This window comes from Megalobrama amblycephala, linkage group LG18 (genome assembly GCF_018812025.1).
Source record: "Megalobrama amblycephala isolate DHTTF-2021 linkage group LG18, ASM1881202v1, whole genome shotgun sequence".
NCBI lineage: Eukaryota > Metazoa > Chordata > Actinopteri > Cypriniformes > Xenocyprididae > Megalobrama > Megalobrama amblycephala.
In genome coordinates this window covers 38,585,363-38,641,534 of record NC_063061.1, presented here as the reverse complement: position 1 = coordinate 38,641,534, position 56,172 = coordinate 38,585,363, and the positions used below count along the sequence as shown (strand labels likewise).

Here is a 56,172-nt window from a genome sequence, read left to right as displayed (position 1 = left end):
ATTGCAAAAACAAAAGACACTTTAAACTGATGAATTTGCAACAAATAAATTTATTTCCAATAAACAGATCTCTGACCCTCTGAGATATGTACACGATTCATTCATCTCTGCCTTCAGTGTAACTACATGTTTAATAAAACTACAGATCACATAAATCAGAAAGACCGCCGACTCTTGAATATGATGATACAATTATTACACAATAACTACATGAACTGTGCAGAGAAAACCTGTTAAAATGAACTTCGACAGAGGCTTGTGGGTAAGTCTTGTTTGGAAGCATTTATATCTGTTTTTTCTCTCTGAATAGAGCAGATGATGAAGTGCTTTCCTGATTTCACTCCATTATTAAATAATAAAGATTCTACAGATTCTGTGGTTTCAGTGTAAAATTAGACCAGAACGATTCGTAAGGCAGATGAGCGTGAAAACAAGCAATTTCAGAATTTCATGTCTGGGTTACATTTCAACCCAAAAACAAGAAATGAAGCATATTTTGCATTGTGACATTGCTTTCATGATGATCAAACACATTTTGAGTGCAACAAATACTAATATGATGCATCCTTGATCCTAATGTAAAATGTAATTTTCTTTTTTTTACTTCTGATTTTTTTTTTGGGCGAAATGAAGCGATCAGACATCAAACAGCACCGAGACATATTTTGTGCGTTTCTGCAGCTGAATGCAGAGTAAAATCTAGTGGAAGTTATGATCAAAATCAGTATATATAAGTATTGTAGCCTTATCCAGTGTGCTGAAATGATCATTAAAGAAAGATTAAACCTATCCTAAGTGTTAATAAACAGCATTTTACCATCTAAATCTTAATGAATAAACACCATATATTGGAAACAATCATGCCTCAGAGAGTCATCAGGGTTGATGTGGGGCAGGTGCTTCTTACAAATAATTTAATGTGACTTTAATTTAATTTTATTCTAAAAAAAATAAAATAAAATACAAACACTGGTAACAAGTTAATAACCACTTCTTGAACAGACGACGAAATCATCATTTTACTACATTATCGACTAAAATCCAAGAGTATAGAGAGCGAACAAAGACAGCGCTGGCTTTATCCACAGATTTAGCTCTCAAAATATGCATATCATCTGCTAATGTAATAAGGCAAAGTTAGAAACACATCTGTGAGGACAGGCCACAAAAACAGAAAGAGAAACAAATCCAGTGTACAGCAGAGTCCAAAACACTGAGCTTCAACATCTTTTTTTTTTTGCTTTCACTGAAGCTCAAGATGCTCTCAAATAATAATAATTATAATAATAAATAATAGAGTACATTTTCATGTTTCTCAAATTATGATGAAAAAATGGAAAACATCAAATTAAAAAGCATCTTTTGGACTCAACTCTACATCTGTGCACAATGACCATAAACAAAGATTTGTGGGGTAAGAAAAGTGCATGGAGAAGAAATGAATTTTTCGTTCATGACTGCCTTCTCTCTCTTTCTCTCTCTCCATGTGTCTGTCTTTCGCCACATCTGTCCTTTCCAATCCTCCATCTGATCAGTCTCTCTCCCTACAGAATCACTCACTGCTTCATTTCTCCTCTCTGCTCCATCATCCCCCTGTTTCTCCATCTCTCTCTCTCTCTCTCTCTGCAGAAATCAATGCTCCTCTCAATTAGAGGTCACAGAGCCGCTGCTGCAGCGTTACACTTTTCAATTACCAGGAGGATCCTGCAGCCCTCAGAGCAACACACACACACACACACACACACACACACACACACACACACACACACACACACACACACACATTTATATTAATTTATTTATATATGTAAATTAAGTATATATAATTTTTAATGATATATACACACACATTTCTATTAATTATATATATATATATATATATATATATATATATATATATATATATATATATATATATATATATATACACAGTACAGTCCAAAAGTTTGGAACCACTAAGATTTTTAATGTTTTTAAAAGAAGTTTCGTCTGCTCACCAAGGCTACATTTATTTAATTAAAAATACAGTAAAAAACAGTAATATTGTGAAATATTATTACAATTTAAAATAACTGTGTACTATTTAAATATATTTGACAAAGTAATTTATTCCTGTGATGCAAAGCTGAATTTTCAGCATCGTTACTCCAGTCTTCAGTGTCACATGATCCTTCAGAAATCATTCTAATATGATGATTTGATGCTCAAGAAACATTTATGATTATTTTCAATGTTGAAAACAGTTGTGTACTTTTTTTTCAGGATTCCTTGATGAATAGAAAGTTCAAAAGAACAGCATTTATCTGAAATACAAAGCTTCTGTAGCATTATACACTACCGTTCAAAAGTTTGGGGTCAGTAAGAATTTTTATTTGTATTTTTTTGAAAAGAAATTAAAGAAATGAATACTTTTATTCAGCAAGGATGCATTAAATCAATCAAAAGTGGCAGTAAAGACATTTATAATGTTACAAAAGATTAGATTTCAGATAAACACTGTTCTTTTGAACTTTCTATTCATCAAATAATCCTGAAAAAAAATATTGTACACAAATATTTTGTACAATTGTACACATTAAATGTTTCTTGAGCAGCAAATCAGCATATTAGAATGATTTCTGAAGGATCATGTGACACTGAAGACTGGAGTAATGATGCTGAAAATTCAGCTTTGCATCACAGGAATAAATTACTTTGTCAAATATATTTAAATAGAAAACAGCTATTTTAAATTGTAATAATATTTCACAATATTACTGTTTTTTACTGTATTTTTAATGAAATAAATGTAGCCTTGGTGAGCAGACGAAACTTCTTTTAAAAACATTAAAAATCTTAGTGGTTCCAAACTTTTGGACTGTACTGTATATATCAATTATATATAAATTTGTATAATTTACTTTTCATTTTGAGGTGAAAAATGTCATGGCTGTTTTCTTGAGATTCACCTATGAAAAGAACAGACCATGACAGAGAGAGAGAGAACAGGAAATGACCATGAACAAGGGACCTGTTACAGGAAATGGAAGACATGCTTACACTTCTAGATCATGTGACTCCATGGCAAAAGACGACCAACAGAAGCGGTTTCTACTCTAACCATCCACACGCTGACAAATAACCATGAAACTGTGTTTTTTCTTCGGATCGTTAAAGGCACGAGATATCGAAGGCTCTGAGCGGAGCGTTATGAAGCGTAGGCACGGGCGACCCTGCAATGAGAGGAGAACCACAGGGGTCGAAGGTCAGCGATGCCTCCGCTGCGGTTTCAGATGGGAGACGCGGGAGTTTATCAAAGGAATTAACTTCTGTCATCACCTTTCAAACCCAGGTGACTTTCATTCTTCTGTGGGGACGTTTAACCCGATAAAACCTGCTGTATCATGTTTAATAACAAAACCTGCTGCCTGCTTTTTTAGGCCTTTTAGTGTACAGTAATTGTGCGGTGGACAGCGGTCAGCATGGGCACCCCCGGCTATTCCAGCGGCATACGCAACAAATTGTGGATTTAATATCAGCATCTGCACCAAATGACATGTTTTTGCTCTGAATAAAACCGAGCTGTTTATTCTCACTATATCACACTATATGAACAAAAAAACATATGCACACTTGTTTAATTTTGAAAACTTTGATTTTTCTGACTATTATTTCATGCTGCTCTTTTCCACATAATGAATGAGGATGTCATTTGTGCACCATATTCAACTCTGTTCAGTCATATGATGCTTTAATGGAGCTCAGTATCTCCACAGAAGAAATGAAATCACACAGGTTTGAACTGTCCCTCTGAAGCCGGTCTGATGCACACACACAGTTTTAGCACCATGTTTTGCGTTTACACTGAAAAATTGGTTAATTTGTTCCACGCTGACTGTTTTTGCATTTTTTCGGACTGCATTTAGTTGTTTGAGGGAAGACATGATCACATGGTAGGAAAAAAAAAACAAAAAAAACGACAGAAAGACCAAGTAAGAAAAACAAAAATGCGAAGAGGTTTCAGCTGGAATGAATGCCGGGATTAGTGCATTTATCTTCAATTGTCACGGTCCGGCTTCCCCGACAACCTCCTCTCCGACCCGCACGGGTTCAAGCTAACCTAGAGCCGCCGCCTCGGTCCGGTCCTTCCGATCGGTGAGAGGGAAATGATGACATGGCTGCCGAGAGGTCAGAGGTCAGGGTTTCTGGCTGGCGAAGAAGGCTTTGGTCTGACCGCAGGTGGGGTTGACGCACAGCGGACAGCGGAGGGTGAGCTGGCGGGAACACGGCTCGTTGGACTTCAGATGGGACTGAACCAGATCAGCCAATGCCTGAGAGAGACAGAGAGACTCTTAAAGTACTTCAATACTTCAAAACTAAACAGTGCAAATATTGATTTTATATGAAATGATCACGTGTGCTGCTGTAGAGACGCTCTTACCCTGAAGAACACTGGATTTCCATTCAGAGATTCTGCTCGTCTGATGTTCTCCACTCCACACTGGAAACACATGACTCAGTCACATGACTCAGTCAACATTTGCATGACTGTACATGTACAGAGAGACTTTTGAATGAAAATGTTCTTCTCTGATGACATAATCGAGGTCGTGTTGATGGACAAAAATGATCTTTCACTGTATCATTGATACACTATAATAGGTTGTTAATGCTTTGAATTTTTTGTCTTCATTTTAATTTTCAAGTTTATACATAAAAATGTCTATACAGTTTTAATATTTTAATAGAAATAAGTTTAAGTACGTTTAAGTTTATTTGATTTGTTTTCAGTTAATGTTTATTTTATTTCAAGTAATGAAAATGATTTCTTATAGTTTTTGTTTTCGTTAACCATAATAACCCTGGTGACATTATTGCTCTAAATGTGCACACAAACCCACATTTTACATTTTTTGCCATACTAACCAATAATATCACATTTCAAAGTTGCATATTATTTTAAGGTATCCTTGTTACAGTGTAATTATACACCACTTTTCAAAAGTTTGGGTTTTTTAATGTTTTGAAGGTCTCTTCTGCTCACCAATTCTGCATTTATTTGATCAAAAATACAGTAAAAATAGTGAAATATTATTACAATTTAAAACAGCTGTTTTCTATGTGAATATATAGTAAAGTGTAATTTATATCCAGTGATCAAAGCTGAATTTTCAGCATCATTACTCCAGTCTTCAGTGTCACATGATCCTTCAGAAATCATTCTGATATGATGATTTGCTGCTCAAGAAACATTTATGATTATTATCAGTGTTGAAAACAATGTATATTTTAATTTTCAGGATTCTGATGAATAGAAAGTTCAAAAGAACAGCATTTATCTGAAGAAAAAAAAAACTTTGTAATATAATAAATGTCTTTACTGTCACTTTTGATCAATGTAATGCATCCTTGATGAATAAAAGTATTAAAAATTGAAATCTTACAGACCCCAAACTTTTGAACGGTATTAATTTAATTAGTAAGTGTACTTACTATACGGTTAGGGTTTTGTTTAGTTTAATTGCATGTTGTTATGCATAATTTACTTTCATAACTACAGTAAGTGCATGTAACTCGTGTAACAAGGACACTGTAAAATAAATCAAGTCCTGCACGGAGAGTCGGCGGGAAGTGGCACAGATCCAGAAGATCAGAGAGGAGGGAATCTCCTGATCGGATGGGCTCAATCTCCTGCTGCAGACGGACGGATGAGGGCGACAGATCGATCACACGCTAATGCTACAGCCGGAGGGCAAACGCACCGACTGCACCGCATGAGTCTGGGAAACGCACTCATCTTCACCCTCGGACTCTTCAGAACTGCAGCGGTGGTCGATGAGTCTCAGATATGAGTGCAGAGGTGAAAGGTCAAAGATCAGCTCCGCTCACGGTTAATAACAGACGCTCACACGGCACAACAGTGACGAACTAACCTTCAGCAGTTCAGTACTAGAGTTTGTGGAGAGTGACGGTAGATCAGATGTTCTCATGATTGAGGAGATTTTGAAGTCACAAGCTACTGTAAAAGGTACAAGTGTACCGTGACAAAGCATGTTTTGTTTTCTAGTGGTTATTATACGCTGGTTATTATAGTTTATATAGATGTAAATATGGATATTTTTCTTACAAAAAGCCATGGCTTCACTTCAGAAGGCCTTTATTAACCCTCTGGAGCCGTATGGATTACTTTTATGATGGATGGATGTGCTTTTTTGGGCTTCCAAATATAATATTATCATTCACTCCCATTATAAAGCTTGGAAGAGCCAGAATATTTTTAATATAACTCAGATTGCGTTCGTCTGACAGTCATATACATCTAGGATGGCTTGAGGGTGAGTAAAGCTTGGGGTAATTTTCATTTTTAGGTGAACTATCCCTTTAATTACTGCTTGTCATCATTTTATATATATATATATATAAAGTATAAACACTATCGTCATATAAATGAGGTGTTTAAGTTGTGTATTCTAGGTTTTCTAGTTGTATTTAGAGCAAAAATATCTGTTCATGCTTATTATACAATATGAAAAATATTTACAATAGAATGACACAAATATATTATATCATTCAAATATATGAAATATATTTTTATTATTGTATTACTACTAATAATAATATAAATAGTATTATATAATACCAGTAATTATAATAATAATAATAATAATAATATATTATACATATATAAATATAATTATTAATAAGAAGAACATTATTGATATTAATTATAATTACTATTAATAATAATATAAATAGTATTACTCTATATTATATAATATAACAACGATATACATATTATATTATATATATTATTATTAAGAAAAAAATATTGTGCAAGTATAATATATTAATTTAAATGTCTAATACAATGTGAAATATATATGATGCTTATATATATATATATATATATATTTTATATTGTATATTTTATACTTATATATATATATATATATATATATATATATATATATATATATATATATATATATATATATATATATATATATTGTATTAGACATTTAAGTAATATATATATATATATATATATATATATATATATAGCTCCATTAATAATATATTAATATATTAATATTTAAACAATAAATAAACAAATAGTAATACTTTAAAATGTATGTAACAATGATGATAAACATATTATAAATATATCATTATATAAATATTATTATGCAAGTATTGTTATTATGCAAGTATAAGTAATATTTAAAATACATAATGCAATATGAAATATTTAAAATACATAATGCAATATGAAATATTTAAAATATATAATGCAATATGAAATATATATATATATATATATATATATATATATATATATATATATATATATATATATATATATATATATATATATATATATATATATATATATATATATATATACACACACACACACACACACACACACACACACACACACACACACACACACACACACACACACACACACAGTAGTCAACATCTGAAGTAGATCAAAACTTTATCAAAGTTGTCCTAAAACCTTCTTCTTAGGACAACTTTGATTAACTTTTATAAAGGAGCTTCAATGAAACTGTTAAAAACTTCACTGAAACTCACACACACACACACTCACCTCTTCTCCGAGGATCTGTGAGTACTCGATGTCGAGTTCGTGCAGAGTTTCGATGTGGTCGCTGGTGAAAGCGATGGGCACCAGCAGGAGATTCTTCTTCCCGCGCTGACACAGGCCCTTGATGACCTCATCAGTCTGCGGCCCCAGCCACGCCATCGGCCCCACCTACAGGAGCCCAGAAGGGACACGAAAAATTTATTTCTGTTAAATAAAATATCTCGCTTGGCATTGAACTTTGAGCTTTAAAATGTTACAGATTTTATTTATACTCTAACAACAACATTACACACTAACTAAAGTTTGAAACATGGGATCACGAAGAACGGGACCTTTAAGAATGTCAGTGCAGTTACAGCAAATGACCACTAGATGCCTCTGTTTATCAGCTGCTCTAAAACTACAGTATCGAAATCATTACAAGAAAAAACACCACAGTGAAAATTTTACTCAATTTACTGACTTTATCTGAAACATACTTGTTATTTTCACTTAAGTACCAAAAACATACTTGAGTGAAAATAAAAAATGCATTTTTATCATCTTCTTAATGCAAAGTGAATTAAACTGCAAATTATATTTTGTCATACAGACTTTCAGAGGTTTGGGTTGAAGAGGGAAAACGAAAAATGATGAAGAAAAAAAGGTTACACTTTATTTTACAGTGATGTAATTACATTGTAATTACTCAAATAAGTACGGTGTACTGTTAATTAACTACATGTACTTACTATAGAGTTGTTAGGGTTTGGTTTAGGGTTAGATATTTGTAATAATGAGTAACTTACTGTTATTACTAAAGTAAGTACATGCAATAACATGTAACTACAGCACTGTAAAATAAAGTGTTACCGAAAATAATCAGCAAAAATGTAACGAACCTTTTCAAGTCGAAAAATAAGATTGTAGGCAGTTGAAAAACATAACCAAGTACAAGTAGAGTACTAGAGTGAAGTAGATATCGCCCAAAATGATATTAAAAAATATTACCCCTGAAAAACAATCGTTACATGATGTTTAATGTGTCTCAACAGGTCATGTTACAGTTAAAAACTTTGCATTTTGAATTTTTTTTCTGTTTCTGAAATGAAATGCAAAAGTCAATTCAATCAGCTGCAACTATCTATATATTTTTAAGCACATTTTGCAAAATAAATGCAGGATGGAAACGGAAAAATGTGCACAAAATCTAACTTAACGATTTTGTTCTCATGAACACATGGGATGGAAACGCTGCTTTATTGTTTTTTTTTTTGCGATATTCCAAGTTAAATTCACAACTTTGGATGGAAACATAGCTATTGACATGTGGCTTTGTGAAGCGATCGTGACCTTTGACTGCCAGACGAGTCTGTATGGGTTACAGTGGCCTAATCGGTCCATCACCCTCTGAACTGTAGCGCCAACCTCCTGCGGGTACGGATCGCCCCTGTTCACCACCTAAACACACACAGAGTTCATTAGTTTTTATTCCAAACAACAAAGGAACGCATCAGACCTCAGTGTGACTCACAGAGAGCGGCAGCGAGTGAGCCGAGAACAGAATCACCACATCATCTCTCTTCTCCGGAGGAAACTTCTCCAGCTCGTTACGAACATGTTCAGCAAAACACTGAAAGAAGCCACAAACACCATCTTTAACCGCAGCTAGAGACGTGACAGAACCATGACATCTTCAACAGGAACAGTTTACTAAAATTATAAAAGATTTTTTACAGTGTGTGCATATGTTACCTCGACCAGTAGAGGGTGTGTCGGCCACCTGTCAATCACACTCCAGCGCATCTTCGGCCTGTCAGCGCGGTTATTGTAGTATCTGTATATGGCGTTCAGACTGCTGCCTGATCACACACATTCACAGATTACACTTCAGATGCATCAGAAAGATGATTTTATGAAACATGTAGCAATTACAAACCCTAAGGGTCAAATTTACTATCAGCTTTCACTCTTAAAATGCAAAATTTATAGGAGGAGAGTATTTAAAAAGACCATTATGCTCTTGTTCAAAGTCTAGATGTTGTTTTTGTGCTCTACTAGATTGAATGTTGATTATTTTCCTCATTGTTGCAGCTCCTCTCTTCCCAGTCTGTCAGTAACGCTCTGTTTAGTTCCTGTCTCTATGAAGCCCCTCCTTCTGAAAAGCACATTGTGCTCTGATTGGTCGGCTGGAGCAGTGTGTTGTGATTGGTGTTTGGGAAATGCCCCGCCCCTTACCATAACCGCCAGTTTCAACACACTACTAACTAACTCAACCAGGCCCCGCCTCTTTATTCTGCGCATTAATTATTTAAATGAGGAATATTGTGACGTGTTCATTCTCAAGACTACAATGGAGGCGTTTCAGGGAGTTCAGAAACACTGACACTGATATAGAGCTTTGCAGACCAAATTACTGGTGGACACGCTCCTATTGCTGATTGGCTTGCTCTCTCTCTTCCCCCATCATGAGTGGACACGCCCCCTACTGCTGATTGGCTCACTCTATCTCCTCCATCATGAGTGGACACACCCCCTCATGCTGATTGGCTCACTCTATCTCCTCCATCATGAGTGGACACGCCCCCTACTGCTGACTGGCTCATTCTATCTCCTCCCCCATCAAGAATGGAACCGCCCCCCACTGCTCTCTCTAATCCGCCATCATGAGTGATCACGCCCCTTACTGCTGATTGGCTCACACTCTCTCCTCCCCATGATGAAAAGACACACCCCTTACTGCTGATTGGCTCACACTCTCTCCTCCCCATGATGAAAAGACACACCCCTACTGCTGATTGGCTCACACTCTCTCCTCCCCATGATGAAAAGACACACCCCCTACTGCTGATTGGCTCACACTCTCTCCTCCCCATGATGAAAAGACACACCCCCTACTGCTGATTGGCTCACACTCTCTCCTCCCCATGATGAAAAGACACACCCCTTACTGCTGATTGGCTGACAGCATTTCTCAGAAATCGCTTACAGCGCCTTAAATTCACGCGTTGTCATTAGATCAGTTGTAGAACTTTCCACTTTTATGGGCTTTTATGGGATGCTAATTCGCTAATTTACTCTTTTCAATGCTTCACCTCATCAAGATAAACAGTGCTGTATGCGAGCGTCACCTGTGGTGGAGCAGCTGTATTGTGGGTACTGCGTAAAGGCCACGGCTCTCTCCACTCCATCCTTCTCCATCTGCTCGATGGCTTCCTCAGTCAGAGGATGAACGTACCGGAAACCGATATAAAACTTATGAGGAGCTACACAAACACACAGAGACAGACGATTAACATTAATGATCCGTCACATTTTATCACACATTAATTATCACTGGCACATTTCATCTTCAGGTTGTCCTTTTTTGTACTTTGTTGCTTTTTGTTAAACTTGATTGCTAGTTATTCCATTATATATTGCTTTTTTATTTTGCACCAGTGTTAATTTATACGTTTAGTTTTCTTATTAATTTTAGTTTTAAATTTTAATTTGTGCTTTTTTCATTTTATTTATTTATTTTTTCAAATAATGCTATTTAGGTTTCATTTGTTTTAGTTTTAGTTAATTTAGTTTTTTATTTATTTCCAGTTAATAATTTCAGTGCTTCAACTTGATCTTGTTTCAGTTTATTGCAGGGTTCCCACTCTTTCATGAACACCAGATTCAAGGACGTTCAATGCCTTTTTAAAGCACTGTTTATTTTATATCAAGCACCTATCAAATTCACATCATATGGAGCGTCAGGAAAGACCTCTTACAGTACTTAACATTTTAATCCTCCTATTGCATTTGCATCCATTTTAACCCGGAAGAGGTACAGAATCATTTGTACATTAATTTTGGAAATATATTAAAACCGTTTGCAGCTTTCTTATCCCTAAAGTTAACAATTATTCCATACTAGTTTTGGTTTTCTTTTTTAATGAATCATTACTTGAGTAAAAACATTATAATATAGAGAGAATATTATAAAAATACATTTTGCAATGAGTGAAAAAAAAAGGATTATATGGATTGTAATTGTGTAAAAGTCAGAATATATACAATATATTATAGATATAAGCTTGCAATTCTGAGAAAAAAAAAAATCAGAATTGCAATTTATATATCACAATTCTGACTTTTTAAAGGGATAGTTCACCCAAAAATTAAAACTCTGTCGTCATTTATTCACCCTCAAGTTGTTCCAAACCTGTTTGAATTTCATTGTTCTGCTGAACACAAAGAAAGATATTTGGAAGAATGTCAGTCACCAAACAGATCTCGCCCACCATTGACTACCATAGTAATTATTTTTCCTACTATGGTAGTCAATGGGGCGATATCTGTTTGGTTCCAAAACAAATACATTTATTACAAATTTAATTCAAGCACTTTCAAGGACCAATATTTGTTTTCCAAGTACTTTCAAGGCCTTGAATTATGTGTCTGAAATCCAAGTCCTTTCAAGGCGTGTGGGAACCCTGTTATTGCCAAGGCTTTTCGTTTATTTACATTTTTCAACTAATATTCATATATTATTTTATTTCAGCTTTATTTCAATTAATAGAAATTTTTAATAGTTTTAGTTAATGATAATAATCCTGTTTTGCACAATTAATATTTTAACTCTTTTGCTGATATTATCAGATTTATTTTTTATTTTTATTATCATACTATTTATTATTATTATTACACTATTCCTTTTTACTATGAACTGAAAGTTCTTATTATTTGTTCATTCACTTATTTGTTTATTTGAACACATGATGTTTTGGAGTGAAATTTAAGCATTCAAGCATTTTTTTTATTTTTTATTTTAATATATTCATTTTTATTACATTTGTTGATAGCTACTCTCTTGGTTTGTTTTTATTCAATATGAATTACTTTAAGGTGCAGTATGTAATAATTTTGTCCACTAGAGGTCGCTAGAGGCCTATTCAAAACAAAGGCGTGTAAACGTGTTGAGCTATATAACAATAATTAGTTTTCTGTCTATAAATATATCAAAACAGTTGTTCCCTTGTCTATTAAAACATGTAAATATTAAAGCGTCTTTGGTGTTTCCATGGTTTCTACAAAATAAACCGGAAACCGAGGGTAACGCGGGTATGACGCCATTGACAGGCGACTCCTCACACGTCCCGGAGCCTTGGGTAAAATTGCAATTTTCTCACGATTTACAAATAGTTGCAAACATTTGGGATATTGTAAGTACTCAAGCGAACAAAATATATAACACTGGCCTAGTGGCTTTTGGATATTTTACTGCAAAAATCTTACATATTGCACCTTTAATTTTTCTATATGATTATTTTATAGTTATTTCTTATTTTTATTGTTGATATGACCAGACTAATTTATTTTATACAGCTATTTTACTGTAGTTTACTTGAACACATGATGTTTTGGGATGACATTACAGCAGATTGTTGTAATAATATTTCATGGATCACAACTAAATCTTATCTGTTCACCACAAACTGAAGTCATTCATGAGTTTATCAGAGGTGTGTGTGTGTGTGAGACACTCCTCTGAGGTTCATCTATCATTCTCACACACTCGTCTTTATCAGCACTCAACACTGACTGCCTATCTTTTCAACAAAGATGACAGTTTGTCTGTTTGGCTCTGATTATTTTATGATCCGTTACAAAAAGACACCATCAGACAGTCTGTCTGTCAGTATTAGCATTTGAACCTTGCTTTGATATTTTCAATATTTGATATGGCACAGACCTCACAAACGGAAGCTATATGTTTTCATTTATAAAGACAATTCATACGGTTGAGTATGAATACTGTGCAAAATATAATTTCTATTAAACTCTTAAAAATAAAGTTTCTTTATTGGTGTTTATGAACTTTTAACATCCTTAGAACCTTTAAAGGGCACAAGAGGTTATTAATTATCAAAATGTTCTTAGAACTAAGAAAAAATGGTTCTTTTTAGAATTCTTCACTATGGAATCGTGGTGGAAACTCCATTTTGGAACCTTTATGTATTACATATGCATTTAAAGGTCAGCCCTGCGCTCTCACCCGTCTCTGGACACATTTCGTCCAGCAGTTTGACCATTCCTTCCCCCTGCATGGTGGTCCAGGCTTTGATGGGAGACCCTCCTCCGATCTTGCTGTACTGCTCTTGAATCTTTGGTGTGCGTCTTTTGGCAATGAAAGGGCCGAGTTTACTGCAACAGACACAAAACAGACACATTTGAGAAGGTCTAAAAGATACGACTGTCCTCTTTAACAATTTCTTGATTCTTACTTTTGCACGGGAAGTTGCATGAGGTCTGTGTCCATGAAGAGCCGCAAGAGAAAATCATGCACGTCTTCGAGTTTCTCCGGGCCGCCCATATTCAACATCAGAATCCCTGTTTTGGGTTTTCTGCAGATGAAATGAATGGTTTTGACTAATGGAAGGAGAACTAAACAGGGCCTAAGACGCATGAGACTTCAAAGCATCAGTAATAGATGGTTTAACCACATGTTGTGTGTGTAAGTTTTGTTTTTGAGCATGTGTGATCAAGTGATTTCCCAACAGGCGTTGAGGAAGTGAGTGTTTAATTGTACCTGTTCTCTTGAGTCTCTGGAGTGGGCGAACTGGCAAACGCAGCTGCCGCGGCCGTCGACTGTCGTCTGAGGAACGCACTCGTGCACAGACTCACGGAGGGACTGCGTCTGACCACTGACAAACACACAACATGAGGAAACATTATCCTGTCAGTCACAAACGGTGCAGGAAACAGATGCACATTAAACATGGTTTTGCAGATCAAATTTCTGTGGGAAATAATAAGTAAATGAATTATTTTTTTGCACAATGTGCACAAAAACAAACTTTAACAATCCACACAAGCCTTGTTAAATCTGCATGATATCAAAACTACATAATGATTATGAGACTGTATTTCATTTGATGTCCAGTGCAGAATTAAAAACAGCTTTTATAGTTCATTTAAAATAGATGCAGTATTAATAGTCTGTTATGAAGGCTCAAAACTGCAAAAATAAATACATAAATAATATGAAAATAAATAAAGGACTATATGACTTCATAAACAAATACAGTGATTTTGTTTTTTTGTACTTAGGCCTGAATTTTTTCCCCCAACAAATGCATATTTGCAGACCAAATTTATTGGGAGAAAATTAAAAAATATATTTTGCATAAAGTAAATGAATTAATTTTTGCATTGTGCACACTTTACAAATCATCCCAAGCCTTGTTAAAAATCTGTATGATATCAAAACTATATAATGATTGAATATGAGTCTGTATTTCATTTGATGCCCAGTGCAGAATTAAAGCAGCAGTTTTATTCATTTAAAATAGACGCAGCATTAAGTCTTTTTTTAGTGTGAAATGTCATTTTTAATTATGGAGGCTCAAAACTGCATGCATGCATAAATAAATAAATGACTTTATACAACAAACAGAGTGATTTTTTAATTATATTTAGGCCTAATGTTTCTTTTTTTCGCATTATTTTATTTATTTAAATATTTATGTACTTATTTATTACAACAAATGCATATTAAACATGGTTTTGCAGATCAAAATTATGGGGGAAAATAAAAAATATATATATTTTGCATATCGTAAATGAATTAATTTTTGCATTGTGCACACTTTACAAATCCTCCCGAGCCGTGTTAAAAATCTGTATGATATCAAAACTATATAATGATTGATTATGAGTCTGTATTTCCTTTGATGCCCAGTGCAGAATTAAAGCAGCAGTTTTATTCATTTAAAATAGACGCAGCATTAAGTGAAATGTCATGTTTTTAATTATGGAGGCTCAAAACTGCATGCATACATAAATAAATGACTTGATACAACAAACACAGTGATTTTTAAAATTATATTTAGGCCTATTTTTTTTTTTTTTTTTGCATTATTTTATTTATTTATATATTTATGTATTTGATGCCCAGTGCAGAATTAAAGCAGCAGTTTTATTCATTTAAAATAGAGGCAGCATTAAGTCTTTTTTTAGTGTGAAATATCATATTTTTATGCATAAATAAATAAATAAATAAATAAATAAATAAATGAATGAATGAATGAATGAATGAATGAATGAATGAATACAAATACACAGTGAATTTTTAATTATATTTAGGCTAGATCTTTTTTGCATTATTTTATTTATTTATTTATTTATGTACTTATTTATTACAACAAATGCACATTAAACATGGTTTTGAGAATCAAAATTATGGGGGAAATATATATTTTATATATAAAATAATATTTTCAATGCTAGTTAAGTCATTATATTATTTTATTATGTTCATTTTACCATTATTCAAATTTTAATTATTACATTCATTATGTTATTTTAACAGCATATCACGATTAGTACCATCATATAATATTACATCTAATTTAGTCTATATTCCTTAGGACTAAACACAATACCAGTGGCATGTATGATGTAATAAATAAGTGCATAAAAGCATATATTTACATGCGCATAGTTTCAAAGCGCTGCAGTAGCGCCGCGCGGCCGCTTGTAGTCGCTGTTGGCGCAGTTACGCAAGTTGTGAAAGCGCGTGTTGTGTAACATGATGTTTAACGCCACGGAAACTTTAATTCCAGCTTTTTTGTTGACGATTCGCGCGTGTAAACCTCATGCACTCATTTCGCTTTCCACTCTTTAATACAGATGTGAAAATGCAGGCTTTATCTGTGCGAATATTCAGTGAAGAGGGGAAAAACTGCTGGTAGAAAGTCATTGAGACACTTTAACCTTCATGAACAGAGCTGACATAAACACAGCTCATTTCAGCCCTCATACTGTTCATTCCGCATGATTAATTACATACATGATAATAAAATCATCTCAGTGAATGAATGTCATGTGTGTATTTAGATTCATAAACACACTTACGCTGCATGAGCCGGCACGCGCCTCCCAAAACCGCCATTATTTACCGCTCTGATGTAAAGTCTCCTCGTATTCCGACGGCAGAAAACAGAGAAATGTTTAAACTTCAGATTTTGAGCGCTAACTTGTCTCTTCTGTCTCTCTAAAGCGCTGAAATTCCGATATAGAGCTGCTGATCGGTGTCACTGTTATCACGGCGTGATGACGCATGCTCGCCCCGCCCCCGCGTACACACCCTCCCGTACGTCAGCACGCACGCCAGAGCAGGAGTCACGTGTGTGTTTATGTAAAATTAGCTTTTAGCTTCATTAGCACGAATCAAACAGCACAAAAACAAACTTTACAAGCCATGTTAGACATCTGTATGATATCAAAAGTACATCATGATTACAGAGTCCAGCATGTTTTTGTTTTTTGTTTTTTTGCGTGAAATGTCATATATTTTAATCATGGAAGCGCAAACATGCATAAATAAATTAATAAATAATACGTAAATACATGACATGTTAAAACAAATACAATGAATGTTTAATTAAATTTAGGCCTGAATTTATTCTTGTATTACTATTTTTATTTATTTATTTTATTTGCTACTTTTAGATTTATTTATTTATGCAGGTTATGGCCTTCATATTTAATGTTTATCATGTCAATTATTAATTTTACTAATATATTTTTTTTAAATAATAATAAAAGGACAGTGTTGAAGAAAGATCTTTTTGCATGTTAAAAATGTATGTTTTGGCTATTTTTTTTTAGTTATAAGGAAGTGAAAAGCAAATATATTACAACTGTTTTAACAGGTATTTCCTGTTGTAACTGGTTCTGCTACAACAAGCCATTTCTCAATTACTTTACCAAACCAACAAATCATCACAATTTGTTCTTATACGTTTTTTTTTTTTTTTTAAATCGGTTTGTAATTAACGGCTGATTAGTTAGTAGTGTGTTAAAAAAAAAAAAAAAAAAAAAAAAAAAAAAAAAATTAGTAGTGTGTTGAAACTGGCTGTTATGGTAAGGGGCGGGACATTTCCCAAACACCAATCAGAACACGCTGCTCCAGCCGACCAATCAGAGCGCATTGTGGTTTTCATATAGTTTTGCAAAAGAATAAAGTATTGAAAAAGAAAAAGAAAATATTGAAAAAAAAGTTTTGCAAACAAAAATAAAGTATTGAGAGAAAAAAATAAGTTTAGCAAACAAACATAAGTGTGAGCTCGCGATACCGTTTTCGCATTTCTGTGTCCTAAAAAGTGAAGCTGCGGGCTCTTTGATCGCCCCCTGGTGGCTGGATGCAACCTCGCCCTCTCCATTCAAACGAACGGGAATGAGTCAATACAAAAAAATAAATTACGCTTCAAATAAAGTTTTCTGAAAGATGGTTTTGGTCATTTGAGGTAGTTGTTATCACCCTGATATATATTCAATTGTTCTTTTTTGTGATAAGTTTGAGTTTAGCTAGCAATTTGATGCTATAGAAACGGGGCGTGTCATCATGATTGACAGTTGTGATTGACAGCTTCTCTGAGTACTGTTGGAGCTTTGGAAATTGAAAACACTTTAACATGATCTCTAACTTAAGCAAACGATTTTAATACACATTATAACAAAACGAAACCATAAACATTTTAATATTAGTAAAAGTGTGAGTACGACGAAGCGACCCACCCGCATGCCTCAGCGATGTTGCCTTCATCTGTGCTGATCTGCGTCTCGAGCAGATGACGTCACGTGGAGGGAGGCGTGGCCAGGTCCGCTGAACACGCCCCAGTTTCTTGACTCCACCCCCATGTCAAAACAGTGCCATAAAATGAAACTCGCAGAAAAGTGCAGCGGTATTGCAAGCTCACACTTGACTGAAACGCAGAATAAACGGAGCGTTGAAAATGAGTCAGTAGGTGTGAGCATGGAAAATATCTGTTGCAGAGATAAAATAGGATCATAAGCTTCTTTTACAGCAGTCTTTGATTTTTGCAATTAATTAAATCTTAATTCTTGCAATTCTTTACTTTTATTTGCAAAACTATATGTAATGATTTTGACTCCACAGTTACTGACAGACTGGGAAGAGAGGAGCTGCAACAATGGAGAATATGAGGAAAATAATCAACTTTCAAGCAGGAAAACCTGTTCTAGTAGAGCCCAAAAACAACATCAAGACTTTGAACAAGGGCATAACAGGTAAAAAGCCCACAGTTGAGCTTCTCTCTGGTGCCCTCTAATGGAATCAAACACAAGTGCATCATCTCACCGATTTATTAATATGAGCATTACAGACAGTAATGTAATGCAACACTGAATCATCTATCAAACCGTCTTCTGGTCAGATCTTTAAACATGACATGTATATATATTATGGTCTCCAGCGTTGAGAGTGATTGATGTGATTTTCCTAGTTGGTCTCTTGCGGTGCGGACGGAGAGTTTGTGCATACGATTAGGGTCGGCAGCGCTGAATGAAGCGCGGATACAGGCAGACGTCACGGATGTGGTGTCGGTTCAGCAGCCAGGTGAGGAAGCGCTCCAGTCCCAGACCATATCCACCGTGAGGACACGTGCCGAACTTCCTCTGCAACACACAAAGAGTTACATGCTTAGATGCTGAATGTGTCAATATTTCAATCAGTGAGGTATAACAAAGAGCTGGACAAAATATTCAATATTCATGATGACTTTGGTGGCATTTTGCATATATTAAAATATCTTGTATGTAGGTAAATTTTGCTGTTTATAATTACGAATTGATATACTGGTCATGATAAAATGATATTCTTCCTGCAAACCAGGCTTGATTAATACATACTTACGATTAATTTTGGTTTTACATTAAACACTGTTAAACTACTTGTCAACAATGGCTATTTGGAAACAAAACAAATCCACTTTTTACATGATTTCAGGGAAAATACAAAAATATCAAGATGTAAACCATCATTCAAAAGTTTGGGGTTGATAAGATTTTTTTTAATGTTTTTAAGAGTCTCTTCTGCTCACCAAGGCTGCATTTATTTGATCAAAATACAGTAAAAAATATGAAAAAAATATTACAATTTAAAATATCTGTTTTCTATGTGAATATACAGTAAAGTGTAATTTATTCCTGTGATCAAAGCTGAATTTACAGCATCATTACTCCAGTCTTCAGTGTCACATGATCCTTCAGAAATCATTCTAATATGATGATTTGCTGCTCAAGAAACATTATCAATGTTGAAAACAGCTCATATTTTTGTGGAAACTGTGATTCATTTTATTTTTTAGGATTCTTTGATAAATAGAATGTTCAAAAGAACAGCATTTATTTGAAATAGAATCTTTTGTAACATTATAAATGTCACTTCTGATCAATTTAATGCGTCCTTGATGAATAAAGCCATTAATCAACAATATTTGAAGGCCTGTCCTCACTCTTGTCATAACTAGAAAGATGTATATTTGTTATAAAAATAACCAAATAAGAAATACTTTTAGTTATTTAGCCTATATTAATGCTTGTTTGGTCTTATTTTAAATAATTCATCTTAAGGGCCCTCTTGGAAGTGTGTTGAGGGCCCCGATCCCATAGTTGTGAACCACAGGTCTATATGAAATATTGCCAGAAGGCCGTTACCTGGTCAGTGTACCAGTAGTAGGGTGTGGGGTCGATTCCCTCTCTCTTATACCCTTCCAGGAGCTCCTCAGCGTCCCAGATACGCATGGAGCCTCCCACAATCTCTCCGACGTTGGGCATCAGAACATCCACCTGACAAACACAAACACACCAGCCATTATAACACACTTCTGCTGAACACTGCTCTCCTGCAGACTCGTTTATAATCACAGAGTGTGAACACAATAATGTTTCTGACTAAATCATGTAATTTTTATTACACTGTTACAGTGATTTTGCCTTTTTGCATATTAAAGTGCCCCAATTATGCTATTTTAAAGGTTTCTAATTTTGTTTTCAGTCTCCTTCAGTAGATTTACATGCATCCAATGTAAAAAAAACACTTTAATTTTCTCAAAATATCCACTGCAGCATCAGCTCTTTTCTCTCAGTGTCTGAAATGGTTCGATCAAGGATTCGGCCTCTCTAAGCCCCGCCCTTCTGAGAACCTGCTCTGCTCTGATTGGTCAGCCCATCTGTTGCGATTAGTCAGAAACCAAAGCTCATTAGCATATCTGATTCTCAGTATCAGCTCCGCCTCATTTTGAGCCTGGCTGGTAACTCCGCCCACAGTGAAACCCCATTGGTCCACATAACTGCACCAAATACGTTTTGATTGGCTGTGAATGCGATGGCTTTGGTGTAGTCAGGAAAAAAATGATTTGTTACTGGATGATTTTGTTATCTGATCCTGACCGATTCAGTGAGGCGACGGTCCTCAGGGCAGCGCTGCATGTAGAAGGATTTGATCTCAGCCGGGAAACGACACAACAGGATGGTCTCGTTAATGGCGTCAGTCATCAGGCGCTCAGGGGCTTCTGGGATATCCTGTAGAAATGACACAAAAGTGGTCAAACATCATAACTCTGGCATTTCTGCCTTCTTTTCTTTGTAGTTCCTCACTCTTGGCAAGAACGTATGAGACTCGACATAACAAACCTCTCCAAACTCATAAAACGTCCCATCATCCTTCTTGATGTTGTGCTCTCTCAGCCACTCGATGGCCTCAGTGTAGTTCATCCTCTTGAACGGACGTTTAGGGGGCTTGAAGTCCTGCAACAGGAAAATAAAAAAAAATAGATGTAATGTGCAGATTATTCAAAAGAATATTCACAATGTTGGCATTTAAAATGCAGTCAATTTTGTGAATTTCACAGGCTTTTACAGGATGTTTCCATGACTGCGAGAACATCTGTATAATAGTTAACTGATAATCAGAAACACATAAAGGTCAGGGGTCATACAGGGTTGAGGTCGTAGAGCAGCTGCGCAGCAGGAGACTTCAGGACCCTGTCGACCACGTCACACACCAGATCCTCCAACCTGTTCAGAAGGTCTTCATAACTCATGAAGGGACACTCAGCCTCAATGTGGGTGTACCTGAGAACATACACACACACACACACGTTGGTTTCGATGTTTTATGTGAATGGCTGAATGTCGAATGTCTCCAGACTCACTCGGACAGGTGTCTGCGGGTGCGGGACTGCTCGGCGCGGTACGACTGGGCGATGCAGAAGGTGTCGCCCAGCGCAGGGATGCAGGTCTCCAGGTAGAGCTGAGAGGACTGTGTCAGGTACGCGTTCTCGCCAAAGTAGTTGAGGCCGAAGAGGGTGGAGCCGCCCTCCACCTGCGTCTGCACCAGAGTGGGCGGAGTTATCTAAGGACGACAAGAAAACAAACCTCCACGGTTACCTCTGCTGCTGCTCGCATGGCGGTCAAAAATGACCAAAATTCTTTTTTATTTTTATTTCAATGAAATTAATGTACTATATTTTAATTCGATAATGTTTTTTATTTAATTTTTTTAGTATTTTTTAAGGGATTTTATGGTACTAAATTATATTTACAGAATAGTTATGATCCATTTATTACCTGTTAATCACTTTTTAAGCATAGACCTGAAAATTAAAATTTGAAAGTTGTATAAATTTTAGTTTATTATTATGAAAAAAATGCATAAAAATACAACTTTAAAACTTTATATGAAAACAAGCACTTTTTAACAAACACTTTTTAACCTAGAAATGCATTAATAATTGGATTGATGGCTCAATGGGATTTAAAATGTCTTCATGTAAATGCATCAATCGATCGATTGAGCTCCGCAAAGAAATTTCAGTCTGATTAAAAGTGGTGGTGAACACCATAAATAATCCATTTAAAAGGCAAATATTAGCTGTGTGAACCTTTGAATCCGGCTACTTTCTCAACCACATTGAAAAAAATACCTTGCGCACATCTATTTACATCTTACAAACGCAATGACTGATGCTCCTTGAGAGTCTGAAATATCAAAATTGCAATTACCCTTTTTACTTAAATTCTGTATTGCAGGATGTTAACTCAGAATTCCAGGAAAAAAAGGTCAAAATTGTAAAAGGTAAACTCAGAACTCCGAGAAGAAAGTCCATTTCGAACTATAAACTCAGAATTATGAGAAAAAAAGTCAAAGTTCAAAAATGTAAACTTAAGAGTTCTGAGAAAGTCAAAATTGTGAAATGTAACGTCAGAATTCCATGAAAATGTCAAAATTTCGAAATGTAAACTCAGAATTCCAAGAAAAAAGTCAATTTCGAAATGTATTCCGAGGAGGGTGGAGCCGCCCTCCACCTGCGTCTGCACCAGAGTGGGCGGAGTTATCTAAGGACGACAAGAAAACAAACCTCCAAGGTTACCTCTGCTGCTGCTCACATGGCGCTCAAAAATGACCAAAATTCTTTTTTATTTTTATTTCAATTAAATGAATGTACTATATTTTAATTCGATAATGTTTTTTATTTAATATTTTGTATTTTTTAAGGGATTTTATGGTACTAAATTATATTTACAGAATACTTATAATCCATTTATTACCTGTTAATCACTTTTTAAGCATAGACCTGAAAATTAAATATCCAATATAAATAATAAATCTTCAATGTTTTGGAGGACAGACTGAAGTTTGGTCTCTTTTTTAAAGGCAGATTATTGCTGAAGTGAAAATTTGAAAAATTTGAAAGTTGTATAAATTTTTGTTTATTATTATGAAAAAAAAAATGCATAAAAATACTATTTTAAAACTTTATATGAAATTCATATTTTCCAAAACATGTTTTATTCTAAACTGAGGAAATCAAAGCCATTAATCTAAAAAAGTTTGAGGTTGATATGTCAAAAAATGAGCTTTCAGTAAGATTTTTTTGGGCGCAATACCAAACGTTTCCACTAGATGAGATTCGCTTCCCATGAAATATGCCCATTTTTGACAGTGAACAGTACAAGTGTGACTATTTTTTTGGCCATTTGAATCGTCCATGATTTTTTGTGTTCACACATAGCAAGTGCCAAAAGTTTCATAACATTCCGACGAAGTAAAACAATTCTAAAAAACCTAAACGTAAAATTCACGGATCAAACTATTTTTTTTGAAGACAGAAAAGCATCATCACATGAAACTTGACTCACATGAATGGCCTATTTCAATGTCAGAATGGCAAATTTCATTGTTCATCAAATTTTTGTTGTGTTTATTTTGTTATTGAGAGGAAAGCGCGCAGTACATATTTACATATTAATCTAAGCGCCTCTCAGCAGCGTAGACGACGTCAGGATTTCCGCTAACTGGTCATGTTTATTACAAACCTTTTTTTTTTTACCCCTAAGAGAAGAGCGGAAAAGAAGTATATTGGAGCCTTAAGACTTCTTTTAAGGACCATGTGCTTATTAATGTGTGCATGTGCATGGCTTCAGGAATGACCTCGCAGTAACCCCGGCTGAAGAAATGATCCCGGAAACACTGCGTGACCGTGGATCGGACTTTCAGGATCTTTGAGACGTTCTCCCCACGGATCATCATGTGCCTGTTGTTCAGCTGCACGTCCACGTCAGACTCCTCGTTCAGCAGGTTATCAGCGCCGCCCGCCGGAGCCAGACCGATCAGCTCCCAGAAATCACAGTGCAGCTCATGACCGCCCGGAGCCTGGCAAAACAAAACAAATTTTTAAATTAACTCATTATCTCCTACAATTAAAACTAACAGATGGTAATATAGTCTCCTATGATGTTCAACACATAACTCTGAAAATTTAGTTTAGGGTTTCATGACCCTTTAAGGGAGAGTACACTTTTATTTTGATGAACTGTCCCTTTAAACATAGGTAATTAATATTAATCATATTACCTGTTTGCCTTCAGGAACAGGTTTGACGGTTCCATACAGAGCGACGGTGCTCTCCGTGGACAACATCAGTCCATTGTAACACTGACACTGCACACAACACACACATCCATCATCTCAGACTGAACTACACTTTTGCTGCATTTCACTTCTTACATTCAGTATCACTGAACACGGCTGCTTTGGACAACTGAATAAAACCAACCCATTTCAGAGCAAATACAAATTTAAGATGTGGAGATGTGCCTTAAGTATTATTACAGTTCTGAAAAATATATTTATAATACACTACCGTTCAAAGGTTTGAGTTTTGTTAAAGAAAATAATGTTTATTCAGCAAAGGCACGTCAAACTGATCAAAAGTGACAGTAGAGACATTTATAATGTTACAAAAGATTATATTTCAATTAAATGCTTAACTTTTTAATCATCAAAGAATCCTGAAAATCATTTATAATTGTGTAAAATATCAACAAACACACAGTACCAGATTGTCCGTGAGAACACACTGCAGGAAACCAGTTCCGTCGCGCAGAACAATAAACAAAAGGTTCTTTCCTGAGAAAACATTAGCAAAACCATTTTAAAGTACATGTATGAGCTTTATAAATGCAGCAGTGGCCAAAAGTGACGTCCGAAGGGGATGGTTTCCTTGGCCGGACATCACTTTTGATTTCTCCATGCAGATTCAAGCCATTCAATAAGACAGAAGAAAGACAGATTCTAGATGAACAAACACACATGATCTGCTCACCTTGTCTGCGTAACCGATGGACCCAACCGAACACCTTCACCCTCTGCTCTCTGAGCGCCTCCAGTTTATCAATCTTCACCTGAGCGTGGCAGAAAATAACCAGACAAAATTGATAAAGCAGACAAACACTTTTTAACCTAGAAATGCATTAATAATTGGATTGATGGCTCAATGGGATTTAAAATGTCTTCATGTAAATGCATCAATCGATCGATTGAGCTCCGCTTGAAATTTCAGTCTGATTAAAAGTGGTGGTGAACACCATAAATAATCAATTTAAAAGGCAAATATTAGCTGTGTGAACCTTTGAATCCGGCTACTTTCTCAACCACATTGAAAAAAATACCTTGCGCACATCTATTTACATCTTACAAACGCAATGACTGATGCTCCTTGAGAATCTGAAATATCAAAATTGCAATTACCCTTTTTACTTAAATTCTGTATTGCGGGATGTTAACTCAGAATTCCAGGAAAAAAAAGGTCAAAATAGTAAAAGGTAAACTCAGAATGAGAGAAAGTCCATTTCGAACTATAAACTCAGAATTATGAGAAAAGTCAAAGTTCAAAAATGTAAACTTAGAATTCTGAGAAAGTCAAAATTGTGAAATGTAATGTCAGAATTCCAAGAAAAAGTCCAAATTGCAAAATGTAAAGTCAAAATTTCGAAATGTAAACTCAGAATTTCAAGAAAAAAGTCAAAATTTCTAAATGTAAACTCAGAATTCCGACAAAAAGTAAATTCCGAAACGTAAACTCAGAATTCCAAGATAAAAAGTCCATTTTTAAATGTAAACTCGGAATTCCAAGAAAAAAGTCAATTTTGAAATGTATTCCGAGAAAAAAGTCAATTTCGAAATGTAAACTCAGAACTCAGAGAAAAAAAAAGTCAATTTTGAAATGTAAACTCAGAATTCAGAGAAAAAAGTCAATTTCAAAATTTGAACTCAGAATTCAGAGAAAAGTCAATTTCGAAATGTAAACTCAGAACTCAGAGAAAAAAAGTCAATTTCGAAATGTAAACTCAGAACTCAGAGGAAAAAAGTCAATTTCGAAATGTAAACTCAGAACTCAGAGAAAAAAAAAGTCAATTTTGAAATGTAAACTCAGAATTCAGAGAAAAAAAGTCAATTTCGAAATGTAAACTCAGAACTCAGAGAAAAAAAAAGTCAATTTTGAAATGTAAACTCAGAATTCAGAGAAAAAAGTCAATTTCAAAATTTGAACTCAGAATTCAGAGAAAAGTCAATTTCGAAATGTAAACTCAGAACTCAGAGAAAAAAAGTCAATTTCGAAATGTAAACTCAGAACTCAGAGGAAAAAAGTCAATTTCGAAATGTAAACTCAGAATTCCGAGGAAAGTCAATTTTGAAATGTAAACTCAGAATTCCGAGAAAAAAGTCAATTTCAAAATGTAAACTCAGAATTCCGAGGAAAGTCAATTTTGAAATGTAAACTCAGAATTCCAAGAAAAAAGTCAATTTTGAAATGTATTCCGAGAAAAAAGTCACTTTCGAAATGTAAACTCAGAATTCCGAGAATAAGTCAATTTCGAAATGTAAACTCAGAATTCCGAGAAAAAAAGTCATTTTCGAAATGTAAACTCAGAATTCCAAGAAAAAAGTCAATTTCGAAATGTATTCCGAGAAAAAAGGCACTTTCGAAATGTAAACTCAGAATTCAGAGAAAAAGTCACTTTCGAAATGTAAACTCAGAATTCCGAGAAAAAGTCAATTTCGAAATGTAAACTCAGAATTCCGAGAAAAAAGTCAATTTCGAAATGTAAACTCAGAATTCCGAGAAAAGTCACTTTCGAAATGTAAACTCAGAATTCCGAGAAAAAAGTCAATTTCGAAATGTAAACTCAGAACTCAGAGGAAAAAAGTCACTTTCGAAATGTAAACTCAGAATTCCGAGGAAAGTCAATTTTGAAATGTAAACTCAGAATTCCGAGAAAAAAGTCAATTTCAAAATGTAAACTCAGAATTCCGAGGAAAGTCAATTTTGAAATGTAAACTCAGAATTCCGAGAAGAAAGTCAATTTTGAAATGTATTCCGAGAAAAAAGTCACTTTCGAAATGTAAACTCAGAATTCCGAGAATAAGTCAATTTCGAAATGTAAACTCAGAATTCCGAGAAAAAAAGTCATTTTCGAAATGTAAACTCAGAATTCCAAGAAAAAAGTCAATTTCGAAATGTATTCCGAGAAAAAAGGCACTTTCGAAATGTAAACTCAGAATTCAGAGAAAAAGTCACTTTCGAAATGTAAACTCAGAATTCCGAGAAAAAGTCAATTTCGAAATGTAAACTCAGAATTCCGAGAAAAAAGTCAATTTCGAAATGTAAACTCAGAATTCCGAGAAAAGTCACTTTCGAAATGTAAACTCAGAATTCCGAGAAAAAAGTCAATTTCGAAATTTGAACTCAGAATTCAGAGAAAAGTCAATTTCGAAATGTAAACTCAGAATTCTGAGGAAAAATGTAAAAATTGCCAGATGTAAACTTGTTTATTAATTATATCCATTACTGCCTCCCCATCTTGTAACTCTTTAGCTATTATATAATGAATATTATATTATGCATCTAATTCAGAAATACTATGAAACTCACGGTTTTGGGTTCAGGAAGGCTGGGGTCGTTCTTGATGATGATCTTTTTAGCTTCTTCCAGATTCTTCTCTCTGCGTTCAGCATCTTCAGCCTGTCGATCATGACAGCAGACAGGCAGAGATGATAAACACAACAGGGATTATTGATCTACAGAGGGCAGGTGAATTACAGAACGCTCCAGGTACCTCCTTCTTGTCTTTGCTCTCACTCTTCATCTGCTCTCGATTGAAGAGCTTCTTTGTGTTCTTCATTTGAGTCTTAGAGATGACGGCCCAACGCTAACAACACAAACACACCGTAATGACAAACTACTCAGGACATACACTACAGGTAAAATGATATTCCTATGAAACTTCTACGTAACTTCTTGTTACGGTAAGTTAGTGTTATCTGCAGGTTCACACACCTCTCCTTCCTTCTGTGAATCCACATAGATCACTGGGAACGGCTCTTTTCCAGCAAACAACAGTGCCTGAGAACATTTAGGAAATATGAATGATAAAGTATGAAACAAAATAAAGAAAATGACCATCACAGATAACATCACGTAGCTTGCAGGCACCTTGAGTGGCGTTTTAAAGGGCTTCTGCTCGGATCCGTCTCCATCCGCATCACTGCCCTGTTTATCAGACACGTACAGTTCTTCTGCAGGAGGAAACAACATCAGATTACACATTCCACCAGTTTGCAAGCAGATTCAGAGCAGGAAAAGGCTTTAGTGTGCTGGCGAGGGCACTAGGTAGGGATGAGCACATCGATCAGTAATTATCGATTCCTTTTAAAAACATCAGTAAGCCATAATAGATGAATATGTAGAAAGTGGCCTGTTTAAAGGTGCAGTGTGTAAATTTTAGCGGCGATGTTGCGAAGTGCAATATAGAGAAGCTACAGTGGCCAACAATTATGTCGTCTGAGACAGCAGAGAGTAGCTAGTCAATCGAACGCACTCTGTAGAGCAGTTTGTCCATTTAGGGCTACTGTAGAAACATGCCGGTGCAAAATGACGACTTAAGGTCTTTGCACAGAGTCTGAAATTCACGTCCGAAATTTTTGCACATTAAAAAATAAATACGACCTCACGTTGTGTCAATCACATTTACACACTGCCTCTGAAACTTTCATCCATCATAAAAAAATTCGTATCAGGTTCGATTTTCTGCGTTTTTCGCATCTGTGGCACGCGTTTTGAGAGACATTGAATCGTGATTCGGATCGCGTGTCAAACTGCTGAAATCACGTGACTTTGGCGCTCCGAACCGCTGATTCGACACAAAAGATTCATAACGCTCCGAAACTTCCTGAAGCAGTGTTTTGAAATCGGCCATCAATATATAAGTCGTTATTTTGTTTTTTTGACACACCAAAAATATTCTCGTCGCTTTATAATATTAATATTGAACCACTGTACTCACATGAACTGATTTAAATATGTTTTTAGTACATTAATGGATCCTGAGAGAGGAAATGTCATTGCTCCCTATAGAGGCCTCACTGAGCCATCGGATTTCATCAAAAATATCTTTATTTGTGTTCTGAAGATGAACGAAGGTCTTACTGGTGTGGAACGGCATGAGGGTGAGTAATAAATGACATTATTTTCATTTTTGGTTGTCACTTTCACTTTTACTTTTTATGTTGATGGTATTTTAGGTTATTTTATTCATGTTAATGTTATAATAAATTATTATTTAAGTCACAATATTTCTGGATTGTTTTACATCTATTGGTACATTTTTATTTAATTGTGTTCGTATTTGCTTTTTTAATACATTTCTTATTAATGGCCAACATTTCCTTATAATGTAATGATCTTTTTTTTTTTTTTAATTTACATTATTTTGAAAAATCATAAATAATAATAGGCATTTCTAAAAATATAACAAAAAGTATCTGTATATGATTAAAATGTTTAAAATCCCAAGGATTAATTTGATTAATCAGCATTTAAGAGTTTAATATTTCCGAAAATGTGAAGCATTTGACAGATCTAGTCAGTTTATGACTACATGTAGATGAGAGATTGCTCTTAAAGCATGCTCTGATGCAGAGATTTTACAAATTTAACCACTAGTAGAGTATAATTGAGTATATGAGTACAGAAGCATTATTAAATGGTAATATTATTATGAATATTAGTGTAGTACAAAGATTTAAATGAACACAGTTGTGTATTGCAGCATATATCACTAGAATACAGTATTGAATGATCTGACGCAACACTGCAGAAAACATGCAGCATCATCTTCATCACCATCATCATCATCATCATAACTCACTGATCGACATCTGACCGATGCCCTCGTCCGCCATTTATGCTCTATGTGCCTCAGATGAGTTGAGTCCGGCTCGGTTCGGGAGTTGTTTTCAGGTAAACGCTCCGATAATCGGTTCGTCCGTCTCGCTTCCTGTACCGACACACGCGGACACGAGCTGCTGGCCTGAAGACTCACTCACGCGCACGCGCGAGCCGTTCAACGCTATCGCTTCAGCAGAGGATTGGCCCGTTCGCAGGATGACGCTTATTCGGGAAAGCTGATTGGTTGGTTTGAGGTTGGGGGCGGGAGCTTAAATAAAGGAGTTTAGGGTTGGTTGTTTTTTGACGTCAGTCACCAAACAGAAAGTAAAAACGTAAAATACGGTAAAATGGTGCGCACTGATTTTTTAACTGCATTTATAGCAAAATGTTTTGGATAGATTTGGAATGTTTTCTTTGTAAATGTTTAGGCGTGAAAGTTTACTTTTCTGAAAAAGATATATATATTTTTTTATTTTGTGGCCTTTATTGTAAATTTGTGTTTCATTATGGGGAAATACCATATACATAAAGAGAAATGGGCTAAAGGAAAACCCAACTTTCTGTTATTTCAGATCTATTTGTGAAAAATTATATAGAGTTACTACTTGGGTCGAAAAACAGTAAAGCAAAACGCACTAGGTCTCTTTGTGAAGCTTTTGTTATTTATATGATCTCATACCTGTTCTATTTTCTTTTTTCTTGTTTTTTTTTATTATTATTACTTATTTTTTACCTGTATTATTATTTATATTATGCTGTACATTTTATATTTCTTTGTTGTAGTTTATATTTGTTCAGTACTTGTATATCATATGCTGGAAATCGATACTAATAAAAAAAAAGTAAAAAAAAAAAAAAAAAATACGGAAATGTAAAATATAAAATTACAGTTTTACGGATCTATTTGTTAAATAATATTGTAAAAATGATTTCTGTAAAAAAAAAAAAAAAAGTGTCACTTTTAAATATGAACGAGTCCGACCCCAATCTGACACACTGAGCAATTTATTTATTAATATATTTTTTACATGGCCACAAATAATATAAATACTTCAGTAAAAGGTTAAGGTTTCATCAAAGTTTGTGTCAGTACAATACAAAACCTCAAAAACATGATTTAAAAAGTTCAAAGTTCATAAAACACCAAGGTGTTTATGAAACAAATGTGTGTGTTTGTGTATTTCATCTACATCTCTTCATCACAACAGTGAACTTTCACTTTACTGTGGGCATCACGCTGTCTCGACCATCTCCCACTCCTCGGCCCAGTCTTTATGCTGGATCCATTTCCGGCAGAGCTGGGATTCAGCAACAATAAGAAAGAGACAAGTATTCATTAGCCATGATTTCATTCACAGCACTATTTTCATCCCACCTGACATATTATTATCTCAATAATAACGTTAGCACAAAAACGTGTTTGGCCATTCATCTAACGTTTTTTAAATGTTACTTCAGAGAACATTCAAAAGTAACATTCCCATAATGTTTGCAAAAGGATATGATGGGATAAAATTAACCATGACAAACATTTTAAAGAACAGATGTTTTGAACGTTCAGAGAAGATTCAGAAATAACATTTAATGGGAACGTAAGCAAAACGTTTTTTGGAACATATTTTTGTCAGGAGGAATAATCTCCAGAGTTAAATCAACTCTGCTCAGAGTACATATGGCCCCTCTCTTTATAGTGTTAAAATAACACTGAAGCTGAGTTAAAGTTAATGAGATAATTAAGTGATTAATTAAGTAATGATTGTGCATTAGTGATGAACACCTGCTGTTAACAAGCAGAATCACAAGCAGAATTACTCTGAGCAGAGTTGATTTAACTCTGGGGATTTTACTGTACTTTACACATTGATGTTTAATAGGGTTAGGGTTTGTTTAAATCATTAAGAGCATTTTGAAGTCTTACAGGATCCCAGCAACGCAGGTGAAAGATTCCATACAGGAGCGCAAAACAGAAAATGGTGGTTTCCAGGGAAATGGCGCTTTTAAAAAGCACTTCAAAATTCTCAGGCAGCTTATCCAAGAGCTGAAACAACACCAACAGTTCATTCAGTAAGTCATATTTCACTACTTAACAACAAAACATCCCAGTAAAAAAGGGCAGTCTCTACATTATACCGAAGTGCTAACCTCTCCACTGTAATATTAGGCTGTTACAATGCATTTGTTTTGGTTCTGAGGGACTGTTTGCTGATTTACGTTAATTTTTTTTCAGCTCTTTACTTGTCCGCCAGGAAAAAATGAGTTTGATCTCTTAAAATGGATTTTCAGATGCCACGGACATCCAATTATGATCATTCTTGTGCAAGGCACCTCATAAAATGTTTAAAGACCTAAATTGTCCTGTAAAAAATTAATATTATAAATACAATACCGTTCAAAAGTTTTAGATCATTAAGATATTTTTAATGTTTTATTATATTTAATGTTTTTAATTTTTTAATGTTTTACCAAGGCTGCATTTATTCAATCAGAAATACAGTAAAAATTTGAAATATTATTACAATTTAAAATAATTTTCTTATATGTGAATATATAGTAAAATGTAATTTATATCCAGTGATTAAAGCTGAATTTTCAGCATCATTACTCCAGTCTTCAGTGTCACATGATCCTTCAGAAATCATTCTAATATGATGATTTGATGCTCAAGAAACATTTATGATTATTATCAATGTTGAAAACTATTTTTTTCAGGATTCTTTGATGAATACAAAGTTCAAAAGAACAGCATTTATCTGAAATATTATCTTTAGTAACATTATAAATGTCTTTACTGTCACTTTTGATCAGTTTAATGTGTCTTTGATGAATTAAAGTATTGATTTCTTTAATTTCTTTTAATAAAAAACAAATTCTTACTGACCCCAAACTTTTGAACGTGTATAATGTTACAAAAGCTTTCCATTTCACATAAACACTGTTCTTTTGAACTTTCTATTCATCAAAGTATCCTGAAAATATTGTTTACAACATTAATAATAATCATAAATGTTTCTTGAGCAGCAAATCATCATATTAGAATGATTTCTGAAGGATCATGTGACACTGAAGACTGAGTAATGATGCTGAAAATTCAGCTTTGATCACAGGAATAAATTACATTTTACTATATATTCACATAGAAAATTTTAATTAATTTGTAAATTAATTTGTAAATTTTAAATTGTAAAAATATTTCACAATTTTTACTGTATTTTTGATCAAATAAATGCAGCTTTTTTTGGTGCGGTCTTTTAAAAAAACATTATATATTTTTTTTTTCTATAAAATGTAATAAAATAACAATATTTTTAACTCACTATAGTATTGTACTGATATACGTATAATTTATTTATGTAGGCTAAATGCAATTTTTTTAATCATTTATTTTTTATATTTTTTTTCCATATATATATATATATATATATATATATATATATATATATATATATATATATTTTTTTTTTTTTATATTCTCCACAGACACAGTAACTTACTGTGAAATGATCTGAGCTTCTCAGATATGATCACTGATGTAATAAATGTATATAGTTCAGTGGTTATGATCAAACCTGCTCTTGTCGTCCCTTGTAAGGCTTCAAGAAAGGAGAAAACTTTGTTAGCTCCTTATTTTTCCTAGTTAACGAGGTCACCCCAAATCTCCTTTCTTCTGCTTTCTTATCTGTAAAATAAACACAAAAACATGCATGTACATAAGTAGAAAATAAACATAAACATATTGTTTCAAAGCAGAGAAACACATCTGACATCTTTTTATATGGCTAGTCAACACTCTGATTGGTTTTGTTGTAATGGTTGGAGTCCAGCAACCAAATTAACAGCTAATTCTTAATGTGTATAACATAAATATATTCCTATTTTATCTATAATATATTCTCAGTCTAAAAACACACCGTACTCTGCAGTCGTCTGGCTCAAAACTAGAAATAAAAACACTAAAGTTCTGATCCTGATCATGTTTTGCTCATCGTCCCGTCACCATGGAAACACTGATGACTGATCGCTGGACGAACGTACACAAAAAATAATTATTTTAAATAAAATATTCACATAAGTTCGATACATATAAAGGTGAGCGGCAACATTATGTATAATAAATGCAAATAAAAAAAAATAATTAAATAAAATATAAGTTATTTTTACCTCACGACAGTTGCTGAGGATTTGCGACATCTCTGTGATGACTTTCGTCTGTGATTGGTCAGCCCGCCTGCCTCGTCATCACTACACAGGAAGTGTGTTCGGGGACAAGCGTCGTGCCGCGCCGAGCTTCAGTGATTTTGACCGATCAGAGGTGATTATTAGCGCTAATCAGCGATTCGTTCCCCGTGTGTTTGAGTCATGGTCGGGGTGAAGGTGATCGGGAATGACTCGGAGTTCCAGGCGGAGCTGAGCGGCGCCGGATCCAGGTTGGCCGTGGTGAAGTTCACCATGAGCGGGTGAGTGAGAGTGTGTGAGGCCTCCTGCAGCCGAACCCAACAGAACCGAGAACACATACATACATACACACACCTAGCCGGGGAACGAGACTCCGAACCGGGTCAGAACGGCACAAACAGACCCGCCACTCAAACACACGACTGAACGGAGGACAAGAACAGAACCAACACCGGCATGACTTGGCAAAACACACACACACACACACACACACACACACACACACACACACACACGTTGGGTTCGGGTACACAATTAAAAGAACTGTGTTTTGTTGTGTTGTTGTCAGCCGAACTCTTGTGACACAACATATTTACTTGAAATCCCTCTGAGATTTTAAGTTTAACAACAATAATTTAACAACACATTCACATGTTGTTTAATGGTCACATGACATGCAGGTAAACATAACATATTTATATATTTTAGCAAGTATTTAATAATTATTAATTAATTATTTATTAATAAATATGTGTATTTATACATTTTAATAGTGCATTTTTATGATTATTATTATTAAATTAATAATTTTCAGGTTGAATATGTAGTTTAAAACTGCAGCATCTATTTAGGAGGACGTTTATAGTATGTTTTTATTTAGTACATTTATTTTTAATGCTATTTTCAGATGATTCGAACAACATCGTCTGTCAGAATTTAGTTGTTTTTAAACAAACAGATTTAAAGTCACTTTCATTTCTTATTTTTTTTATGAAATACTGCAGTATTTATTATAAATGATTATTCGGTGCACATCATTATTGTTTTAAATTCATGTTTCTCGTAATCTTGAATCAAAATATCTTCCCCTCCCTCTTGCAGCGTCATCTCTTCTCTGATGATGAGGGCGGGGCAACCTGTCACTCATATGAGATCCACCAATAGCATACCACAACCATCCAATCAATTCCTCACAGACAAAATCAAGCCCCGCCTTACATTTGTTCTTGTTCCAGAAGTGTTTCATTGGATATACGGCACAATAGGGAAGAAAAGACAAGTGCGAATTCCATTTCATGCCGACTTTAAGGGAAGAAGTGTCCTAATTTTAGGGCTGAGATGATGGTTTTTCTTTGTCCAGGTGTCGTCCGTGTGTCAGAATAGCTCCAGCGTTCACCATGTTGAGCAACAAATACCCTCAGGTTGTGTTTCTAGAAGTCGACGTCCATGTCTGTCAGGTGAGAGAGCACTTGTGATTGACACTAACACATGTTTACAAACCTACACTATTCCAGGATCCAGTCTGCAGTTTGATTTAAGTCATTTCAACTTAAATTATATTAAACTGACTTTAAAAATCAAGTTGAATATTGTATAACTGTAAAATAAAATATAAAAAAGAATAAAACATTTTGAAATGGAGTTTAACCCTTATAAGGTCTTTGGGGTCTTTTTAGACCCCAAACGACGTTTGCTCAAATAAAAAAAAAAAAATTTCTTTGTCCAAATTGCATGAAACTTTGTACAGTTGTTAACACTTTCTAGATCTACAAAGAAAAAAAAAATTGGAGTGATATCTTGTTTTTATGTTAGTATCACACTCAGGGTATTTGGGGTCTCCAGTGAGCCCAGGCAACAAAATGTAATTTTATAACAAAATAATTGTTTTTAAAAAAACAAATGTAATTTTACTCTGTTTATTAATGTTTTTGCTTCATATTTGTGCAGTTTTTGGAGGATTTATCATATTTTATAAATTTATATAAATAAAAACTATCATATTTACAAGTAGATGCTACAGAGCTCCTCTATTTGCTATTTGACTGACTCTTTTCACAAGTATTTTTCAGTTGGATTCATATCTAAATATTATAAAATCACAATTATCACAATAAAAATTACTTTTTGTCAAAGTTTAGCATTTTTTTTGTACTGAAAAAGAATGTTTTTCAATAATTTTGATTTTGAGGATGAATTTTGTCCATTTTCTAAGTGTAACAATTTTTCATTACAACAAAATACTAAACCTAGACAAAAAGTAGCTTTTATTGTCATAATTGTGAGTTTATAATATTTAGATATGAATCCAACTGAAAAATACTTGTGAAAAGATGTCTTTCAGTCAGTCAAACAGCACATAGTGGAGCTCTGCTGCCATCTACTGGTAAAAATTATATATATTTTTACTTTTAAAACTGCATTTTTCAAAGGAAGGGCAAAAGTCTTACACTAAACCATGTCAAATTATCCGTTATCCCCATGAATGTAAGTTAGAAATGTGGGTCTTTTATAAAGTGAATTTTACATAAAAAGCTGTTTTTGTATAAAAAAATTTTTCATTTATTTATATAAATTTATAAATTATGATAAATCCTCCAAAAACTGCACAAATGTGAAGTAAAAACATTAATAAACAGAGTAAAATTACATTTGTTTAAAAAAAATATATATATGTATATATTTTGTTACAAAATTACATTTTGTTGCCTGGGGTCTGTGGAGACCTCAAAGACCCTGAGTGTACTTCTCAAACGAAGACTGCACAAGGGTTAAAGTACATACATTTTTACAGTGTGGCGTGACCAAAATGTTTATTTTCCGTCTCTTAGGCAACAGCTGCAGCCAATAATATCTCAGCAACGCCAACGTTCCTGTTTTTCCGAAACAAAGTGCGCGTGGACCAGTATCAGGGCGCAGACGCTTCCGGGCTGGAGGAGAAAATCAAACAGCATGTGGAAAATGATCCCGGGAGCAACGAAGACTCGGATATTCCCAAAGGCTACGTGAGTACATGCAGTCTGCTCCCGTACACTGGGTTTTACTGGGTTCCTTTCACTCATGAACTTTGGAGAAGTGCCACATCTGTAGTGTGAATGTCATTTGTTGTGTTCAGATGGACCTGATGCCGTTCGTGAATAAAGCGGGCTGTGAATGTCTCAATGAGAGCGACGACTGTGGCTTTGACAACTGTTTAATCAAGGACTCGTCTTACCTGGAGTCAGACTGTGATGAACAGGTGGAAATCTTAATGCTGTACCTTTTAAATGTCATGTTTACATGCAAAGGAACTGACGGTGTTTTGTCGCACGGATTCACAAGCTTGAAGTCCGTCTTAGATTTAAAGCTGGTATTGTAATTTTCTGTATTTTGTTGCACAGCATGAGCTGTATCTAATGGCCGTTAATCTGAAAGTGAAACTGTAATGTTGATCTTATATGAGATCAGATCACAAGTTACTGTCAGTGTGAGTTTCTCAAGTACACAGACCGTGTGTAAATATGATCTGTAGTGTTGAACGTTCTGCGTTTGTTTGCAGCTTCTGATCACAATCGCCTTCAATCAACCTGTCAAACTCTTCTCCCTGAAACTGCTGTCTGCTGAACTCGGTAAGAGACGTCCTTTCTGACGAGAACGATCAGTGTTCTGATCCAGAGAAAGCCATTGTCATGTATTGATATGAGTCTTTTTTAACCACACAGTATCATTATTTCTGTCTTACAATCATTCAGATGATCACAGAAGTACTTGGATAAAAGTTTATAGTTCAGATATAAACACTGATGTCTAACAGTAGTGATCAAAATAGAGCAAATCATCTTTTGAAAGTAACAGGTGCTTCAAATAACGATTGTATCAGTTACATTGTTACACCAGTAGGTGGCGACAAGTGACTGTTAAAATATGTATTTGTCATTAAATGATTCATTCAAGAGATTCGTTTAGAAACACTGATTCAACCAGAAATAAAACAAGTGAAGTCTTTGAGTGAGTCATTGAATCATTCACTCAAACTTTTTAAAAATGTATTCAAATTAATTAAATATTTTTTAAATAGACTGCAGCAATTAACATTTTGTCAGAACCTCTAGTAAATTGCATGTTATTTTGTCTATTCAGAATCGTGCAGCTCTACTTAACATAGAATAATCATTAAGTAAAATAAAATAAAATGCAAAAAAACCCTTATTTTATTTTAGCTAATTAAAGGTGCTAAAGATGATGTTTTGTTTTATATATTTTTGCTATATTAATTGAAAATATCTTGTCTTTGCTAACTGATAAAAGACTATTTATTAGGTTCACTGAAAGGAATAATTTTAATATACATCATCTGTGCACGAGGTAGGGCCTTAAAAACATCAGCCAATCGTTTACGTGATCATCGCATAAATTATTGGCCCTCTGGCTTGTCAATCACTGCCATTACGTTCCTTGTGAGAGACCTTGTGTTCCAATACTCGTGCACGAGTTTTGGGAGGCGTTCCTTTGAAATGAGCTGTGAAGGAGGGGGGTTGTTCTTACGCATGCGCTCATTTCAAAAACTCACTAACAGTCTTTGGTTTCTCAGTCGACGAAAACATCCTCTATAGCACCTTTAACAAGGCAACTTTACTCATTTTTAACTAGTTTAACTTGTTACACTAAAAATTTTTTTGCTTAAATCAAAGTACTGATATGTATACCAAAATTAATAGTTATGCCTTGAATGGAAGTTGCTTTGAATAAAATAAATATAAAATAAATAAATCAAGAAGAATCAGTAATGTTGTTTGATTAAAAGAACAAAGATAGGCAACAACAGCTGCATTCACTGTGCAAAATGATCTGATATTATAATACATGTCTGTTTACATAGAGACAAACTGACTGTTTAATCATTAATAAGTTGGCAAAACAGGCATTTTGACTAAGACGTGCATATGTCTGTTAAATTTAGCCCTTCAGACCTGGTACAAAAGTGCTATTGATCTCTGATATGTTGACCGTGTTCCCATTGTCCTTTCATGTGTTTTCAGCTCAAGCCCCAAAGAGCGTGAAGATCTTCATTAATCTTCCTCGTTCCATGGGTTTCGATGATGCTGAGAGAAGCGAAGCGACGCAGGCACTGGATCTGTCAGAGGAAGACTACAAAGACGACGGGCTCATACCGCTCAGATACGTCAAGTTTCAGAACGTCAACAGTGTGACTGTACGTTAAATTACACTCTTAATGCCGATACAAAATTTAAAGTCTTTTTTTAACAATATATTTTTCTTAAAGTACATAAAAAACCCCATAAAATAATAAATAAAAAGAATAAAATTAATATAAATAAACAATAAATAATAAAAAACAGAAACCACAAGATCTCACTTCAGCATATTAAAATGCACTTGGCATTCCTTAGTGTAATAATTACCCATCAATAAAATCCGAATGTCATTTTTTTTAACTTTTGTAAAAATAGTCAATCTTTAAATGTTCACCTTATTTAAAGGGAAAGTTCACCCAACAACAAAATGTGTCATCATTTACACACCCTCTAGTTTTTCTAAACCTGTATGAGTTAAGATTATATAATTTGAAGAATGTTGGTAACCAGAGTTGCTGGTCCCCATTGACTTCCATAGTATGAAAAAAAAAAAGTTGCTGGTCCCCACTGACTTCCATAGTATGAAAAAAAAAAAAGTTGCTGGTCCCCACTGACTTCCATAGTATGAAAAAAAAAAATAGTTGATGGTTCCCATTTACTTTCATAGTATATAAAAAAAAAAAGTTGCTGGTCCCCATTGACTTCCATAGTATAAAAAAAAAAAGTTGCTGGTCCCCATTGACTTCCATAGTATAAAAAAAAAAAATAGTTGATGGTTCCCATTGACTTCCATAGTATGAAAAAAAAAAAAAGAAAAAAAGTTGCTGGTCCCCATTGACTTCCATAGTATGGAGAAAAAAAAAAGTTGCTGGTCCCCATTGACTTCCATAGTATGAAAAAAAAAAAAGTTGCTGGTCCCCATTGACTTCCATAGACTTCCATACTTCCATAGTATGAAAAAAAAAAATAGTTGATGGTTCCCATTTACTTTCATAGTATATAAAAAAAAAAAAGTTGCTGGTCCCCATTGACTTCCATAGTATAAAAAAAAAAGTTGCTGGTCCCCATTGACTTCCATAGTATAAAAAAAAAAAATAGTTGATGGTTCCCATTGACTTCCATAGTATGAAAAAAAAAAAAGAAAAAAAGTTGCTGGTCCCCATTGACTTCCATAGTATGGAGAAAAAAAAAGTTGCTGGTCCCCATTGACTTCCATAGTATGGAGAAAAAAAAAAAAAATTGCTGGTCCCCATTGACTTCCTAGTATGAAAAATGTTAGTGGTTGGTCCCCATTGACTTCCATAGTAAAAAAAAAAAAAAAAAAAAAAAGTTGCTGGTCCCCATTGACTTCCATAGTATGAAAAAAAATAATAAAATAAAATAGTTGATGGTTCCCATTGACTTCCATAGTATGAAAAAAAAAAAAAAAAAAAATAGTTGCTGGTCCCCATTGACTTCCATAGTATGGAGAAAAAAAACTAAAAATTGCTGGTCCCCATTGAATTCCATAGTATGAAAAAAAAAAATAGTTGATGGTCCCCATTGACTTCCATAGTATAAAAAAAAAATGTTGCTGCCTGGTCCCCATTGACTTCCGTAGTATGGGGAAAAAAAAAAAAGTTGCTGGTCCCCATTGACTTCCGTAGTATGAAGAAAAAAGAAAAGTTGCTGTCCCCATTGACTTCAATAATATTAAAGAAATACTATGGAAGTCAATGGGAACCAGCAAATGTTTGGTGACCAACACTCTTCAAAATATCTTCCTTTGTATTCAACAGAACAAAGAAACTTATACAGGTTTAGAACAACTTGTGGGTGAGTAAATGATGACAGAATTTTTATATTTGGGTGAATACTATGGTATTTTGGCCCCCTTGTGTTTTAAAAACATTTTGGGAATCTGAACCATTTTCCAGAGTACTTAATTTCTAAACTTCTAATCAAAGGTTTCTCATTCTCCACCTGTTTATGTTTTCAGTTATTTATTAAGTCAAACCAAGGAGACGAGGAGACGACAAAAGTGAACTACTTGACGTTTATCGGAACTCCGGTCCAGGCGACAAACATGAACGACTTCAAACGGGTTAGTAAATACTATTAACCTATAGTATCGCCATTCAATCAAATCCTGATGAATCCACAGTCTGTCCGACATTATTTTCAGGTGAAAATTTTATTACTTAGCATCATGGAAGTAAAATGTGGTGCGCTTGATGTTTTTGCGTGTCAAATGCAGGTTGTGGGTAAGAAGGGAGAAAGTCACTGAAGAGGAAAAGACGACACGACATATTGCTGCAATCTCTCCACGGGCGTCTCTCTCCACCAACATGACTGGGCAAAATCAACACACACACTCACACACACACAGCGGAGCGCTGCATACGTCCCTCAGCTCGCCATCAGAGGGGGAGAGAGCGAGAGAAGACACAGCTTTGTCTCAATGAGGCCGTGTATCACGCATCATTTTTATCTGAAAACCTCCTGAAAATGTTCCTGTAAATAAAGTCGATCCTTTTTCAAAGGCATGTGGCTACTGTCTGTCTGTCCTAACACTTCAGAGCTGAAACTGTTGCCTTTTCATCATTTTAAACACCTTAATATAAAATTAATGCATCAAAATGCATTTTTCTTGAAAAAATAATGTGGCGTTGTTCGTGATCTAGCCGCTGGGTGGCAGCAGACGCCATGTAATCAGCGCGTGTCCGCGGGAGCGCGTTCCTGTGAGAGGAGCTCCGCTATTTAAAAACGAAATGAAAATGTATAACAGGTTTATACATAAAAACATTCGCGTTTGTTTGGAATATTATCCTTGCATTTGTTTAAATCCTATAATTTGAAAGAAACACGAAATGGGGACAATTTACAATCATTAAAATTAAAATGATTATTCATATAGGCTAATAAAATCATTTGAATAACGTATTTCATTAAAGAATAACATTTCCTTGCATAAAACACATTTGTAAACATTGCGTTTTAAATATAGCTAATAAACTATATTTTTTGAGGAAATATAGATGGTTTTTGAACTACAAAGGCAAACGTGTTTTAAATCAGTATTTCTGCTAAATATATTTTTTGAGGACATTGATAATTAGCCATTTATAGAAAAATTAAATATCTAACGCATGTGACTATTTTATTAACTATTCGTCATTGTTTAATTAGCTTATTAACAAGAAACGTCCATATACATAAGCTATTAATTAAAAAACAAAAGAATAAAACCATTATTGATAAATTTGTTTAATCTCGGATTGTAAATCTTAAATCGATCGAGAAGAATAATTGAAAAAGTCGCGTGTAAACTCGCTGTATTTAAATTACGCTTTATTTCACATTTGGTTATTATTAAATGAGCAATGTAATAATGCTCCTTATATCATGCACAAGTCACAAGTAAAATATTTTTTAATTCTAATTTAATTCTGTCGGGTATTGTTTTTGGGTTAATTTGTGAATATTTGTTTTCATAATACGCGATTGTTTTCTTTGGAAGATTATCAGATTATGATTGAGCATAAATGAGACACTTAAAAAAACGAATTATATGATAAATGTAATCGATGACACGTTTCATAAAAATAAATAATAATAACGGACATTATTTTTGTTAAATGTTCATCAGAAAAAAATAATAAAAAAATACGCCTTTTTATTCAAGATTTGTTTCACACATTTTTACAATTTTAGTTCTATAATTAAAGCAGTCATATATTTTTAATATAAATGTATTAAATACGGCCAGTTCAGCATATTCACAGTGAAACCTTCGAGACTCCGCCGGTCCATCTGAGGTTCATTTCTCAGTATAATAAACTCTGAGGTGTTATGCTGCCATTTTGCTCTACAATGTTCTGTAAAAGAGACTGAACTCACAGGCCTGATGATTTGAAGCAGAACTGAGATTGTGTTGTAGATGTTGAGCGCTTTAACAGACTCGATTTCGGGTCAGATGTGGTTAAACAGGATGTTGGACGGCAATGAAACATGTTCAGTAATGTAATAAGTGCATGAAAGAGGGTTCAGTACTGCGTTAGCGGTCAGCGGAGAGCTGCTCTCTGGATCCGGACGGTAGTTCAGTAAAAATGGGAACACTGAGTCAACAAAATGAACGAACGGCTTTCAAACCACATTACCCTGGAGTCAAGATCAGACGCGATGTTCCTCATGTTTTTCATTTGAAGAGGTTTTTAGGAATTCGGATGAAAAGTCACTACTATAGCTGACAGATATCCGTCAAGCAGGTGTCGTGTGAAATCACACAATCTGTTTTTAAAAAAAATGACACACCCTAAAAAAGAAAAGAAGTCACGGGAGCGACCCGCCACTTTTAAACCAATCAAAAGCGTCAATCATTTTGCGCACTCGCGATTGATGAAGTGCCGTTGGAACAGGCGAGAGTTTCTGTTTGAATTTAAACAACAAAATGGTGGCGGTTCCCAGAACAGCACGTACAGGTCAGCATTGTTTTCTAAGTTTAAAGTTACATACATATTTTAAAGGGTTAGTTCACCCACAAATGAAAATAATGTCATTTATTACTCATGCCGTTCCACACCTGTAAGACCTTCATTCATCTTCGGAACACAAATTAAGATATTTTTGTTGAAATCCGATGGCCTAGTGAGGCCTGCATAGCCAGCAATGACATTTCCTCTCTCAAGATCCATTAATGTACTAAAAACATATTTAAATCAGTTCATGTGAGTACAGTGGTATACTATTAATATTATATATGTGTTGAATCAGCAGTTCGGAGCGCCAAAGTCACGTGATGTCAGCAGTTTGGCCGTTTGACACGCGATCTGAATCGTGATTCGACACAAAAGATTCATAAGGCTCCGAAGCTTCCTGAAGCAGTGTTTTGAAATCGGCCATCACTATATAAGTCGTTATTTTGTTTTTTTGGCGCACCAAAAATATTCGCTTTATAATAGGCCTATTAATATTGAACCACTGTACTCATATGAACTGATTTAAATATGTCATTGCTGGCTATGAAGGCCTCACTGAGCCATCGGATTTCAACAAAAATATCTTAATTTGTGTTCTGAAGATGAATGAAGGATGTGGAATGACTTGAGGGTGAGTAATTAATGACATTATTTTCATTTTTGGGTGAATTAACCCTTTAACTATTTTGTCACTAGATTTAGCGACTCCCTTGCTGCTTTTGAGACTTTTTTTTTTTTTTTTTAAATCTAGCAACATCTTGCACAAACCTTATCTAGATTCTTATCTCATTCATTGGTCAATATTTATGTTTATATAAATAAGTGAAAAAGCCATTTTGACGTCATTTGGCGACATTGAGCAATCAGATTTAGCTACTTTCAATAATTATTTTTTTTTTTTTTAGCTACTTTCAATTCAAAGCATTTGGCAACGCGGTACATAACATATAATTTATATTTAGCATAATATACATAAATATAAGTAGTATTCATGTTAAAAACAAGTGAAATTGTATGGAGAACTGGATTCTTGTTCTGAATAAATTATGTTTGTACCTGCACCAAATGCTTGAAGTGCCGTTGCTAAGGTGTTCGGAGTTGCTAAACATGGACTTATGAGTGGGTTTTAGCAGACTGTTTCTGTTGTGTTTAGCTGGATTTAAACTATGGTGTTTTTAGCGCGTTTCTAAAGCGTTGATATGGTGTTCTCAGTGGTTTTAGCGCGTTTCTAACCCGTTGCTATGGTGTCCCCCTGAGTGGATTTCGTTGCTATGGTGTTCTGTTTGGTTTTCAGCGCATTGCTACAGTCACTATTGTTGTGTTTTGGGTGGTTGCCAGGGCATTGCAATGCAGTTACTGTGGCGTTCTGAACTGTTTTACTGCGTTGCTAAGGTTTTCTGCATGGTTGCCAGAGCGTTGCTAGGTGGCTGCTCATTGGCCCAAGTCAAAAAAAGAGCAAAATTTGTATTTATTTTGTCATTTTACTTTCTCTCTTTCCCTGGTCACTGACCTCATCTTTCAACACTCCATCTCCTCGTGTCAGGAGAGAGTCTCTTCATGTCTTTCATTCATTCCTCACTTAAAAATACATCGCAGACATGAGCCTCCATCTCTCTCTCTCTCCTGTCGTCTGTCCATGTTTCTGTCAGGCACTGATCTCTGGTTGGCTGTCGTCTCTCTGCCTGGCACATTGTTCAGAAACACCACCTCCCCTTGAGTTCCTCCTCGATGGCACTGACGCTGGCCTACGGTTGGCACGGCACTAGCTGAATGTGTGCCGCCTTTTGTTGCCCAGAGAACAGGCTGATCCTGGCACAGAGTTGCTCTCCTTTCACAACCCTCCTCCCCCCGATGCCCTGGAGTCAACTGGCATCATTCCACCAGACATCAGACCGCCCGCCAGCGCCCGCGTGCCCCCGCATGAGCTGGAATACTGGAGCGGATTGTGCCAGTTAGGCCTGTGTGTTCTGCTACTACTGCACTGCATTTTATTTAAATACACTGTACCTTATATAATGATGATCATTTTAAAGGGTAGCTGTTGTCGCATCACAACCTCACTGAGTTATTTCGCAGTTTTGATCCATTATTTTTTGTAAAAATGTCTCAAACTTTGGCAGTCTGGTCAAATAATGAGTCAAGAAGGAGATATTAAAATTTGGATTGATATTATTTTGTCTGTAAATGGAAAAGCCAAATGCATTGCATTGCGGGATCCAGTGTTTTCAGTGTGCTCTGATAAATATATATAATGCCCATGATAACGGTAGTCATTTTAAACAGTTTAGTATAATAGTGTGATGTCCTGTTTTGTCTAATTTTGCATGTTTCATCCATTTTTTTTTTTCTTTGTAAAAATATCTCAGCCTTAATCCCAGCCAAATTAGATGGTAAATATTCAAATTGATATTAATTTGTCTGTAAGCTGAATGCATTGCATTTTGAGATACAGTATTTTTCTAAAATGTCTCAACTTTTGGTAGTCTCTGATAAAAATTAAATCAAGAAGGAGATTTAAAAAAAAATGGATTCATATGACTTAATTTTGTCTGTAAATGGAAAAGTTAAATGCAGTATATTTATTTATTTGCATATTTGGTCAAACATAAGATATCATCTGCATATTGCATGCGTACAATGCACAGTATTTCTTTGTCTCTTTTGTGCATGCATGTGTGTTTGGATGTTCTTGCAACTTAAATTTCCTGATGTCTGTTAATTCATATAAATTAAGAAAAACAACAGCAGCTCATCAACCATCAAACCCTCAGTTTAATAATAATGTCTTTTTATGCACCTGTTCAGAAAGATGATAAATCTTGTAACTTTTTTATTTAAACATGTGCAATTTACTGTATATTCTTTACAAACTTTTTTTTAACAAAGCAACGTACTAAGCATGTATTTTTTTTGTTTAGAAATAGATATGTTGTATATCATATCTGTTATATATAAACATTACAATATACAAATAAATTAATTTAAAATCAGCATAAAATGAAAATTCACCACTTTTTATAAATGTATTATTCATTACGCTTTGATCATGATTATTTTATTATAGTATTATTATATTTTGAATTAGCTTTTATTTTATATACTTAATTTTAGTTGTGTTGTTATGTTTAGTTATTTATTTACATTTACTAATTTTAGTGCTTCAACTTGAACTTATTTCAGTGTATTGCCAAGGCAACATTTCTAATTTTTCGTTTAGTTTAAGTTTTTCAACTAATATTTATATTTTATTTTATTTTCAGCTTTATTTCAGTTAACAGATTTTTTTTAAATATAGTTTTAGTTAACGATAATAACCCTGGACATCACTCACTGACTTCGATGTGCATCACAACATGGAAGAAAAGATCTGTCTGCTTTTCCATTGCATTGGACTTTAAATGTGTTGCACAGACGCGTTTAAATTCAGTTGTATTGTATTGTATTAAATACACATTAGGTGCATCCCATTTCACATACTTATGCACTATTCTATGACGTTTTGTGGTATACAGTAAATAGTGTGAGTAGTGTGTTCACTGAAAATTTCAAAAAGAAAAAGTGCACTTAATTGACCGAAAACACTTCATGGACACTTCATGCACTCGACTGTCGCACTTTAATTATGTAGCGGAGGGGGAGGGGCTACCAGACTGGTAAAATAATACACTACATGGTTGAGTACATAGTGCATAAGTACATAGTGTATAAGTTCGTCATTTAGGACACAACTTCAGAACAGTCCATAGCGTCTCTGTCGATTAGATCTGATGTTATTCTAGCCGTCGTGCATCTTTACAGGCCGTTGAGATTCAGCTGTCAGTCAGTCAGGTCAGCTGGAAGGACGGCGCTGCAGATCGTCAACGAGTCTCAGGTGCTCATTACCGCTCGCAGCAGGTGACTGCTCATTTCAACCGCATACGCTGATCTCAGTTCAGCCTCATGTGATCATTCTAACAGGGTCTCATGTCCTGCGTCTCAGCCTGACCTCGCAAACACGTTGTCATCATGCGTAGCAGAAGTTTTACAGAAAGCCAGATGTCTTACGGCATGTTTTTAATCATGTATGTTTGCACATTCTCTCTCATTTCTTTGTTTGTGCGTGTGTGACGGGGGTGTTAATGCAACGTAAATTCTGTTTGTGTTTATATTCACACACATTTAAAAGAAAAACAACAGTTTTTTGATCATGTGACAATATATTAGCGTTGTCAAAAGTACTGACTTCGGTACCATGTCTCTGATTGACCATTGAGTTCACACCCTCAAAAGATAGGCTATGTCTGTGATTGGCTGCAATGATCAACGCTTCAAAAACATGTTGTAAATCTTTGATGCTCTTCACTAAGTGCTTACAGTTTTACGAGTTTTACAGTATGTAAAGTAAGTATGTACTTTGTTTTGACCAGATGATCTGCTCGCTCAATGTCCTCTCTTGATTTGTGGGATGTTTAACTGTCAGCCATTACATATATTTAAAATAGTAATATCCTATGCTAAACCTAAACCAATCTTGACAAACTATATATCATACAATCTCTAGTTTTCATATTTGGTGACTGATTTTCAAAATAAATTACAGAGGAGCAGTAATTTATCAATTTGCAACAAGAATATTTTCATACTCATAAGGCATGTTCAGACCTTTATTTTGAAATGGCGATGAACAAGAAAGATCATTAAAGATTGGTTGAAACATGTTTGTTTTCATGCCAAGAGTACAAAAGATAACATCCATTCAATTTTTTGAGAGAAAAAGGTCTGAAAATGTTTTTAATAGACAAAAAGATACATTTATGATTGTGGCGGCGATCTATAACCCACATACATGTTGTTTTTATGTTTATTAGAGGCTGAATTCATATCAAATGTCCCATACTACTTCTATATAGGATGTCTACTTCATGAATTGTATGAAAATAATGGTTCAGATCACTCAAACCATATATGGAAATGGAGGCGCCCTTATATGGTCAGTAATGGAGCTTGGGTGTCATCTAGTGAAAAAGTGTGGTACTGCGCCCAAACAAAATCTTACTGAAAGCTCATTTTTTGAGATATCAACCTGAAATTTGGAACACAACTTCTTCAGACTTTTGGCTTTGATTTCCTTGCAGGTTTAAAGTAAAATATATATTTTATATTTTTACTTTTTACATTTTCATAAACTTCTATAACTTTTTTTCTGTTTCATTTACATTAGTTATTTCACTTCTACAATAATCTGCCAAATTTCATCTTTAAAACCAGCCTTATGTCTATATTTCAAAGTATTATGTCTATATACAATCATTTAAGTTTGGATAGTGCATTTTCATGTCTATAAAAAAAGTGGGGGTGACAGTTAACAGTTTCTGAAGAAAGCTTGTGATTGGCTAAAGAATTTGATGAGCACAAATCATTGGTAATTTTACCGAAAGTCCAAAAAGCTTGTATAATGTGCATAAGGTTGATGATATTGAGGGATGATCGTGCATTATTGTCTTTACTGCTATATAATCATATCACTTTTATTTTTTATAGCGCTTTATATAATATTAATATAGAATATGTAAGCACTTTATACACTTGTGAGAATCATGACTACATCAACAGGTTTGTCTGAGGGTTTCATTGAAATAAAATGGTATTTTTTCAGGTTTATACTATCATATGGGATGTTTAATAAGCAGTTTTCTTTGTCTTTGTTTCTCTTTCAGTCTGAATTTGTCATGTATTTGCTCATTCATTGATTCATTGCTGTGTGTTACAATACATCTGCTCTTCAGTGTGGTCAGTTCTGCTTTTAAATCTGTTGTTGTGACGTCTAGAATGAACCCGGTCTCACGTAGAGCGTTAGTTATGTCTAGTGAAGTGGAAGAGGACAGAACATGTCATTTTAAACTAGTGGATATGAAGAGAAACACAGAGATCTGGGATATCAGCGGTGTGTGTTATTAAGGCTGTCAGCGCTGGCATATGGCAGACGCTTTGACGCTGAGCTTTTGTGTGTCTTTCATATGGATTCTGTGCGCTCTCTTCACATATGTTACAGCATCTTAAGACACATCACACCTGAACTAAAAAAAACACACAGACAAGAGCGTGGAACTTGACAATCTGTGCTACAGAAAATATTAAGTTTTTCAAAAGGCATCTCTCTGACTTACTCATGTTTAAGAGTTTTAAAGCTCTTAAAATTGACTCTCGCTTGTCTAATTCTTATTCGAAATCTAAGTATTTATATTTTAGAATGTTTTTAGTGCAATTGTTTGCTTTAAAAATTTGTCCTCATTTGTAAGATGGATAAAAGGATATACAATTATAAATAAACGTAATGCAAAATTGTATATAATTTACTAGGGAATCTCAGATCGGTCGGCTGCAGATTGGTATTGGCTGATAATCACACATCTGTAGTCACTAAATTTGGCCAATTTTTTTTTTCACTTTTTTCACTCAATTCACTTTATCAGGGAGATATTTTCTTTTAAATAATTCTACAACAAACGGCTGGTAGGGACTACAACGAGCTTCTTCCTGGGTTAGTGACATCACAAACCCTAACATTTACATAAACCCCGCCCCCGAGAACACTCAACAAAGGGGGCGGGGCCATGTTGGGCTGCTTTAGAGAAGAGGAAGAGTTGTAGTCGAGTGTTGTTGACATGCCATCATTTTACGCCGGACTGCTTCACAAACGAGGGTCAATTCAACACAAAAGATGAACATGATGACACATGCTAGTGGATGAGTTGAATCAACATAAATTTATCCACTAACCATTCAGAAACGTCTAAAAGTTGTAACTTCTTCCTGAGTCTCTCCATCAGTGTCGACTCCGGTTTGAACAATGTAAGGCTGAACACTTTCGTCATTTTGGCTGCGTGAGATTCTCCAGCTTTGTTGTTGTTGAGCTGTTAAAGCTCCGCCCTCTTCTGGAAAGGGGGCGGGAGCAAGAGCTCATTTGCATTTAAAGGGACACACACAAAAAAGGCTCGTTTTTACTCACACCTAAATAGGGGCAAATTTGACAAGCTATAATAAATGATCTGTGGGGGATTTTGAGCTGAAACTTCACAGACACAAAAGGGCTGTTATAGGTCCCCTTTAATATTCCCTTACACTTGTCCAAATCGCAATTTGATTAAGCCCTACATTTGATTTATTAATTAATTTGCCAAGTTCCGTGACATTCCATGTAGTAAATTCCATTTTTATGACTGGATTTTGCGATTCTGTCTGCGTTTTCCACATTTCAAAAATCATTGGGCCCTACATATCATAGTTTTGTGCAAGAAACGGGCAAAATTTAAGTCGTAATTAAAGGATTAGTTCACTTTCCAAATAAAATTTTCCTGATAATTTACTCACCCCCATGTCATCCAAGATGTTCATGTCAGTTTCAGTGCAGCTTCAAAGAGCTTTAAACGATACCAGACGAGGAATAAGAGTCTTATCTAGAGAAACCATCAGCCATTTTCGAAAAAAATACAACTGTACATACTTTATAAACACAAATGATCGTCTTGCACATGCTTCCGTTTTCCGTATTCTTCAAAACGCTTACACTGTATATCCTACAACTTTCCTATTCTACTTACGGAAAAAACGGAACTGGCGCCGCGTTCGTTCCGTAAGTTGAATCATGTTCATAAGTTCGATCCGTAAGCGATTATTTGTGTTTATAAAGCATATACAGTTGTATTTTTTTCGAAAATGAGCGATGGTTTCTCTAGATAAGACTCTTATTCCTCGTCTGGTATCGTTTAAAGCTCTTTGAAGCTGCACTGAAACTGTAATTTTGACCTTCAACCGTCTGGAGTCCATTGAAGTCCACTATAAGGAGAAAAATCCTGGAATGTTTTCATCAAAAACCTTCATTTCTTTTCGACTGAAGAAAGAAAGACATGAACATCTTGGATGAGATGGGGGCGAGTAAATTATCAGGAAATTTTAATTTGAAAGTGGACTAATCCTTTAATGTCAGGTTTGATGGTCTAGAGCTGCACGGTCCTCATCTAGTTTTATTATATCACAGTATATAGCTGTGTTTTTTAAAATCTGAATCAATCTGTATTTCTGAGTGTAATATGTTCTCTGATATGTTTGACCAAGAGCCGTGTTTCTGTTCTGGAAAACTAGAAAGTTATTTAGTGAGAGATTCTCTCATGTGGAGAGACATTTAGGTCACAATAAAAAAAGATCTTTGTTGTGTTTGCAGGACCGTTCGTCCCAGCTGTAGTGTGTGTGTGTGTGTGTGTGTGTGTGTGTATAGAGGAAGAGGAGTTCTACCCCTGCGGCACAGAAATTGCCATGTCATAATTTATGACTTAAAAAGCATTAATGTTTCAGCATGCAGCGAGAGGCGGCGCATTCTGTTTGAGGCAATCATTTCCTTAGTGAATGATTTATATGTGTCATATCAAAGTTTTATAGGATAAACAGTAACATCAACACTGTGCCACAGACCTGCAGGAATTCAGCCTTCCAACTTTCACATCCAAGCGCTGCTCACATTACAGGGAAACACAGAGTTTAGCACAGACTCGACGGAGAATCAAACACCGGCGCTGGGAATTTAACACACTGTGGGACTATAGGCATTCTTCTGATTTATTTCTATCTGCGAGCTTTGAAACTGCACACCTTGTGTATTTGAACAGGTGTAAAGTGATAACAAAAACAAATTACAACTATTTCAACTTGAACTGATTATTATTTGGGAATCTTGTGTTATGACTGAATTATGTTGATTAGTCTTTATATTTTGCTTAATAGTCTTGTTCTTGTTTATTGTAAGTATTTAAAATCATGAATTATAAGTCTAAAACAAGAATTTTTAAAGAGAAATGTCAGAGGATTTTGATATAAGCGCTTGAGTTTGTTGCACAACCCTATTTGTTTGAACCACAAGAGGCGTCTTAAGCTTACGATTCGTCGCGTCAGAAGTTACTCTTTTGGCGGGTCAATGACGTGACGGGTCATTTTTTTGTCCAAAGGCCTTAATGATAATAAAAAGCAAAGATATGACATCCAAAGTATGTAAGGAAGTACAACTAGATCTCTTTTATTGAATCCAAAAGGTTTTAATTGTATTTTGCACCATATAAAGGTATTTTAAAGATTTTGAAGTGTCAAAAGGTCATTTGGTTTAACCGTCCAAAGGCCAATACAGCCATTTCATTTGTGATTAAAATATCTTAAAATGTAATAAATGTATATAATTTTTATTCTGGCATGATTTTATAACATCATATATCAACATAGTGCAAAATGGTGTTAAAATTATGTGTAGAAGTCATTGCTTTGTTATGAGAAAGAATGTCCGGAAAAATGAATTTCATTGATGTCATTCGGAGTAACCGATATAAAGGGACCATTTTGGATCAATATCATGTGACAGGATGTGACATCATTCAGACACCTGCAAAGGACCACATGGTCATGAAGCAAAGTAACTAACTCTCTCTTAACTATTTGATAAATTCATGTTTTCACTCGATCATACGCATGTCCCGAAACATCAGGTCATTCGGTGCAACCGCTATAAAACATGGAAAATGTTGTAATATTTTAAAAACTTTTACTAAATATAAAATGTTTGATTGTCATTTTGTTAGATATCAGCCTGTTAGCATTGTTTGAAAATATCATTCGGAAAATGTCATTCGGTAAAACGAATGACTTTTAATGACTTTTTGATGGTTTTGATGGTTAATGACTTTTTTGGTGACAAATTTTGTCCATCTTGTAAAAAAAATGACAAAAGCAGTTTTAATTGATTGTAAAAACCACATAATCTCATTGTTAATACTTATTAAAACTTCAAAATCAATTATATCTCCATTTTTACACTTTTAAAAACCTTTTTTGTCAATGACCCCTGGTGTAAATTGGTGCGTATGTCCGTCTGCCAGAAACTAGTTATTATAGTTTCTAAAGTTCTTTTTAAATATGTATTTTTTCGTACAAAAACCCATCGCTTCGCTTCAGAAGGCCTTTATTAACCCCCTGGAGCCGTGTGGATTATTTTTATGATGGATGGATGCACTTTTTTGGGCTTCAAAATCTCGCCCCCCCATTCACTTCCATTATAAAGCTTGGAAGAGCCAGAATATTTTTAATATAACTCTGATTGTGTTTGTCTGACAGAAGGGTGAGTAAATCATGGGATAATTTTCATTTTTGCGTGAACTATCCCTTTAAGTCTTGATAGGTTTGATTAAGTTCAACTCTAATGTTAACAAATGAAAGCTCATTACAAAGTGTTACCTTTTAGTCTCTGTGTGTGATTGAAGTTTTGAACACATGGCACCATTAATTCAACACAAGCTTTAATCTCACAACTTTCATTCACTCTTTTCCTCATTAAAACTGCTATTTTCCCCTGCTAAACGTGATATGAAACGTAAGATCTGGGTCTGATATGGTGCCAGGCCCTCTGTGTGGTCGACCTGTCGTTTGAGGGGAGGAATCTAATTGATTTTATAAGATTTTTGCTTTACAGGTCTTCTTTTTTTTTTTTCCCACTGCAAATGAAATGTAATTTTGAATGAATAATGCATCTTCCCTAAAGGCTTCCAAATATTTAAAAGCGTGCGAGAAAAAAAAAAAAAGAGCACAAAGCGTTTACGTGACACCGGAAATTGGCATAGCATCCATCAACACACACAGACGCCAGCGCACACAGGGGTATCAGTGTGGTGCGTGATGGGTAGACGTCTGCAGGGGGCATTTTACAAAGGATTCTGGGATCTCAGACGCACGCAGAGAGGACACTACACTCGTTACAGCTCATTAAAGAGCTTACGATGATTATTTTAACAGTGTGTGAGTCTGTGACCGACCGTGATTTTGTTGAATATCTATCAGACGGATTATGGCTAATATTTTATTACCATGAGAATCCCGCTGATTCTTTATTTTATTAAGCTGATTGACTGAGTGTTTATTTAAACACATGCTAAGCTTTACCTGCATTTTAGGTTTTATTAGCAGACCTCGAGCGCTTGATATTAAAGTTCAGCGTGTGCAGCATGAATGAATGAAGCCTTAAATCATCAAATGCATACCTGATGGAGGTGAAAGTCAGGGGAAAAGACTGTAAGGAAGAATATAGAAGTTTATTTTCACCAGCCTTTCAGCAATAAGCTTTTCTGTACCTTATATTCTTCTTTACAAAGTCTTTTCTCTGAAATACTTTATTCTGATTGGTTAAGCAACATTGAGCAAATTGTAATCTAAATTGTATATTTGTATGAAAGCTTGTTTAAGCTAAGACAAGCTTAAAATAAATTAAAAAAAAAAATAAATAAATAAAGGTAATTGCGACTTTTTAGCTCACAATTCTGACTTTTTTCTGACGTTTTTGAGTTTGTATCTTGCATTTCTAACTTTTGTTGTAATTGCAAGTTTGTCTCACAGTTATTCGCTTTTTATTTTACATTTTCGAGTTTATATCTTGCAATTCTCTCAGAATTGTGAGTTTATATCTCAATATTTGAGAAAAAAGTCAGAATTGTCAAATATAAACTGATAAACATTTGAGATTTGCTATATTGAATATATATTGCTTTACTTATATGTGCTGTATTTATGCGGACACAGTAGTTTTTATTTTAAATTTATTATAGTTTTATTAATATTTTGAGTTAGCTTATTTTTAGTTTTCATGTTAATTTTAGTTTAATATTTAGTCATTTCATTATGTGCTTTAGTCATTTTATTAGTTTTTGTGTTGTTGTTTTTTTAAATATTGATATTTAGGTTTAATTTTTTTTTAGTTTTAGTTTAAAAATTTTAGTACTTCAGCTTAAACTTATTTCAGTTCATTGCCAAGGCAACATTTCTAATTTTCGTTGTTTTTTAACTAATATTTTTATTTTATTTTAGCTTTATTTCAATTAACAGAAATATTTTTTTCAATAGTTTAACGATAATAACCCTGGACTTGGACAAGCTTATAAATTCAAATTTATTTAAAGAGCTGGGCTATAATAAAGTCGCATTTTGCAATAAATAAAAGATTGTTGTATTTGTGTTGTTAATGGCTCATTTACGAATAATGTTTTTAAACGTGTAAAAAAAAAAAAAAACATAATGGAGATATAATTAATTTTCAAGTTTTATTAAGTGTTAACAATGAGATTGTGGTTTTGATAATCAATTAAAACTGCTTTTGTCATTTTTTTACAAGATGGACAAAATTTGTCACCAAAAAAATAATTCGATTTAACCAAAATTTGGTTTTACTTTTGGTTATACCGAATGATGATATTTTTAAACAATGCTAACAGGCTGATATCTAGCTATCTAGCAAAAAGACGATCAAATATTTTATATTTAGTACAAGTTTTTAAAATATTACATAATTTTCCATGTTTTATAGCGGTTGCACCGAATGACCTGATGTTTCGGGACATGCGTATGAACAAGTGAAAACATGAATTTATCAAATAGTTAAAAGAGAGTTAGTTACTTTGCTTCACGACCATGTGGTCCTTTGCAGGTGTCTGAATGATGTCACATCCTGTCACATGACATTGACCGCATGATCCAAAATGGTTCCT

The 56,172-nt window shown here is 34.6% G+C and overlaps 3 protein-coding genes across 4 annotated transcripts; 1 reads left to right on the top strand and 2 right to left on the bottom strand.

The window, feature by feature from the left end:
* Positions 1-3,908: 3,908 nt before the first annotated feature.
* On the bottom strand, positions 3,909-16,687 carry fech (ferrochelatase). Its single transcript, XM_048166325.1, has 11 exons — positions 16,460-16,687; positions 14,133-14,247; positions 13,828-13,947; positions 13,599-13,747; positions 10,702-10,836; positions 9,326-9,432; positions 9,105-9,203; positions 8,924-9,031; positions 7,595-7,759; positions 4,421-4,480; positions 3,909-4,310 (listed from the first exon to the last, which is right to left on the bottom strand). Exons 1-11 carry the CDS (start codon positions 16,494-16,496, stop codon positions 4,176-4,178), a joined length of 1,230 nt encoding a protein of 409 aa, XP_048022282.1. The 5' UTR covers positions 16,497-16,687; the 3' UTR covers positions 3,909-4,175.
* A 2,011-nt stretch (positions 16,688-18,698) lies between these two features.
* On the bottom strand, positions 18,699-33,936 carry nars1 (asparaginyl-tRNA synthetase 1). 2 transcript variants are annotated; one of them, XM_048165450.1, is made up of 18 exons: positions 33,831-33,936; positions 33,489-33,598; positions 31,841-31,960; positions 31,147-31,220; positions 28,189-28,271; positions 28,033-28,098; positions 27,812-27,904; positions 27,628-27,717; positions 25,018-25,096; positions 24,751-24,821; positions 24,267-24,353; positions 23,844-24,065; positions 21,565-21,764; positions 21,349-21,484; positions 21,044-21,157; positions 20,801-20,932; positions 20,066-20,197; positions 18,699-19,024 (listed from the first exon to the last, which is right to left on the bottom strand). In XM_048165450.1, exons 3-18 carry the CDS (start codon positions 31,870-31,872, stop codon positions 18,893-18,895), a joined length of 1,743 nt encoding a protein of 580 aa, XP_048021407.1. In that variant the 5' UTR covers positions 31,873-31,960; positions 33,489-33,598; positions 33,831-33,936; the 3' UTR covers positions 18,699-18,892. The 2 variants fall into 2 exon arrangements, with proteins under 2 accessions (XP_048021407.1, XP_048021408.1); XM_048165451.1 differs by lacking the exons at positions 31,147-31,220; positions 31,841-31,960; positions 33,489-33,598; positions 33,831-33,936 and adding an exon at positions 29,903-30,089.
* Positions 33,937-34,143: 207 nt separating this feature from the next.
* Positions 34,144-41,692, top strand: txnl1 (thioredoxin-like 1). The gene is made up of 8 exons (XM_048165452.1): positions 34,144-34,376; positions 35,456-35,552; positions 36,924-37,097; positions 37,208-37,330; positions 37,631-37,700; positions 39,111-39,283; positions 41,146-41,250; positions 41,404-41,692. The coding sequence occupies exons 1-8, from the start codon at positions 34,279-34,281 to the stop codon at positions 41,431-41,433; spliced, it is 870 nt and encodes a 289-aa protein (XP_048021409.1). The 5' UTR covers positions 34,144-34,278; the 3' UTR covers positions 41,434-41,692.
* The last annotated feature ends 14,480 nt before the right edge of the window (positions 41,693-56,172 follow it).

What these genes read in the sequence shown, in the direction of transcription:
- fech (XM_048166325.1), bottom strand. Translation starts at nt 16,496, where the DNA reads ATGGCGGTTTTGGGAGGCGCGTGCCGGCTCATGCAGC. An exon ending in CGCGTGCCGGCTCATGCAGC is followed by an intron (nt 14,248 to 16,459) that starts GTAAGTGTGTTT and finishes TGTGTTTGTCAG; the next exon opens with TGGTCAGACGCAGTCCCTCC. An exon ending in CGAAATGTGTCCAGAGACGG is followed by an intron (nt 10,837 to 13,598) that starts GTGAGAGCGCAG and finishes GTGTTTGTGTAG; the next exon opens with CTCCTCATAAGTTTTATATC.
- nars1 (XM_048165450.1), bottom strand. Translation starts at nt 31,872, where the DNA reads ATGGAATCTTTCACCTGCGTTGCTGGGATCCT. An exon ending in CTGTTCCTGAAGGCAAACAG is followed by an intron (nt 24,066 to 24,266) that starts GTAATATGATTA and finishes TTGTTTTGCCAG; the next exon opens with GCTCCGGGCGGTCATGAGCT. An exon ending in ACCGTCGCCTCACTGAATCG is followed by an intron (nt 20,198 to 20,800) that starts GTCAGGATCAGA and finishes TGTGTTTGTCAG; the next exon opens with GTGGATGTTCTGATGCCCAA.
- txnl1 (XM_048165452.1), top strand. Translation starts at nt 34,279, where the DNA reads ATGGTCGGGGTGAAGGTGATCGGGAATGACTCGGAGTTCCAGGCGGAG. An exon ending in CGGATATTCCCAAAGGCTAC is followed by an intron (nt 37,098 to 37,207) that starts GTGAGTACATGC and finishes TGTTGTGTTCAG; the next exon opens with ATGGACCTGATGCCGTTCGT. An exon ending in ACATGAACGACTTCAAACGG is followed by an intron (nt 41,251 to 41,403) that starts GTTAGTAAATAC and finishes TGTCAAATGCAG; the next exon opens with GTTGTGGGTAAGAAGGGAGA.